The sequence below is a fragment of the Amblyomma maculatum genome, chromosome 3 (assembly GCF_055883805.1).
Source record: "Amblyomma maculatum isolate TAMU_Amacu chromosome 3, ASM5588380v1, whole genome shotgun sequence".
NCBI classification, from domain to species: Eukaryota; Metazoa; Arthropoda; class Arachnida; order Ixodida; family Ixodidae; genus Amblyomma; species Amblyomma maculatum.
Window position 1 is genome coordinate 133,173,651 of NC_139346.1, and position 60,948 is coordinate 133,234,598.

Sequence of the window (60,948 nt, forward strand, 5' to 3'; positions counted from 1 at the left end):
GTTCCTGCTTGGAGCGGGGATGGTCCTGCCCTAGGCTGTGCTTTGGCAGAGGCCAGATCCTGTTGTGGTGCGCCGCCCCCCCACTCCATAACATTGGAATAGTTTGGTTCAGTAATGAAAATGAATGTGCCCTGTGTAACAAGGTAACGCTGACGTGCCGCCTTAAATGTTATATTTTCCTTTACTTTTATTGTTATTATGTGCTTTTCCTTCTTCCAAGAGGGACATGACCGCGGCGTGTGCACCAGCACAGTTTGCACAGTGCAGTGTGGCATCACACTCCTCGGATTTGTGGTCATTTGAAGCACATTTGGCACATGTTTGTCGGCCACGGGCGCTCTGGGAGCCATGACCAAACTTTTGGCAGTTGAAGCAACGCCTAGGGTTCGCGATGTAGGGTCGGATGTCTACTTTGATATAGCCTACTTCTATGGAGACAGGGTAGCTTGCTGGAATTGAAGGTTAGGACTATGTGCTTTGTCGGCACATCTTGGTTGTCTTTTCTGAATTTGGTCCTGTCCACTCTGATTACATTTTGTTCGGAAAGGCCTTCTAGTAGTTCTTCTTGAGTGAGAGGCAGGAAGTCCTCTGAGATCACACCTTCAACAGTGTTCAGCGATCTGTGGGCAGCGACTGTTACTGGGATGTCCCCAAATGTGACAAGTTTATGAAGATTTGTATACTGGTCTCTGCTTTGGAGTTCGAGCAGGAGATCCCCGCTGGCCAGCTTACTTACTTTGTATCTGGCGCCTAGGATTTTTGTTAGGGACTTTGACACTACAAAAGGCGAAATTATCCGGGCATGTTTACCAGTGTTTTCACTGTGGATTACATAGTACTTGGGGAAGATTTCTTATTTTGGGGAAAAGAATTCGGCTGCTACATCAGTCCGCCTTTTTTAAGGCGATTATTTGGCTTTGCTGAGGATGCCATAAAAAAAAGTATGCTGTTCGGCCACGGTACCAGCCACTCACCACGGAGCCCAACAAGGGGACGAAACAGGAAATTGTGAACAAGTCCTGCCTCCACCAGCTGTACACCATAACTATAACCTAATATGGGGCAACACAGGGTAGTTACTCCACACAAGGTTAACCCTTGCCACCGGGAAGTAAGGAAAAACCAAGAAGAGAGTAGAGGACAAGAGAGTTGTAGGAAAGAAGATAGGAAAGTGAAAGATGAAGGCGAGGACAGGAAGAGGCGAGTGCCGATTTACCCCGGATGGGTCAGCACGGAGGTGCCGTTTATGGGAAGCCTGGGCGGCCAAAGTGGTGTGTTGCCTCCGCCGAGGGGTCTTAAAGGTCCAAACACTCGGCCTCGGCTCAACCACCAGAATCCCCTTTTCCCCAGACACGGCGATGCCACTCTCGACTAGACGTGGGTTCTCGGGGTCCGTGGTGTCGCACAGTACACACAAACACCTGCTTTAACAGGTGCCCCCTGCGGGGCCGATAAGAATGGTCAACGACGAGAGGCGAGGGGGGCTCATACGTGAAGTGATTCTCCTATGGCATAAATAAAGCTGGAACCATAGAGTAAACTACTATGTGCAAAAGACATTCACGCCGAACCTACGTGTAGCCAAGCAGATTGCTCACGTCTAACTCCAGCTTTAACCACAAGCTAAAGCGCAGGAAAATTTTTCGCTCCCCATTTTATTAGTTAAGCAAGCTGCAGCTACCACACAATTGCCACTGTTTCCATGAGCCGGCCATGATCAGCTGCCTTGTTCATGTAATCTTGAAATCCAGTGTCCTCGTTAGTCACCAAAAAAGAAAAAAAAAACAAGACAAACGCGGTTTGAAAGCCCGTTTTTCTCGTTTTAAGATCTTCAATAAAGTATATATCAAATTTCCGAGTTCTAAAAGCACAGGAAGAAGTGAAATGCAGTGTCACGAGCCATAGTAATTTTTTTCCTTTCATCAATATGGTCGAGCAATATTTTTTAACACTACAGTGCACTGCCCCGTCTAGGCATCTTGTATGTACTTTAAGATTGCACTTTTCTCGTGTTTAAGGTGACCAACTATATTGAAAAAAATTCGCTCTTGGGTTTCAGACAACGTTCAATTTTTCTATATTTGTTTAGGCAAGTGATAGCGCAAACAACATAGAAATTTCAAACACTGGTGGCCAAATGTTCTTTAAACTCATTAAACTCATGAGCGCTGAACTTATGGCGACATGAATGCTTCGACAATCGAAGCAACATTTTTACTTTGTCTTGAACTCCCGAAGCTTCACCTTACCCAGTGAGAGTACGGACAGCCAACGAAGATCCGCATTCATGACGTCATGCAAAAACGACAATTAAAACAGCCGATCGGGTCTAGTTTTGTTGGTTGGTTTATGGGGTTTAACATCCCAAAGTGACTCAGGCTAGGAGAGACGCCGTAGTGAAGGGCTCCGAGAATTTCCACCACCAGGGCTCTTTAACGTGCGCTGACATCGCGCAGCACACCGACGCCTATCTTTTCGCCTCCCCCGAAAAGCAGCCGCCGTGGCCGGGATTAGCTCCCGCAGCAATGGGCACAGTAGTCGACCGTCCTAGCCACTGCGCCACCCCGACGGGGCCTTTCAGTTTTGTTGGCATATTAGACGATATCCACGCGCGCTAGCTATGACCAAATGAGAAGCAAGTGAACCAAGATCTTCCGGCTGCCACTGTTATGGCACAACGGCTCTGGGAATCTGATCCATCTCATCGGTTGTGATGGAAGCGAATTGCCAGGGTATTTTGCACACTGTATAGTAATGGCGGAGTTCTGAGCATTAAAGGGCTGGATAGGCAAGACAGTGCGACGGCCCTCCTGTCGCTACCGGGATGGCTCCAGGCACTGGATCACTTTCTCTCTCTCCAGGCTGTCACTTTTGCAGCCGAGCTGCGTCTCTTCATCGTCGTCATCATCATCATCAACAACAACAACCTACTATACCCACAGCAGGGCGAAGGCCTCTACATATTCCTCCAATTAATCCGGTTCTGTGCTACCGGCATCCACTTGAACCCTGCGACTTCTTAACCTCGTCCGCTCCCCTAACTTTCTGCCGCCCCCTGCTACACTTTCCTTCCCTTGGAATCCAGTTTGTTACCCTAAGCGACCATCGGTTACCCCCTCTTCGCACTACATGTCCTGCACATGCCTATTATTTCATATTGATTTCCACTAGAATGTCAGTATCTCGAGTGATTTCTCTGACCCACTCTGCTTGTTTCCTATCTCTTAATGTTATTCCAACCATTTTTCGTTCCATAGCTCTCTGCGTTGTCCTCAACGTAAGTAGAACCCTCTTTGTTAGCCTCCACGTGTCAACCCCATAGGTGAGTACAGGCAAGATGCAACTGTTGTATACTTTCTTCTTGATCGATATCAGTACGCTACAGTTATAATCTACGAGTGCTTGCCAAATGCGTTCCATCCCATTCTTAATTTTCTTGTTATTTTTTTCATGGTCCGGATCTGCGTTAACTACCTTTCCTAAGTAGACATATTCGCCTACTACTTCTAGTGCTTCGCTACCTAACTTAAACTGCTGTTCCTTCCTAAGGCTGTGGAACATTACCCTAGACTTCTACATATTGATTTTCAAGCCTACCTTTCTACCTTTGTTGTCTAGATCATCAATCATTCTTTGCAGTTCATCCCCTGAGTTACATAGCGAGGCAATGTCATCAGCAAATCGCAGATTACTGAGGTACTCTCCATATACCCGTTATCCCTAACCGTTCCCATTCCAAGTTTCTGAATACTACTAAACAAGCTGTGAATATTACTGGGGAGATCGTGTCTCCTTGCCTAACGCATTTCTTTGAAAGAATTTTGTGATTGTTTTATGCAGAACTATGGTTGCTGTGCAGCCACTATACACATTTTTCAGTATTTTCACGTCTGCACCCTTATTCCGCAATGCCTGCAAGACCGCCGAGGTTTCAGTTGAGTCGAATGATTTTTCGTAATCAATGAATACTATGTATAAGGGCGAGTTATATTCCGAGCATTTTTTTTTATCACCTGGTTGATAATATGGATATGATCCATAGTAGAGTACCATTTCCAAAAACCTGCTTGATATTTTGCTTGGTTGCAGTCTAAGGTTGTCCTTATCTCTTAATCCTGGAGAAACTAGTGACGCTTGTACATGACATTCGCCGAAGCACTATCTTGTGGCTTGCGCATGCGCTGAACGAAAGATTGCGCGGCCTGAAATTCTTGGTACGAATCCTCGAGGGACCATCGTCAAAGTGTGACGTCATTCATCATGTGATGGGCGCACAATAAACAAAATAAATAAATGGCATGCCGCCCCGAACGTGATTCCGGCCCGCGGCGAAGTCTGCAAGTTGGCCTTTCTGGCCGCTGCAACGAAGCAATTCTTTATATATACATGAATTTTATACAAACTATTATGACACCGATGTCAAATCAACACTGTGTAGAATACGACACCACTTAGCAATGCACAGAAGAAAATAGGTTGTTTTGAACACATTACTGAGGCAGCATATCAGGCTACCCGAGAAGCTTGGCGATATGGTGAAACACTCAGCGGATGGTGAGCCTTCCCGCGGTATATATATATATATATATATATATATATATATATATATATATATATATATATATATCTAGCTTTGCAATATATTGTTACGACTAGAAATCACGCACCGATGGGTAACACCACTCTGAAATCGCTGGGCACCGCTTAGCAGCACAACTCAACACTGAGCGTCGTCTTCGTCCACACCCCAGACACTTCTTTCTTCACTTGCTGAATGCCAGCATGGTATGCCACATAACATTACCCCCGCCGCAGAAGCACATTCCCGGGCGAAACGAAGCAGGGAGTGAATAATACGGTTTGAGTCGTGTCACATGCACAATGTTGTAAGCTTGTGATGCAGAAGACTTCGGGTTCAAAGGTTCGATTTCGTATGTGACGTCGGTGACTCGGCGCAAGATACGGTAGGGGCCTGTGTAGAGTGGTAGAAGGTTTTCGCACAAGGCCACCCGGCGTGATGGGAGCCAGAGCAGAACGAGAGAGCCTGGGGCGTAGTGCACACCGCGATGGCGACTATTATAACGGGATTGCTGGGAGGCTTGGGAGGCAAAAAGCCTGTCGCGAGCAATGTGGGGAGCATCTTTCGCGCGGGAGATGCCATCACGAGCGTAAGTACTAGTGGCGGCATCAGTAGTGGGTAGCGATGTATTAAAGGGGAGCAATAGGTGTCGGTCAAAGAGCAGATAAAAGGGAGAGTAGCCAGCGGTATCATGACGAGAACAGTTATAGGGAAATGTTACAAAGGGTAGATTAATGTCCCAATCCCGATGGTCGCCGGAGACATACATTTGTAACATATCTGTGAGCGTACGGTTGAGGCATTCTGTCAGGCTGTTGGTCTGAGGATGATAGGCGGTGGTAAATTTGTGGCGGACGGTGCACACACGAAGTAGCTCGTCAACCACTCTGGACAGGAAGCAGCGACCACGATCCGTGAGTAGTTCACGAGGGGTACCGTGTTGTAGTATCACGTCGTGGAGGAGGAAATCAGCGACGTCTGTAGCGCAGCTGGTCGAAATCGCGCGGGTAATGGCGTAACGCGTAACATACTCGGTCACTATGGTGATCTATTTGTTGCCCGATGCAGAGACTGGGAGGGTTCAAGCAAATCAACACCAACACGTAAACATGGGTCAGTCGGGATGGACGTTGGCTGTAGGTGTCCTGATGACAATGTGAATGGTTTTTTCCGACGCTGGCACAGCTCACATGCGGCCACAGAATGTTGAACTGAGCGATAGAGGCCCGGCCAGTAAAAACGTCAGCGCACGCTGTCATACGTGCGGGACACGCCAAGATGTCCAGCGGTGGGAGCATCATGAAATTGTTCCAAGATGGTGGAGCGCAGATGTTTCGGAAGGACGAGCAAGAGTTCAGCACCATCAGATCGCATATTGTGGCGGTATAATGCGTCCCCTTGGAGTACGAACATGGCGAGGGCAGGATGAGACTGGTCGGTGGTCAGACGGTCGATGATAGACCGGAGCGCGGAGCCCCAGCGCTGTTCGTCAGCTATGTGGGGAAAGGCCGATAAAGACAGGACGCATGCGTCAATTTCACAGACCGTGGAGCTTGGAGGGTCGACAGGGTGGCGGGACAAGCAGTCTGCATCCTGGTGAAGCTGACCACACTTAAAAACCATGGAAAAGGTGTATTCTTACAATCTTAACACCCAGTCTCCCAAATTCCCAGTAGGGTCTTTGAGTGAAGATAGCCAGCACAAGGCATGGTGATCTGTGATAACAGTAAAGAGTCGTCCAAACAAATAAGGGCGGAATTTTGCAATAGCCCAAACAAGAGCTAGGCACTCCCTTTCTGTGACTGAGTAATTTCGTTCTGTCCTAGATAGTAGGCGGCTGGCATACGCAATCAGTCTGGTGCAGCCGTGGTGTCGCTGAGCGAGGATAGCTCCGAAGCAGGGACCCCTGGCGTCAGTGCGGAGTTCTGTAGAGGCCGAAGGGTTGGAATCGGCGAAGACGGGTGGATTGGTGAGAGCAGCAATAGGTTCGGAGGAAGCTGCTGATTGGTCACCCCCAAGAGAAAAGTGCATCTTTTTTCAGTAGGGTGGTGAGAGGGCGAGCAAGGGCTGCGAAGTTCTGGACGAAACGATGGAAATAAGAACACAAGCCAAGAAAACTTCGAACATCACTAGATGAACGTCGTGTGGGAAAAGTACAAACGGCACGAATCTTATCGGGGTCAGGCTGGACACCACTGGACACCAGCAGCATTCACTAAGTGGCCAAGAACTTCGATTTCCCGATGGCCGAAACTGCATTTCTTGGATATGAGTTAAAGGCCGGCGCGGCGGAATAGCTCTAGAATGGTAGAAAGGCGAGAGAGGTGGCTGTCAAAAGTGGACTAGAAAACAATGACGTCGTATAAGTAACAAAGATAAGTCGCCCACTTGAAGCCGCGCAGCAACGAGTCCATCATCCGTTAGAAAGTTGCAGGGGCGTTACATAGGCCAAAAGGCATGACTTAAAATTGGTAGAGGCCATCAGGAGTGATAAATGCTGTTTTTTCGCTGTACCGTTCATCGACAGAGCTTTGCCAGTAGCCAGAGCGAAGGTCGATGGAGGAAAAGTAGCTGGCTCCATGTAAGCAATCAAGTGCATCATCGATGCGCGAAAGAGGGTAGGCGTCTTTTCTTGTCAACTTGCTAACTTGGCTATAGTCAACGCAGAATCTTCAGCTCCCATCATTTTTCTGGACTAGCACCACAGGTGACGCCCAGGGACTGTTTGAAGGCTCAGTGATGTCGTCCGCCAGCATCTTGTCAACTTCACGTTTAATCACCTGGCGCTCGGAGAGACACGGTACGGTCGCTAGTGAACAGGAACAGCATCGCCGGTGTCGATGCGGTAGGCTACAACAGAGGTTTGGCCAAGAGGTCGGGCCCTAAAATAAAAAAATGTCGCTGCATGAGAGTACAGCTTGTAGAGCGTGTCGACAGAATCAGGTTGCATATCGGCCGCAATCATGCTAGAAACAGGATCACAGTGTAAAGGAGACGACATAGGAGCGGTAGGGGCTGTGCAAGGTGCAGAGGGAGGGCCGGTAGTTATGGCTGAAACTTCACAGTCGGTTATCGGGGACAGTTGAGCTAATGATATTCTGTCGGGGAGGACTTGGGTCGACAAACTGAAGTTTAGGACTGGGAGAGTGGTGCGATTCTGAGATACGTGTACGATGGGGTGTGCGAGGATGACGTGACGCTACAGGACGACGTCTGTAATTGGGCACGCCAGGTAGTCTCCATCGGACACGGGCGGGAAAGGGCACATAGGAATATAAACAACGTCTTCCGGAGATAGGCGGGAATATTTTGCTTAGCGGAGGCGAGGTGGGGTGGAGAGGTCTTCAGAGCAGAGAGGAAGGTCCAGGCGTAGAATGCCGATTGAGCAGTCAATAAGGGCTGAGTGAGTGGTCAAGAAGTCAAGGCCAAGGATCTGGTTATGGGGGCATTCCTGGAGCACGGTGAAGAAGACTGGTGTGTGACGACCAGCAATGGTTACACGGGCGGTACACATACCAAGCATGACAGCAGGGCTGCCATTGGCGACACGAACGGTGGGCGAAACTGCTGGCGTCAGGACTTTCTTCTTCAGGCGACGACGAAACAAGGAACTGAGGACAGAGAGTTGGGCACCAGTGTCAATAACGGCAAAAAGAGGAACACCATCCAGAAGGACTTCGATGAGGTTAGATTGTGGAGCAAAGGTCAACAGAGGTATTTCAGTCCGGGTCGCGAATGCAGCATCACCTCCGGGAGATGCATCGTCTAGCTTTCCGGGAAGCGGCCGGCATAGGACGGTGACGAATTACGACAAGGAAGTGGAGAGCGGGAACGTCGGGTGTGTGGGGAAGGCGACAGGCTGGAAACACGAGCAGGTGCAACAGGATTTGCACGGGACGGGTCAAGTTGAGGCGAGGATCAGCGCGGTGCAGAGACTCCACTGCGATTGACGTAGTAGAAAGGGCGTGACGGCATGTACCAGCGGCTGCGGCAATGACGGGAAATATGACCAACACAGGACCAGTTGAAGCAAATGGGGCGATCGTCAGCGGTACGCCAGTCATTAGGATTACGGTAGCGGTATCGAGGCATTAAGCTGGGGTTAGAGGCAGCAGCGATCACCGGAGGGGCTGAGTTGTAGTCGATGGTGTTCGGGACGTGGCCAGTAGAGATGCCCCTGTTAGCGACCTCCTGGCGAACAACAGCCTGGATTAAGGAAACCGTAGGCAGGGTGTCGTGTGTCAGCTGAGATGAGGAAACAGCGGGAGCCATGGCCTCGAGTTCGCGGCGGACGATTCGTGTCAAGTTAGTCGTGTTGGAAGGCTGGCGGAGAGTAGGTAGGTCAGTACAAGACGAGGTAGCAGCTGTGTTCGGCAGGCGGTTAAACCGGTGACATATGCGTTTTTGTTTCGCCTGCTCAAAGCGCCGGCACACTTGAAGAGCAGAGTCCACAGTTGAACAGTCCTTGCATAAGAGTAGGTAAAAAGCGTCGTCGGCGTAGTATGTGGCCCACTTTATCTTCCTCACTCATGGCCGAGTCGACTTTTCGGCACAGGGATAGGACGTCTTGTATGCAACAAAATATATGACTCGGACGATGTTTGGGCGCGAGATGCCCGGTCTTTCTTGGCAGCAAGGCGGCGTCTAATTGGTTTGCCGAAGAGGTCGTGAAGCTTCTGTTTGCATACGTCCCAAGATGTCAGTTCGTCTTCGTGCGTTTCAAACCAAACGCGCGCAGTGCCGGTCAAATAAAATATAATATTTGCCAGCATGAGCGTTGCGTCCCAGCGGTTGTGTTTGCTTACTCGTTCGTAGAGGGCCAACCAGTCGTCCACATCAACGTCGTCGGTGCCGCAGAAGGTGGCCGGAAAGCGGGGTTGTGCCATCACGACAGTTGCGGCATCGGCCGTAGAGGGGGTGGGGTCTGTGGACATGATGATGGTACTGACGTGGCGTCCACTGCTTTCACTGATGATTTCACTTCCACCAAAGATGTTACGAGTGGAAATCACGCACCGATGGGTAACACCACTCTGGAATCGCTGGGCACCGCTTAGCCGCGCAACTCAACACTGAGAGTCGTCTTCGTCCACACACCCAGACAGTTCTTTCTTCACTTGCTGAATGCCAGCATGGTACACCCCATAACAATATATATACAGGGATGTTCCAAAAATAGGTTGCCATCAGTATGTCGTAGCATATTTTGTGACACATTTATTCAAAGCACTTTCCAGCTTATAACGCTCCGATGATAACCTTTGAACGATAAATATGTTTCCATAAGTTCTGCTCAAAGTGTTCGTGAGTAGCGCTGTAGAGTGGTACCTTCAGACGTTCTGCGGTGTTAAAAATACACCTCGTTCGAAATGACGTTTCGCATTCTCGCAATCTCTTCTAGGGTATCTATGGTTGCTCTGCACCGAAGGACGGCTTCATAGATTACCTGTGAAATCACAAACCTGCTTTGAAAGATTCCCTTCCATGTATTGTTACAGGTTCTACGCCTGAGCATATACTCTTCATTCCCAGTCTGCTGTGGCATCCCCAAGCGCCCTTTAAGTTTGTAAACGTGGTTTTCATCAATACGAAATATTTCGCTACACTGCTCAGGGACGTATGACTGGAACCAGTACACACACGCAACATAGGCTGCATACTTCAGCTAAAAATACCAATGAAAATATCCCGTCTCGTTCACCCCCACTATTCGTGTTATCATTTCTGCTTGACTATACTCAGCTGCACAGCTGTGTTTTTGGCTCCATAACTTTATCCTCGCAGCGTTCTCTGCACACGAGAATGCGTTTCACGAGGATCTGTCAAAATGTGCAACGAAAAAAATCAAAATAATAACCAGCTGTCGAGGTGGATATAAAAGCAAAAAAAAAAAAAAATAGGTCAGGTGCAACTACGTTCGCTCGAAGCGTCCGTCCATGGCGGCCGCTTACGGGTATGAATAACCCAGCCAATGCTGCCCCCCCCCCCCCCTTTATACCCCGCTCCTCTCTTCCGCTCTAGTTGCCATTGTGTAGCTTAGGCAGCCTGACGGCGGCCTCACTTGCCGTTCCTGCCTGCGGGAAAGCTGCCTTCGGAGTAGTTGCCACAGTTTGATGCCTCCCGTTGTTTGCGACACTTCTGCGTTTTCTCTACGAGTGAGTTGCAAATATTCCTGTTGCATTCTTGCTAACCGGGAGCACACCGCTGTCTTCAATTGACAGGCGCTGTACCTGGAGCTTTCGACTTGAAATGGTCTATACGTATCTTTGGGACTGGCGATGGATCACAACGGCACTGGCATTCGTTGTGGCATACTTCGTTGGCCTCTTCTATCAAAAGGTGTCCAAGTACCCCCGAGGGCCTTTCCCACTACCACTGGTCGGAAACCTGCTCAGTAAGTGTGCCGTGGGTACTCGCTTCTACGTAAGGCTTGTTCAGCAGAGTGGTGCTCTCCACAACAGGCTGTCAGCCGTTTATTTCTCCTTCATAATATTTTTTTCGGCTTTTGATATTTTGCTGTGCAGTTTCTTTCTTTACTATTTAGTTTTTGTTATTGATAATCCGCCGCTAATCCACTTACTGTACCATTTCATAGCCGAGCTAAATTACTCGTTCGATAGCGTGAACGAGCCTCCCAATTGGGATTGGGAATATCTCAGCAATGATTTTGCCCCGTTGTTGTTCCTTTTTTTTTACCCCAAGTTTGGTGCTTTTTCTGCATCTCAGTCCAGGTCATGACGGAGGAGCACGGCATATTGCGCTATTTATAAGTGCAGAGGCGTACGTACTACAGCAGGCTTAGCACTCCCAGTCGACAGTAGCAAGTATCATGTGGAATGATGCATTTAGAACAGCTTGCTTCACATGAGATGGCTTCAAATTGCTGTATTTGTAGATTATTCCTTCCCATGTGCATAACGCGTGTTGTTTTTAATGTTGTTGTTGTTGTTGTTGTTGTTGTTGTTGTTGTTGTTGTTGTTGTTGTTGTTGTTGTTGTTGTTGTTGTTGTTGTTGTTGTTGTTGTTGTTGTTGTTGTTGTTGTTTGCGTTTTGAAACCTTTACGCATCCTTCCGACCCATCGCCCTACTGATCTGCGTAGGTAAGTTTATGGGGCGAATGATCTCCAAACGCGTCACCTGGTTCTTCGAGAGCCGAAATGAGTATCCTCAAGAAATGAAAGGGTTTCGATAAAATAGGTCTGCGACTTATAATGCCATTACCCTTGTCTCATCACTTAAAGGGCCACTGTCCAGGGAAGGCCCTTTTAAGAAAAGGAGCCCAGTGTTTCGATCAGGTACCGGAGATAGTCTGTGCAAAATTCTACAGCGACACGCGCGCCGCAAGGCATCGAAAATACAATTCAAAGCTCCCTCATGCTCTCCTTTGAGAAGCCAGCTTCACCGCTTCCTGCGCTGGCCCGACAGGCCCCGATAATGACGTACGTACCGGGAACGACGTCCATTGGTCCGTCTCCCTGACTGACGGGAGAAGGATGGGTGTCTACCGCTCGCAGCGCGCTTTTCCCTCGCCACGGCCAGACTGAATCCAGCGGCGCGCGCTCCCTCGACCGTTTTTTTTTTTTTCGCGCTCGTGGAGAGCCACGCCCCACCTCCCGCCAAACGCGGAGGAGGAAGGGGAATTTGTATTGCGGAGGCTAGACGACCTCGGGCAGGAGAGTGAAAAACCTTTGCGAGGGAACGGAAGGAGAGAGGCAGGATAGAATCGGGTGATTGTGGTGGCTGTAACTGCGTTATTAGTTACTCTTTTCAAAAACATTTTGCGGCCTTGCGTTCCAGGGGCGAAGTCTCACAGTCACCGGGGAAGAAGATATTTTCGACCGGAGGGTGGACAGTGGGCCTTTAAGAGTGCCTTTACGCTGTGTACATCCCGACCAGGCGCGTAGCCAGGGGGGGCTTATGGGGCTTCAGCCCCCCCCCCCCCCCTCCCCTTGAAATGTTTTCGTGCTGTCATGCACCGCCGTCCAAAACAACCAGCGGCGCTCGAAAGCATTCTGGGTTTTGTCTACAATATCTTTTTCCGGTTCGTTCGAAAATACATTTCGGCACGAACATTACGAACTTGGGGGCTACATTTCGTAGCAACGCCCATGCAGACGGTGTCACGTAAAGCCAGGAACCATTTCTGAGCACTAAGTTTCAAGGGCGTTTAGATAGCGAGCGGGCTCGTCGCGTCAACTCGCGCCGGCCGCGGAGGTGGAGGTGGACGACGAAACAAGACAGGTTTCCATTCCCGCTCAGTGTTTCAAAGGCGGTATTTCCCTCGCCTTCGACTCCGCGCTTCCTCAAAATCCCTGTGTCTCTCTTTTGGGGCTTTCTTTTTTCTCGTGCCTTCTGCGAATCCTCACCGTGCTGTAGCAGCTCTTAGTGGTACTCCCTCGCCCTTCTCCCCGTACACTATGCTCTCTCCGTGGTTGCGCTTTTTGTTTGTGGTTTTTTTTTTTCGTTTTCAAGCTTCTTCCTACGCGCCGAAGAGAAGGAGCTGATTTCTAGATTTCTAGTTCTAGTTTTCGTTTAATATTTTCTGTACTTATTCAGCAGACAGAATCAGGGAAGCATTGATGTCAGTTATTTCTGCCACAATGTTTGTCACATACATATATGTTCTTTTATAATAAAGTTAATATTTTACATTTGTCTTGGCAGTGCGTACTGCGTGGCATTCAAGAATTCGTTTGCAGCACCTAATACACAATGGCTATTGGCTATTGGCTGGAATTAATCATATTTGAGCCATCGACAAATTCTATATGGAGGAGGACGCGCTGCAACGAACAAAATTTCTGGCTACGCCACTGATCCCGACAGCCGTCTTTCTTGACATCAAGGCCGCTTTTGACTCTGTGTTTTATCATGCAGTTCTCGCAGCCTTAGCCAGCCTTTGCCTAGGTGGAAAGCTTTACAGCTGGATTGAACACTATTTACACGAGCAGCAAATTTTAATGTGAAAGCATTACTTCGCTATGTTGGCAGATTTCTGTCCGCAGACCGCGTCAGCAAAATCGTTGTCCGCAGCAGTTGTGCGTAATTGAGAAGTGGGAGAGGTTAATGAGTAGAGTCAATCGATAGAGGGTGATTTAATACGTTCCCGAAAATATAAAGAGGCCAATTAGGTAATTAATTAGAGGCAAAAATGGAAAAGTAAAGGCTGAAATGGTCTGATTAGTCATTGGCTTGGCGCTACATTTGAATGTATCAAATACTAAAATAGGTAATTAAGTCAGTCAATTAGAGTGATGTCAATATGTATCAAATACTAAATAGTTAATTAAATAAGTAAATTAAGGTGACGTCAAGGATTTGACGTCACGCAACCTGAAGTCGAGCCGAAAAAGGGAGTAGGAAGGGATTGGCGCGCAATTTGAAAATTTTAAAGACTAAAATGGGGTAACAAGAAGGGAATTAAGCAACTAGAAGCAACCAGAAGCCACCAACCGCAGCCTCCGTGCATTCTCATTGCTCCAATACAGATTCTGCAGTGCTCGTTAATGTTTTTATGACCAGTCCAAATGGTCCAACCCTCTTTCACACAGTGAGAGGGGCGTACCTTAGGGATCCGTAATCAGCCGTATCCTGTTCAGTATTGCCCTTATACATATAGCAAGAAATCTTTCACGAGGAGTACACATAAGAATTTTTCGAGATGATATCTGCATCTGGAATGCATCACGTTCGCGTTATATTGCACAGCAACATGTTCAGAGAGCATTTCTGCACATCTCAATGTATCTGGCTTTCCGGGGTCTTCAGTTCTCAGCAGAAAAGAGTGTTATAGTTTTCCCGTGAAAAAGGCTGACTCGATAGCCGCTCTTTCTGGGTGGACGCTCACTATCATATGTACGATCACACCGATTTCTAAATGTTATGACTGACAGTAATCTCTCTTGGCCACCTCTGATTAAAAAACTCCGCGAGAGGATTACTGCAGCATTGCAGGTTTTCAGATTCATGGCGGGAACACGATGGGACAGCAAGTGCCGGTCGATGGTTCTGCTTGAAAAAGCCTACGTTGAAGAAGCGTTATGCTACTATTTACCGCTGCTTCACAGATTATCTCCGACAAGCAAGGATATTCTTGAAGCCGTTCGGAACAACTGCTTACGGATATGCATGGACTCTAAGTGTCTAAATGTGAATATGTCTATTCCTGGCGTGGATGCCTCTTGTTGTTGCTTTCACGCTGATTCTGCATTGGATATTTTCAGTTCTTCTTAAATTACACTCGTTTCGTACAAAATGAAATTTTATATTCAGAGCTAGCGTATGAACATGGGCATGACGGTCTATTTTTACATGGCAGGAGACAGATGATGGGGAACCACACATTATTACTTTTCTATCAACTTTATTGAGGAATCTATTACATTCATCACATCAATTCAATCGCATCAGATGACATGCTATTAATCGAGAGGAACGAAGGCAAGAATTGTTTTCTATAAACATCGCCTTATCGGATGCTTACGCAATCACTTGTTATGAGAACATCTTTCCCCCTTCGTTAGTATCTTGTGTACGCCTTTTCTTAACCTTTACGGCAGAAACGCTTGTAACGCCGTGTAAAAATTGTAAAGCCTCTAGGATACGATGGTTGTATTCGGAAAGACTAAGAACAATTGTACAACATGAGTTATCGAAGCGGTTAAGGGGTCTAGGTTAGGAAGAGCTTGTGTGGGCAGAACACTCCTATAGTGTCAAACCTTATAAAAGATAACTTGCATAATTGTATTCCTATTGATTAGATGCGCGTCATTTGGAGTTGCAGTGATCAGTCATGTTCATATGGGCGCCCGTTTTCCCAATAAAGGCTTTGGGTGCCAGTGCTACGTGGCAGTTTGGCCTATGTTATTTAGCGACCCCTGTAGACTCAATTGGTTATTAGGGCCGACATGGTGGAGGGCTTCGGTATACCACGACAGCTAGAATGAAGTTGGTTAACGAGTACTACCATCGCACAATACAAGGGTGCCCCAGTACGGATCGAACCTTAGTCGCCCGGCTCAGTAGTCGATACCGCTAACCGCTGAGACACAGCATCGGGGCCTAGCGCTGTCTGTCCACATTGCTCTTCAGTATTTTTCTTTTGGTGCGCTGTGCCTGTGTGAAACTATATTGTTACGGTTGGTTTGGTTGGTTTGTGGGGTTTAACGTCCCAAAGCAACTCAGGCTATGAGAGACGCCGTAGTGGAGGACTCCGGAAATTTCGACCACCTGGGGTTCTTTAACGTGCACTGACATCGCACAGCACACGGACGCCTTGCTTTTCGCCTCCACCGAAAAGCTGCCGCCGAGGCCGGGATTCGATCCCGCGTCCTTGGGAACAGTAGTCGAGCGTCGTAACCACTGCGCCACCCCGGCGGGGTTATATTGTTACGTGGAAGATGTACAGTCTGAAAGCTGTCCGCACAACTAACGTTGATCAGAACACCGATTTCACACACTCAGCGTCGTCGTCTTCTAGGAGTCTGTCATACTTCTTCATCCTCAGCACGACTAGCTAATACCGCTAAGTAACACTACCCCCCTCGGGAAAAGCAAAGTCCCGGTGCGGTCTACGTTGGCGAAATAGAACGTGCATAATAGGGCTTCAGACGGGACACATGCACTATTTCGGAGGTTGGTGCTGTGGACGAGGACTTCGGTAGCACAGATTCAACTTCGTATGTGACGTCGGTCACGGGGCGCAAAACACGGTAATGGCCTATGTAACGGAGCAAAAGTTTTTCATACAAGCCTACTCGACGGCACGGGAGCCACAGCAAGACGAGAGATCCAGTAGTGTAGTGGACATCACGGTGGCGACTGTCGTACCGGAACTTTTGAGAATCTTGGGATGCAGAGAGCCTGGCACGAGCTATCCGGCGGCCATCATGAGCGCGGGCAACGGCATCACTGGCGTAAGTACTGGTGGCGTCTGCCGCGGGTATATAGGGAGGTGTCGAAGGGCAGCAACGGGTGTCGGCCAAATAATAAATAAAATGGGGAGTATCCAGTGGTAGAATGGACAGAAGAATTGTAGGCGAACGTCACAAAAGGGAGATGAACGTCCCAATCGCGATGGTCGGCAGACACATACATAGCCAGCATGTCTGTGAGGGTACGGTTTAGACGTTCCGTGAGGCCGTTGGTCCGGGGGTGATAGGCGGTGGTGAATTTGTGGCGGACGGAGCACGAACGAAGAATTTCGTCAACCACTCGCGACAGGAAGCAACGGCCACGGTCAGTTAGTAGTTCGCGAGGGGCACCATGATGAAGGATTACGTTTTCTAGAAGGAAGTCATCGACGTCTGTGGCGCAGCTGGTCGGAATGGCTCGGGTAATAGCGTACCGAGTAGCGTAATCGGTGGCGACGGCGATCCATTTGTTCCCGGAGGCGGAAACTGGGAAGGGGTCAAGAAGGCCAACGCCTACACAGGAAAACGGGTCAGTCGGTATGGGGATTGGCTGCAAATGACCTGAAGGCAAAATTGTGGGCTTCTTCCGACGTTGACACAGTTCACATGCTGCAATGTACTGCTGGACAGAGCGGTAGAGCCCCGGCCAGTAAAAACGTCGGCGTAAGCTGTCATATGTGCGAGATACACCCAGGTGGCCAGCCGTGGGAGCATCATGAAACTGTTCAAGGATGGTGGAACGAAGGTGCTGGGGAACGACGAGCAAAAGGTCTGTGCCATCTGGTCGCATATTACGTCGGTATAGTGTGTTCTCGTGGAGCAGAAATAAAGCAAGAGATGGATCAGGGTGGTCGGAGGTAAGACGAAGGATAATGGAATGCAGCGAAGGGTCTAAGTGCTGTTGGTGGGAAATGTTAGAAAAGGCCGAGACAGACAAGACACATGCGTCATCGTCAGAAACGTTAGGACTAGGGGAGTCGACGGGATGGCGGGACAAGCAGTCTGCATCTTGGTGAAGCCGACCGGACTTGTAGACGACAGAAAAGGTATATTCTTGTAATCGTAGCGCACACCGACCCAAACGACCAGTAGGATCTTTGAGAGAGGAAAGCCAACACAAGGCATGATGGTCTGTTACAACAGTAAAAGGGCGACCAAACAAATAAGGGCGGAATTTCGTAATAGCCCAGACAAGCGCCAGGCACTCTCGCTCTGTGATAGAATAATTTTGTTCGGGCGTTGATAGGAGGCGGCTGGCATACGCAATCACCCTTGTACGGCCGTGTTGTCGTTGAGCAAGTATAGCTCCTATGTCATGGCCACTTGAGTCGGTGCGGAGTTCGGTATTGGCGGATGGGTATAAATGGGCCAAGACGGGTGGAGTTATGAGAGCAGCAATAAGTTCCGAGAAAGCTGCAGCTTGTTCAGGCCCCCAAGAAAATGAAACGTCTTTCTTGAGGAGGCAGGTGAGAGGACGAGCAAGGGCTGCAAAGTTCGGGACGAATCTTCGGAAATATGAACATAGACCAATAAAACTTCGAACATCGCTGGATGATCGCGGAGTGGGAAAATCTCTGACGTCACGAATCTTGTCAGGGTCAGGCTGAACGCCGGAAGCATTAACCAAGTGAGCAAGGACTTTGATTTCTTGGAGTTTAGTTGAAGTCCGGCGCGGCGAAAAAGCGACAGGATTGTAGAAAGGCGAAGGAGATGGCTTTCAAATGTAGACGAGAAAACTATTACATCGTCAAGATAACACAAACAGGTGGTCCACTTGAAGCCTCTGAGTAAAGAGTCCATCATGCGTTCGAAGGTTGCTGGGGCATTGCAAAGGACAAAAGGCATGACTTTAAATTGATAGAGGCCGTCAGGGGTGATGAATGCTGTTTTTTCACGGTCTCTCTCATCAACGGAGATCTGCCAGTAGCCGGAACGAAGGTCGAAGGACTAAAAGTAGCTGGCTCCGTACAAGCTATCAAGCGCGTCGTCGATACACGGAAGAGGATAGACATCTTTTTTTTTGTTATCTTGTTCAAATGGCAGTAATCAACGCAGAATCTCCAACTGTTATTCTTCTTCCTGACCAACACGACAGGGGATGCCCAGGGGCTACTGGAAGGCTCGATTACGTCGTTCGCTAACATCTTCTCGACCTCCGTTTGAATGACGCATCGCTCGGCAAGAGAAACACGATAGGGCCGCCTGTGAATAGGACTGGCGTCTCCGGTGTCAGTGCGGTGGCTGACAACTGTAGTTTGACCCAATGGGCGGGTTCCGAAGTCACAAAGGTCACTGTAGGTGAACAAAAGCTTGTGTAACTCAGCGGCGAAATCAGGTTGGAGATCAGCTGCAATCAGGCTGGTAAGAGGATCAGGGCGCGATGTGGAGGACGAGGGAGTGGTTGCAGGGACGGCAGTTGAATGATCCGTAGTCAGGGCTGATATGGCACAGTCGGTCATCGAGGGCAGCGCAGCGAGTGAAATTCCCTTGGGCAGAACTTAAGTTGACAAGCTGAAGTTAAGGACAGGGAGAGTGGTGCGGTTCTGAGAGATGTGCACAATAACATGAGGAAGGGTGGCGTGCCGCTGCAGCATGGCATCAGTAATAGGACACGCGAGATAGTCGCCGTCCGGGACGTGTGGGAATGGCGACATAGGGATGTAAACTGCACTTTCAGGAGGAAGGCGGCTGAACTGCGCTGATCGAAGGCGAGGTGAGCACGAGGGGTCTTCAGAGCAAATCGGAAGGTCCAAGAAAAGTAGGCAGATAGAGCAGTCAATAAGGGCACAGGGGGCTGTTAAAAAGTCAATACCAAGGATAACATCGTGGGGGCATTCATGTAGGACGGTGAACAACACTGGGACATGATGGTCAGCAATTGTAACTCGCGCCGTACACATGCCATCCACGGCAGCAGGGCTACCATTGGCGATGCGAACTGTGGACGAGACGGCTGGCGTAAGGACTTTCTTGAGGCGACGGCGAAATAAGGAGCTGAGAACGGACAGTTGGGCGCCTGTATCAATTAGAGCAGAAACGGGAACTCCATCCACAAGGACGTCGATACGGTTATTTTGTAGGGCAGGGGTCAGCAGAGGGTTTTCGGTCCGGGTCATAAATGCAGCGTCACCTGCGGGAGCTGCATTGGCTAGTTTTCCGGTAAGTGGCCAGAATAGGACGGTGACGAACTGCGGCGAGGAAGAGGAGAACGCGAACGTCGTGTTTGTGGGGATGGTGAACGGTTGGCAGCACGGACAGTGGAACCGGGGTCAGCACGGTTCTGGTCGGAGCGAGGTGGGGAATAGCGAGGGGCATAGTCTCCGCGGCGGTCGACGTAGGTGTACTGGAGAGATGGTGTGTACCAGCGGCTACGGCAGTGACGGGAAATGTGGCCAACGCGAGAACAAGTAAAACAGATGGGGCGATTTTCGTGGGTACGCCATTCATTTGGGTTGCGGTACCGATATCGGGGCGAGAAACCGACGTTGGTTGAGGCAGCAGCAATTACTGGAGGGGCAGGTCCTGAATCCATGGTGTCGGTGGCGCTGGTAGAAGGGGAGCCCAAATTCGCAACCCATTGGCGAACAACAGCCTTAATAAGTGATATGGTAGCCAGGATGTTGTCGGGTGTATGCGACAGTGAGGCCGCGGGAGTCAATGCCTCAAGCTCTTGGCGGACAATGCGTGTCAAAGTGCTGTCGTTAGCAGGCGGTCGAGGAGTGGGGATATCGATACAGGAGGAGCTAGCAGCAGTGTTCGGCAGCCGGTCGAAACGGTGAGATATGCGCCTCTGTTTCGCCTGCTCGACACGTCGGCACACCTGCAGCACAGAGTCCACGGTGGAGCAATCCCTGCACAAGAGGAGGTTGAAGGCATCGTCGGCAATACCTTTTACTATATGGCCGACTTTATCCTCCTCAGGCATGCCTTGGTCGACTTTGCGGCATAGAGACAGGACGTCTTGGATGTAATTGAGATAAGACTCTGTAGACGTTTGGGCGCGAGAGGCGAGCGCTTTCTTGGCGGCGATGTGGCGGCCAATAGGCGTTCCAAACAGATCGTGGAGCTTCTGTTTGCAGATATCCCAAGATGTTAGCTCGTCCTCGTGGGTTTCAAACTACACCAGCGCGGTACCAGCCAAGTAAAAGATTACATTCGCGAGCATGAGTGTGGCATCCCACCTGTTGTGCTTGCTCACGCGCTCGTATAGGGCTAGCCAGTCGTCTACGTCGACGTCGTCGGTCCCGCAGAAGGTTTCATGGTCACGGGGGTGGGCAATTACAACAGCAGGTGCGGCGGCTGTAGAGGTAGAGGCGTCTGTAGTCATTGTAGTGGTGCCGATGTGGCGGCGGCTGCGGAGATCTAGCTTGTGACAGGGGATGGAATAGATTCACCTCCACCAAGAGATGTGACGTGGAAGATCTACAGTCTGAAAGCTGTCCGCACAACTAACGTTGGTCAGAGCACCGATTTCACACCCTCAGCGTCGTCGTCTTCTCGGAGACTGTCGCACTTCTTCATCCTCAGCACGACTAGCTAGTACCGCTGCGCTGAGTAACAATACATTGATGATTACCTCTCTCGCATTTGCCTCTGCAAAGGGAGTCTATGGTGCGGTACAGACCCTTAATGGTCAATGCGCAGGGATTTAGTTTAACCACGTCAACGATTTCAAGCTCATTTCAGAGTGCAAGTTTCTGCAATACTGGGATCACGCCCGACGTGTTTTATTTTTTTCATAAGGCAATAAGGCCAGAGGTAAAAGAAATTGCACATACTGTTTTGAAATCCAGACGACTAGCTAAATTTTCTGGTTTAATTAAATCAGCGCCATTATTTTTACAAATTACTAGAATTAAGAGGGAACGTTTTTCGCGTGTACTTAGAGGAGTTGTTGGATATCGATCAGAAAAGCGAAAAGCTCGTGTTAGACACTGTAAAGACCACTGGTGCACTGCTAATGCTAAAATCGAGCTCGGTGTTTGTTTTTTATTACTGCTGCCAGACTCTATACGTTCTGCGGAGAAGAATAATGCTAGCCATAAGCAGTTTTATGACTCCTTTCGAGCACCTGTTGTACACACCACCACATTTCAGTACTTTTTGCTTCCTGAAGCACTTAGCAAGGTGAAGTACCTGCACTGTGAAGCCACCGAGTGGTCCAAAACGTACGGCGATGTTTTCACACTCTGGATGTCCCATAAGCCCATGGTCTTCCTCAATGGGCACGAGACCATCCGGGAAGCGCTGCTCGATCGGAGGCTTGACTTCGCTGGACGCTTTGCAACCAAGATGGGTGAGTGTGAACAAGACAGTGAATAAATAGTACATAGGGTTTAACGTGCAAAAGCATGTTCGGTTATGAGCTAGTGAATGCACGCATAGATGTGCGGGCTTGCTGTGCGCACCCTCGTAACAGCCTTCGTGATACTTATCCGAAGAGCAGAATAGCCTTAGAATGGGAACAAAGGGCGCAATGGACAAAAATTAACTAGTTGCAATCAACTGCTGCATTATAATTCAATGTCAGTATGAAAGCAAATTTGTACCTACTCGTAGTGCAAAATAAAAAATAATATTAGAAGAAGATATAAGCGTGCTCTCGTCTGGCGTATGGATAAGCTACACTAATACGCAATTATGAGCAAGCAGAAGTGTGCGCTGAGGTCGTGTTCGCACGACCGTTGAGTGACTGTACATAGTCGTAGTGGCCCCGGAGTTTCCCTTCTCTATAATCTCGCTTTATTATTTTCTTCAAGAACCTTCTAAAGCACATGGCGTGCGAGGTTTTCCCACCATTCTCGGATATGTGTGCTTCGTAATTGCTAGCTAGAGTTTTAATTCGTTTGCCAAAAGTAGAAATTATCCAGTTTAACTAGAATAAATAAAATAAATCCCGCAGAAATCTCCTTCCAGCCAAGTAATGTCAGTTGGATAGAATAATTTTATTTGTTCGCTTGTAAATCGTGGTGCGGTACCATACGCAACATTGCGTAGGAAATTGGCTTTTTGTTTAGTGCGCACATTTTAAACGTTTGGTCTAGATTTGATTCTTAGTTATCTTAGCAGTTTTCTTGCTATTTTCAAAGTTATATTGCCTAGGTTATATTATACGGCGAATTCAGCAAATCTTTCGTTTTCCTCTTATGCCTCCAGTACTAATATAGTGTGCTCTCGCTCGTCTCGACTGCAGTTGTGGTGCTTTCGCTTTCGTCGTCCCTAAAAATCTCCAGCTTTAGATTAGGAATTTTCCATATATGCCCTCCCCGATATTCCCGTGGCACAGCTCTGCGCCTCCGTGGGTCTGCACTCTAACAGTCTGCCTAGGGTGCCTCGATGTACTCGCCCAGGCTATCAGGGTGGGAACCTCGTGTCGCTGTTTTCCCTTCTGGGTGGAAGTTGGGGAAGGGGGTGGGGGGTGGGGGGCACGCTGTCTCACCTCAACGGCCGCGTAAGCTAGAAATTGCATGTGGTGCTTTTTTTCTATGGTGGTATAGCGGTACCACGGCCGCTCGATGGAAGCGCACTGGGTGCGGCCTGCTGCATCGCGCCGCCGTCAATGGGCAAGCGCGTCCTCGGGGAGTTGACAGTTGCGCCCGCTATTTCAGCTGAGGGCGCTACTGTTCGGGGACACGTCGCCGCCGGGGTCGCGGGCTCTGAGCGCGCGGTTCGCTTCCTTTCTGGGCGCGTTCACCTCGCGTCTGCGTGGTAAACGCAAACTTTTTTGTGTGCGCATGTGCAAGCACGTTAACGTTGAGACGGGATGCGTTTGTCTTTTTAAGGCGAAAGCCGTTCTAGGCTCATGGAGCGAAAATCTGCGCGCAAAAGCTGTGCCAGTAATCTGTGCGTCGCATCTGTGTACTGGTGTGTGTTGCAAAAGCGGACGTGCAAGGAGGGAGATTGAGAATGAAAATCATTGATGGTGATAGGTAATCAATAAAAGTTATAAACAGACATTGATAGAGGTAATGACTAATGCTAATGACTAATAATGGTTAATAATGACTATAATGATTTGTAATGACCATTATGTCAAACTACGACATGTAATGACCGCAATTGATTAGAAATGAGTAAAAGTGCATAGCGATGTGTGGTAATGACTAAAATAGCTAGGCATGATTCATCATTACTGTTAATGGCTACGAAATGACCAATATGTGAAACGACATGTAATGACCACTGCTGATTCTAAATGAGTAACCTGCTTAGTTATGAGTGATAAGGGCTACAATGACTACGCAGGCAGACTCATATCATGACTGGGAAACGACCAATATATCAAACGACGACTTGAAATGACGAACTGCGCCAAACGATGAGAGGCAAATGATAGGAGAATGGTAGGCTTTCGCCGTCCTCCGCTTAAGAGACGTCTAAGAGACCCTCTAATTTTATCTGCTGAGCTCGCTTCAGGCAAAGACAGCAGTGGGGAGTGGAAATGCACTCGCTTCCTTTGAAATGAAAGCGGCGCTGAGGTTAAAAAGTCCAGATGCTGAAGCATAATACCGTATCAGCTGCCATTGAATTTGCTACAAGGGACAGCAGATTGAACTTGTTGGTGATGAATTATAGATTAACCGTGCAAACAACGTGACGTGAACACAGGAGAAGAAGACGGCACAACCGCGCTAGTTGTGTCGGCCTCTTTTCCTGTGTTCCCGTCACGTTGTTTAACCTATTTAGTTACCAGGGCGCTGGCCAGTGAACTAAGATTTTTAACGATGTGTTGTGAAGCAGATGAACACGATGAGGTTGCACCAGAAGCTTTTCTCGCAGGTTATGTAGCGAGGACATATCAGAAAAAGATACGAAGGGTTTTTTTATATAAGCATGCAATTTGTTCTAAATTTTGCCGCGCTAGTCTGAGTGGCCTTGCAAGTAAAGCAGATTGCGCATACAACATTTGTTTATACTCTTGAGACTGTTTGAGCCGATGCGATAAAATGAAAAGCCACGTTCCACAGAAAATCCGGCGCCCGCTCTGTCGGCGGAAAGTCGGAAAAAACCTATCTGGTAAGAGGTGCCTTAGTTAGTGACATGGCCAGACACCTTTGGCGCAATGAGAACACATGACATGTTCAATGTGGCAGGAGCTGCCAAACCAAAGAGAGTCAATAAGATGAAGGGTGAAATGGGAATTATTGAAAGCGGGACCCTTAGATCCCAAGTCAGGCACACCAGACTCCTGTAGGGCCCGTTCGTACGGCTTCGGTAAAGAGGGGCTTTGTGTAGCTATGTGTAGGGTGCTATTTCATATAATGCGGTGGCTTAAAGCTGCATTCTAATAATATGCGACAGAGGCAGCAATTACGGGATGCGGTGAATAAACAGGTAGCAAAGTGCGGGCACTCTAACGAAGCTCCTCAAGGAGACTTAAGAACCCCATGTTTTGTTTATCACTACCATGGTTGTTGCTTAATTTATGCGATATTTGGTAATGGTTTTGAGGCGACATGTCAGTCGTGCAAGAGCCCGTTGCAGGAAATATGAGTCAACTGGGCCTGTTACAGGTTAATGAAAACCAAGGGCAATGCAGGCTTGATGTACCCCGCAAAGGAAGTAATCAAGCTTTGTCAGCTTACGAGCACCTTCATTAACAAGATGATGAAGTCTGAAGAGGTCAGTAGCCAGCTGTGTAAACTTTTGATTTCATCATTGTTTTCTCACTGTACACAGTACCTACAGCTAATCTATAAAAACATTGATCGTGCCCATGCTAAAGCGCTATGCAAGGTATTGTTAAGTTGCTGCCCCCACTGATAGCGAGCTGGGCTGGAAATGTCAACTCAACAATGGAGCGACGTTATTAAACCTCTTTCAAGAAAGGTTTTCCGTCTGCGATTGGTAATTTTCTTCCTTTTTTTGTTTGTGGCCATTAAATAAGCGTACTCGGCTGCTCGCTGAATCTCGGCTGCCGTAGCGCTCTGAAGCGTGAACATTCTTGTGATCGCAGCTAAGAGTTTCGCAACAGGAACACTCGATGCGCGTTCTTCCATTGAAAATTACGAACCAGCAAAATTGTATGGGGTTTCGAGCAGCCAATAAAAATAGTAATAAAACTTTCTGCGCATATAGGTAGCACCTTGAGACAGACCGGCTCTGTCAAGCGCGCTTACTTTTTCCGGTCATGCCAAATGTGGGAAGCCATGACGGACAGCGTTCTGGCGTACAAAGTTTAAGGTCTCCAACTGAGCTGAAGATCCCAGGTTATCATCTAGATTTAACCTAATAAACATGTTTATATTTCCACCGTAACATTTGTCACGATGAGATAGAAAGGTTGGTTACATGTCGCATTTTCACACAGGTTGCTCATAGTAGAACATTTTTTTATTGGATAGCGCTGGCAGCTTAAAACAGGTTGACATCAATTTGTGTATAAAAGCTGTATGCAGGAATGAGTAAATGGTATGAAAATGACACACGGAATTCGCGACATAGTTAATTAAGTGGTTATGCATTAGGCTACCATGGCAGCTGAACAACATCGAATTGTTCACAGCCGGGTCACATCTTCATGTGACAAACAATTGGATCCGAATGCAACCTCTCGGTAATGCGAGCTCTCCATTCGAGTGGCCTTGAACCAACGTCACTATACGTTTTTCGGGGTACACTCCAATATACATCCCTGCCGAGCAAGCGCTAAGTGCTGGCATGGTCACACTGGACACGACAGTATATACTAATTCGTGTTGCCAAATTGAGTGAAGCGGAGCTCTTATATCCTTAAAATAAAAGGCTTCTACCACGCCGACGCCTCCTTCAAAGCGCAGCCAGGCGCAGCCCTCCGCGCGCGGCTGTCCCCGAACGGTGGCGCCGCGGCGGTGGCGACTGGAAGTAGGCGCCTCCCGCCGGTTTCGGGCGACGTAGCAGGCCGCACCTAGTGCGCTTCCATCGAACGGCCGTGGCGGTACCAATGATGTGGCTTAATGCGAAAGAGACAGCGTGTGCTTTGTTTGTTAACGACCGCATTCTTACGTTCCAAAAATCCTGCTCCAATCATCGCATTCTGCCTTCTAAGAAAAAAAAAATCTCATTCCTGCGGCTATAAGCAATCTACGAAAAGAAAAAGGTATCTGAGAAATGTTGGCACGGAACGAATTCTTCTGAAGCTGTTGGCGCGGCATTACTGACGAAAACTCCCCCCTCCCCCTATCCTAGTTTAAACTTCCCTTACATAAGGGTGAAAAGTCACGGTTTCTCTGGAGAATTAAATAGGCTATCCTGCGTTTCTGGAAAATATTTTCAACTTTGAGTGTCGAGGTCGACGAATCTCCAAGAAATACGCTGCTTTTTCTGCCGAAGATACAAAAGCACAAAAGGCGCCGAGTTTGACGACATGATGAGCTACTAATCATGATATAGCGTACCTAATTGCTATTCACTTCCGCAGTCTTTGGTACCTTGATCCTGTCTAGGTAAACACGAAATTAATGGAATCCGCTCGATTGCAGTAGTTATCTCTCCAAACCTTCCTGCCATCGCACAGCGCTCACTGCAGCCGAACGGAAGTGTGAGACCCAACATGTTGCCGGAGAGACAAGTGTCTGCACCCTAACAACGGCGCTGGTCACCAAGGCACCTGATAGTCCTGCCACACAGCCATCTTTAAATGTTACTGAGCGCAAGCCTTGGTGATTTTAAATCGCAACCGAACTCGAAGGAATTTGGGTTCTTGAACCAATTGTCCATCTACTCGCGATTTGCTACACATTCCGTTTCAAATTTATGGAGTCAGTAGTCTGTCGATTAAAAAAAGGCAGCTCAGAACTGTAATGAAATCTCGAAGGCCTTGGAGCTACGGCGGCGTGCACTACTCTCAGACGCCGAGCGCTGGTAGCAATCAGCAATTCGGAATGAAATCAGAACAGTATAATTGGTTGAAAATTTATATACCGATTTCACATTATGCCGGTTATTTTAAAGGGAATACTCACGGCCCGGACTCTAAAGTGCCGCAGTAAGCGCAATGCCACTGTTGCCAGTGACAGAAAAAAACTACCAACACCAGTTTCCTGAAATGTACATGAAATCGCCATACAGCTTCTGCGAAACAACGACATTCACTTCAAGTCGTTACTAGTAATTTTAGTCATTTAAAATCAATTGTATTCGTTTTAAGTGGTCGTTAGACATATTTTCACGGAGGGACGAATACGAAGCAGTGAAAGGACAAAAAGGTGTGCGTGGTGAAAAGCGTGGAAGTGCTGTGCTGGACGGAACCAAGAATCCTAGACCATATATATTTAGAATCTACAATGTACCCTGGCCAATCCCTCGTAGTGGGTATGTGCCATTTTGTCTGGGCTCATCATCATCATCATCATCTCGTCTGGCGCGACCCCGCCCTGTGTGATGGCTTATTTCACCTCGTAACATCTTGCTGGAGGTTTGCTGGGTACGTCCTAATTAACAACGGATCAACCCGAGCCTCGTCGGCCTTCCACCTCAAGTGCCCGAGATGTTGCTGGACGGAGAAGCCCCACTTAGGCCTACACTCAGCGGTTCCTGACCTCATTATCGAGAGCCCAGCTCCTTCGCGGGAGCAGCTGGTGATGACGTGGACGAATGGCTCACCCACTACCAACGAGTGAGCCGCTATAACAAGTGGGCCAATAATAACTAACTGGCGAATGTCGTTTCCTCGCTCACGGATACGGCCCTCACATGGTATGAGAACCACGAGGGTACATTGACATGGCCTCGTTCCGTGGAAGAACTAGCAAAGTGATCCGGTGATTTCTCGGCGCAAAATAAGAGGGCTGAGTAGATATTGACTCATCAGGCTCAACTTCCTGGTGAGACTTGTACACAGTATATTGAGGCAGTGCTGAAACTCTACAAGGTCACCTCGGCTCGTATGTCCCAAGAGGACAAGGCGGGACATTTACTCAAGGGCTTCGCTGAGAACATCTACACGTTTATTATCAGTAAGTAAAGTCCGAACACAGTCGACGATGTCGTCGCGGCATTACCGAATATTTGAAAACTTCAAGATGCGCCGAATAATACCAAAGTTATTTTGCTTGGACACAGTGACAACAGTCACTGCCATGGAAACAACTTCTGAAGCCATTAATCTCGCCTCCACTATCCGCCGGATAGTTCGAAAATAATTGTCCGGCTCCCAAGTACTCCTTTGTGATCACGCATCCACATCCATGCAGCGATCGGGATAGTCGTTTTCCATCAACCAGTGAACTTTGGTGCGCACCACACGTCTAACTATCCTCGACCATATAACGCGCCGAGGTTGCACCAGGACCAACGGTACTATGAGCGGTCATCGCCAGTTCATGCCCAGAACGCACGGCGTGATGCCTTTTCAATGGATCCCGGCACCGATCAACGCTACCAGACACAGAACTTTGATCGTCCACCTATGGTTTGCTTACACTGTGGGAATCGATACGGGCCCCCAATGTTACCAGCGCGGACGGGATACCAGGGTGCATAGACTTTGAGTGCGTACTCATTTCCTTCAACAGAACTTCGGCACGCTACTCTTCGTTATTCGTCCCCGGCGTCAGGTCGGAGTGTCGCTCCTCCTCCCATGTTTCGCACGCGGCGATCTCCGTTCCTTCGTCGCTGACCCTCGTCACCTCATCCGGAAAACTAACCAGCGCGACCGATGGAGGCAATAGTTATGTGGTCGTTAGTGACATGTCTACGCTAGCCCTCGCTGATACCGGTGCAATTGTTTCAGTCGTTAGTATGAGATTAAATGGCTGATGGAACGGAAAGTGATTTTCAAGTGTGGTGCAACCTCAAAATTTTGTGGTGTGAGTGGCGAGCCGCTGCGTCCTCTTGAGTATGTGATCTTGAAGTTCAATTGGGTGGAGCCGTTTACCTAGCGGATTTCATTGCTATCCCTAGCTCTACTCATGACGTCATCTTAGGAATATACTTTTTAACGCTATGCGGAGCGACGGTCGATTGCGCAAGTAGTAAAGTTTATTTTGGGCGTATAAATTTGCCCGGCTTCATGGCTTGACACCAGAAAAGTACTTAGTATATCTCAGGATATCACTGCGTCATCGCGGGCTGCAGTGTGTGTTCCAGTGTTCAATGCCCTTGGCAAAGGTGAAATGTTTGAAGCGTTAGTGAAACCAAGTACATTCGACCTGCCTTAAGTGCAATGCTGTAGTGCCGCACAGTCTGGTGTCTGTGGTTAACTGCAGCGTGTGGTTGTGACCAGCTGATTCTTCATCTCAACCGGTCCTTTCACCAAGTGGCTTAAAACTTAACTTGCTTTGTATGAACCCGATGCGCCTCCAGCTGTGGCGTCGATCATCGCAGCCCTGACTTAACTCGTTCCAGCCTCCAGCGCTGAACGCACAATTCCGAGCATGATCAACAAAACACCGAGCACCACTCAATGTCGCTCATTTGTAGACATTGTGCTACAGAATTCAGTTGACTTCGACTTCTCCCAACCCCGTGGACCACCCTTTATTCCCAAGTCTCGTACCCACCACACTATCAATAACGGTTCGTCTCGCCCGATTTGTCTTATCGTGTGTGACCTTCCGAGCGCAAAGTAATCCCCGAGCAAGTCACAGAGATGCTTGAGAAGAAAGTCGATCAGGAATCGTCTAGCCCCTGGACTGCTCCCGTGATTCTTGTCCGTAAGAAAAACGGCATGTGGGATTTTGCATGGACTACCGCCGGTGCCATAGACTGCCCCTCCGGCACTTCTCATTTTTCCTGCGTCGATCTGCGATCCGGTTACTGGCAAATCCCGGTTCATCAGGCGAACAAAGGAAAAACGGCGTTGGTAATGCCGGATGGACTTTTTGAATTTCAATGTAATGCCATTTCGGTTTTGGAACGTGCCTGCGACGTTTGAGAGATTTATGGACACGGTATTGCGTGGCATGAAATGGGACATATGTCTGTGCTATCTTGATGACGTCGCAATTTATTATACAACGTTCGAAGAGCATAATGAGCGCTTAGCGCGCGTATTAGACTGCATAACGCCGGATTAGTCCTCAATTCCAAGAAGTGTCACTTTGGCGAGCGTCAAGCGTTGGTGCTCGACCATCTCGTTGATGAGGAGGGCGTGAGACGAGACCCTCAGAAAACAGCAGCTCTAGAGTGTTTCAAGCTCCCCGTACAGTCAAAGAAGTTCGCAGAATTTGCGGTTATGTTCCTATTCCCGGCGTTTTATTGACCGCTTTGTAGGTATCGCCGAGCCGCTGACGTGCCTTCTTCACAAAGGAGCTTCATCTGAATGGACTACCGAGTACGATGCCTCATTCAGCCAGCTGAAATTTCTACTCGCCTCACATCTCGTTCTCCGGCATTTCGACCCCCCCCCCCCCCCCGCACCACAAGGTCATTCTGATGCTAGTGGTGTTTGCATCAGCATTGCTTTAGTTCAGCGCAGAAATGATTAGGAGCAAGTTGTTGCATGTGCGATCCGCTCCCTCAGCTAGCCAGAGCGCAGCTATACCGTCACAAAACAAGAATGCCTTGCCGTGATCTTCGCTGTGCGGAGGCTCTGGTCGCACTTGTACGGGTACCTATTCAAGATTGTGACCGACCATCACTTCCTGTGCTGACTCGTCAAGCTTCGAGATCCATGCGCTCGCCTCGTGCGCTGGGTCCTCTGTCTCCAGGAGTATAACTTCTGTGTTGTCCACGCCGATGCAGACTGTCTCTCCCGAATGCCACTGCCATGAACAGAGTTTGATAGTGACAATATCGACCACTACATTTCCCCCATCGTCCCAGACATTTCTGATGTTGAGGTTTTAAGAGTGAGCAACGCGAAGATCCTACTCAACAGCCTTTTTTGATACCGCACGCAACCAAGGCGTTAAAGGCCCTTTCTGTATCCGCGATGGTCTCTTGTAGAAAAAGAACTACTCTCATGTAGGCCCACGATACCTGCTTGTTGTTCTAAAGGCTCTGTTCTCTTTTATTTCACGTGTGATGCATGACAACCCCGCATCCGAAAATCTGCGATGAAGTCGCACGCCTCGTCCCGTTCAAGAGCGGTTTTACTGACCGATGTATGCGTTCCGTGACAGAACAATATATGGCCAGCGGCACGCAGTGCCAGCGTTATAAATGCCATTCATCCGCTCCACGTGGCCTACTTCACCTTGCGGCGCCTCCCAGGAACCCGTTTGAGCAAGTTGGAATTGAGCTTCTTGGGCCTTTTCCCAAATCTCTAAACGGCAATCGGTAGATCGTGATATGGGCCGACTACCTTGCTCTCTATTGTGCAACAGCTGCTCTACCATCGGCTACCGCGCATCAAGTGTCGCTGTTCATTTTAAACTCGGTCCTCTAGTGGCATAGACCTCCACGAGCAGTAATCAGTGACTGAGGCCGCCCATTCACTGCAGATATCGTTGAGGAGCTGCTACGTCTATGCACAGACATCTACAAGCACTCAACATCATATCACCCACAGACAAACGGTTTGACTGAACGCATCAACAGGACACTGACCAACATACTTACCATGTATGTGGACTCGGAGCATAAGAACAGGGACACTATACTGCCCTACACAGGGGCACTATACTGCGCTACATGCTTTTTCAATACTGCAGCACAGGAAACTACTGGATAGAGTCCATCCTATATCTTGGATGCTCGTCCGCCATGCTACATCCTCGACATAATCCTGCCGTTCTACCGGTGAAAATCTATATGCCGCCGAGATACTGTCTGGCTGAAGGTCGTCGGATCTTGCTTGCGGGCGATGCATCACAAGAGCTTTTCAAGGATCGCTACGATGGCTGCCCCCGGCATATTACCTACGCTCCGGGCGATATGGTTTGCCTTTGGCGTCCAGTCCGGCGCCGCGGCTTGCATCAAAGGCTACCAGCCCACTATGATTGCCCTTATGTGGTCTTGGCCAGAATTAGTGACATCGCCTGTGAAATTGCACGCGTTTTCTCAACTGAACTGTCGCACGTCGCTCGCCTGAAGCCATGCCACTCTCGGGAGACAGCATAACTTGCCCAGCGGTCTTCAGCTGCGGGAAATTGTCACGGAGGAACGAAGACGAAGTAGTGGAAGGACAGAGGTGTGCGTGGTGAAAGTAGTAGAAAAAGCTGTGCTGAACGGGACCAAGATCTGCCTTCCAACGTCTGGTGCGACCCGGTCCTGTGGGAAGGCTTAATTCACCTCGTAACAATATTAATAATTTTCAGTCATTTTAGTAATTGCTACTCATTGCTGAGCATTTTTAGTAATGTCTAATCAATTGTACTTGCTACAATCATTTGACATATTGGGCATTACAATTCATAAGTATACTCATTTTAGCTATTATTACTCATTACTAAGCATTTTAGTCATTCTCATCAAGTATACTCGTTGCAATTCATCAGACATATGGCTAATTACAAGTCATTTGTAGTCATTATATAACCTGTACCAGTCTCTGTTGTAACCTTTATTAGTCACTGCCTACCACTATCAATTATTTATCATTCTTTAATCTCTATGCATGCGGCGGACACTTTGTGGTGACTTGACGCCCAGCCGACGCATTATGAGCCTATCTTTTTAACTTTTTTGAGGGTGAACTGTTCGGATGATTGCTTACATGCCTCCAAGTTTAATTGGGGTGATGGTGACGCCAGAAGACCTAAAAATGGGAGTATGGAATCTCTCGACGGTAATCGCGTTTGCCGTGTAGCAGTGGCATTATGTCCTCCAGCATATCAGCGTCATGGGGAAGCACCCGGAACCAGTGCCATCGCTGATGCGACACTTTTCTCTTGTTTCGTGCTTCGAAGTCCAGCAGTGTCCTGCTACTTCCAAAATTTGCTATTCAGCTGAATGTGATGCATTTTTCCGCGCTGAAGTTTACTGTCCGGGACGACTCAGAAGACTGAAAATAAAGTTGCAGAGACCCGTTCATAGCCTAAGCAGAACTCAAAGGCTGCGCTACTTGTGGTCTTTTGAAAAAAGAAATTATCTTTTGAATGCAAAATGGCGTTTAAAATGAAAGTTAAAATAAAAATACTTTTGAATGCCAGGTGGCATTACAGAAGTAAAGCGACACCCATGCTCTATAAGACATTTGAAATCAGACATCCTTTCTCACTTTGCAGGTACCTTGCAAAATCAAGGAGACCATGACATTCTCTTCGAAGATTACACGCCATGCTGGAAAGCGCTTCGAAAGGTGTTTCACATGGCTGTGAGGTAAGTAGTGACATAAAGCTACGTATTCGTTTTGTTCGTATTAGGAACGCAATAGAGACTCACCAAACTTACATTTCCCGCCGGTATAGTAAGTAAGCGGTAAAGACATTGCTCTGCACCCACTTTATCACGTGACTTCGTATTGCGTCGCTAGACAACGCCCCTTCTCAGTCCACAGGGCACTCATGACACGGGCAAGGCAGAGTCAAATTTAACTCCTATGTACAACTTGATATATGGATGTGCTACCAGAGACCCTCAGCGCTTCTACCTAATTGTCATGGAAGCTAGCCGGAAGAGTGATGTGGAGACAGAAGCAGCCGCTAGGTGCGCCACTCTCCGTATAATAGCGGGGTCATGGAATAGGGCGGGTCACGTATCAAACACCATGTCCCTTCTAAGACATTTAAGCACGGAGCATCGTGCAGAAGCTGCGGTGAATCTCAGGGTGAACATGAGGCTAAATTTCCGGGCTTATCTGTATGAATGGTTTGCAGCTAAACGCAAAGTAACGAACCTGCGGAATTTTCAGACTTTTGAAATTGCGGGGCAGCACCATGTGCGCTACTATGATTCAATTTCGCTGTCGCTCGAAAGTCGCGTTGCCTACGGTGCGTTAGAAAAAAACAAATTCGAGGACACTTTGGCGACTAAGTCATGAAAGGCGAAAGCCCGAGTGCTGCATTCTGCTACGCGACTGTTGCGCATGTAGCGATGAATTCTGCTACGAGTAAAGCGAGCGACTACTTTTTCATATTCTACGAGTGCATTTATTCAGTGAACACTGCTTGGCAGCGACGAGATCGCGCTCCTTGTATTTTCGCAGTTGTTCTACGTTTACTGTTGTGTGGTTGGTTTTACCGGGTGCGTGGTATTAATTAGTAAGTAATATTATCACTGATTAGTAATTATAATTATTGAGTAATTAGCTATAATTAATTCGCCTCTCATTGGTGATTATGTAGTAATTAGTGGGTAAATACTTAATTAGGCATTCATTAGAAATTATTCATTGATTGGCATATGTCCATAGGCATGCATTCGCGCGTATTGTGGTGGTGCTCTTGGTCGAGGCCTCCATGATGTCATCCCGTCTCGGCCAATCAAAGCCGCCGCCAAAGCGTGACACTTGCTGACGACAACATTCAGGCAATGTAGTCTTTCGCCTTAAAAATGTCAAGGTTTCATTTGTGCTCGCACGAACAATGAAGTGATGTGCTTTAGTTAAAGGGGTAAGGTAGACGGAAAAAAGCTGGTTTGGTCGTGCGCATTCCCATATCTATAAATGAGGATGCTCTATTCAACCGAGAAGCGGCCTGGAAACAAGCTTAGTTGGGTTAGGGACGCTCTTTCACCACGCCCTGGACGTGGGAAGCTTACGGGTGGATGTTGTTCACTCAGTGACCGTGATCGCAAGCGTGTACGTCTCTGGCCCATCTGAATATTAATTAGACCGGCGACATTTACATGCTCTGATGTTGCGGGGATTGATATGGGTGAGAACCACTTCAAGAATTCAGTTAGCCATATCATAGGAAGCTATGACCATATATTATAATCCATCCTAAATAGTTCCGCCGTGTCATGTGCAAGGAACCTATCGGTTGCATTGACTTAAGACGATAACACGGACTTTTTTTATTATGACGATTTTACTCGATATTTATTGGCACAGACATATTGGTGTAAAAGAGAGCGGAAAATCAAAATTTAGAAATTAATTTGTGCTACTAATTAACGGCTGCAAATGCTGCGGCAAAATACGAAGGCAGTCAGATAAGGCGTTACTGCTCGGTTTCATAAACCCATCGTCATTATTGAGCCCGGTGACTTTTCCACATCACAGTTAACTCGAAGTAGCAGAGATCGCACCTTCAAATTGCCTTCGACAGCTGAACTCGTTCTGCATGTCACCGCCGTATTAGGCATAAATAACAGGATTTATTGTTTTTGTTTGATTTCTCTAGCATGAGGCCCCATTTTTCGATCGTTCGCGCTGGTTGCCCGACGCGCCAGTGAAGGCTTTTTCTGCTTTTCCGGCGCTATATAATTGAACTGAAAGAGGGCAAAAATGTTTTGCATCCCAGTGGTGCAACTTACCTCGCTCGGACTAGAGAAATTGTTAAAATCACCAATAGAATGGTTTATTTACCTTTCACCTCCTGTCCACAGATAATGTTTCTTCGCCTAGCGCATTTATGTGCAGCGCTTACTGCATTACATTAAAAAAAAACAAAGGAGAACGCTTAAGCTTCGTCTTAAAAGTAGACATGAGAGAACCTTCAACACTCACTATTCAGAAAAGTCCGGAAGTCTTTAAACCGTTTTTTTTATTAGGTTATTTACCGCCTAAACAAATTTATTTCTGTAACATCAGTACACATCCCAGGCGCACATTAGTAAGTCGCATGATCATGCGTTCACTAGGTGCCCCACTAACGCGCTTGATGTCATCGACTCTTCTGGCCTATGAGTTGCTCGCTCACCTGGCGTGCAGAGGGCGCTAGTTCCAAATTCAATGGCGGCAAATTTATTTTAACGCAAAACCGCTCATACGTACACCGCCATCCAACCAAGACTCTCGTGCGATCTTGTTCGTGCCATCGCTCTGATTGGCTACGCTGCTTCGTGACATTACGACCACTTGGCCCCGCGTGGGTAATTCAGAGGTACAGCGACTCCAACTCGCGATTTTCCCTGACTGTTTTTTCAAGTTTGCCAGCTCAAAGAGAGAGAAAGTGAGAGTGATGCTGTCTATGACATTCCACTGACTGGCCATTACCTATTGTTGCACTTTCACTACAGGGGCGGTTAAAGCTCTGCAATGCGACGCGGCGGCTTCTAGATGACGCCATAAGTAGGGTTAAATTCGTGGCCTCTGCGATCATGCGCGCCTTTTCACCTGAGATGATTGCGGAAGCCATGGTAAAACAATAGCCATTTGACACGAGTGCTCCAAGACGGCGCCAAATGTACAGCTCAAACTACAGAACACCAGGCCCATAACAACATAAAGTTCATATCAGATAAGTATCATGTAGAAAACAGCAGTTACATCGATTTAAAACAAGACAAAAAGAAAGCCCCTACTTTCGCACTAAAACCGGTTTAAGCCAGGGCCAATATTTATTTGAATTAGTTTTATCTTTTGAAATACCACCATTACAGAAACAACCTCGCCAATGTTGGCTCTATTTGGACTCTCCTTCAATTCATTAGCTTTACCTGAATATGGGGTGTCTGAATTTCCCACGCGAAGTTATTTGTGGTTTAACGTCATGACCTTGCCGACCAATCAAGAGTTTTGCGACAGCCATAGGACGACTGCGACCTCGGGCTTTCAGCAGAATGAGATCTGCATGGCATAGTGTAAAAGTAAATACCAGTTAATGTGTTTTTACAAAAACAGAACACCGACCCGTCCCGAAAACTTAGTGCAACCTTCGTTTTTGATGGCGACTCTACTATATATAATCGCTTTCATGAAGAGAGTTGTAGGCGGCATGTTCTGAGTCACTCGGCAAATGTCAAAGTGTATATATTTGCTGAGAACCATTTGGTTACCTTCTTGGTACTAATGCGCAAGCACTGAATCGCCAAAGTACTTGAACACCCGGTTTCTCAAAGGCCTTTCACCTCTAATGACCTTTATCTCAAAGTTCCGATGAAAGAGAGAGGTTCTCCTCAATTAGCCCACTGTTAGCAAGCCGTTGCAGGCAGTAGCGAGCTAATATATATTTCGAATTACAATCACGTTTTCAAATTATTCAATTGATTTCTGAAAGTGGGCGTTAGCGTTACGACGCCATGGATTTCCCTTATACTGGGGCTTCCAATGCTTTCGAATTAAAATTATTGTTCTTGTGACCGCAGGAAGTATGCCATCAGCGAGGCCCTGGAGAGACTGTGCAGAGAGGTTGTCGATAACTACGTGGACTCCCTGATGAACGGCCCGCAGGTCATTAATTCTAGGGAGCCTTTCTACCGCATTCTCTACACGTTGATAGGAACCTCGGTCTACGGCACAAAGTACGAGCTATTCTTTCTTCTAATGGTGTGCAATAGCGTGATACTTATGCGGCTAGAACTATCACACCAGGTGTAATACATGTATGCGCAACTGAATGTTTCCTATTAAATATTGGCGGTAGCCATTTTATAAGTTATAGAAATTGCTGCGCGAGTACAAGGGCAGTACAGATTGTGAGAGACAAGGGATATATAACAGACTTTGAATGTTTATGAAAATTTCCATTAAACAGTGAAAAAATCCTGGAAGTAACCATGGAGTTGAACTAAAGAGCATCATCAAAGCACAAAGATTTATGCGAAGAAAATTAATGATAACAGGCAAGGAGCATCTGTTCACAATAGCCATAGATAGCCACTCGAAGCACCCAGGAAGCGCATCAATTTATTCCGCGCTGTGACCGTGATGCAAAGTATAGGCCAAACATCAGTATGAGAATAAAATGTTTTAAAGCCAGCCGAATGACATGCCCATGTCCTGAGCGATTTCAGCGCGATTTGAAGAACCCCGTTTGATAAAAGTTACCCTGAAGCCAAAGGCCTTCTTAACAGTGTGTCGCTGTGGGGCGTGTGTGTGTGAAAAACTTTATTGCAGGAAGGAAGACTGAGGTAGCCGGGGCGACCTCTCGCAATCACTAGGTGGGCTCCTTATTACAGGAGCCCATTGGCGAACGCCGCGGCTCGGGCTCGGTGGACCAGGGCCTTCCGGATTGCCAGGTCGGAGCAGCCGAGCAAGGTTGCCTCCCAGTCCTCCCGGGTGGGGTTGGGTTTGGGGGCGAGGTTAGGGGTTGACTGGCATGCCCACACAATGTGGAAGATGTCCGAAGACTTCTCCGCACAGTGCAGTCATTTTCCTGTACAGGGAGGATCAAAGTGTTTTAAAAGTGCCGGGCGCAGCAGCGTTTTGGTGTAAAGGCGGAGGAGTGTGCGTTCCTTCACCTTTGTAAGGCCCTTACGAAATAATTCAGTAAGTTCTCGAAAAGGGAGAGCCGGATTGGGTTCGGGATCAGTATTAAAAGGGTCTGAAGGCGTGGCCCGGAGAGTGAGCGCGCGGGCGGCGGCGTCTGCCGTTTCATTGGATTCCGCTATGCGCTGCGACTGCGAGCGTATACGCATGCCACATCGGCTCCGTCACGTTTCGCTAATTATTGCGGCGCATTAAGTCGAGCCCTCTTGAAATTTCTTCTACTGTATTCCTAACATCATCAGGATACCGTGAACGTCAAATATTGCCAGGGGGTCCAATTTTCATTTAGCGAGGGGAGATTTTTACTTTGCCACGAGGTGGCCTACCGGATACTATAAAATGGCTCGGACCTGGCCTACCGACTACTGCAAAACAGCCGTTTCATAGCTTCGGCTCCGGCCCACTCGGGACTAAGAGGTAAACGAAGCAGCAGATGCCACCACACGCGCGCTTTCTAACAGGGAAACCTGGTCCCCCTCCTCCTCAGAGGAAGAATTCACACCAGCCTACATTAGCCCTGTTTACATGGACCCGACAGAGGAGGGTAGAGTTGGGGAGTTGACTTGAGTGAACTCCTTCCTACCGGGTTTACATGAACCCCACCCGATGAGCGCAGAACTGGCTCTGGATGAACGGCGATTACAGCGGCACCTCGCGTCGAGACGAAGAACTTGCAGACGGCACTCGATTCAGGGTTTTCACCCGCGCATCTCTAGCATTTTACGTACCGTTCTCCTCTCCTATTGTGTCCCGACTCAACCCGACAGCGTTTACATGCTTCCTGCAGCGGGATCGAGTCCAGTCAACCCACCCACTGCGCGGGAGTTGTCTGGACTCGACCCGCCGTCTGCTCGACCCGACCCGACGGGCTTTACATGAACACGGTAACCGGTTTTTGACCTGGTAACTCAACTTGCTCCTGTCGGGCCCATGTAAACATCGCTAATTTCAGGCAAATTACTCAGCTGTACCAAAGCCGACTTAATATTTACCTCCACCCGTGTAAAGGATTAACGAGAGCGGAGGAATGCGTGTTTCTTCGCCTCCTTACGAACACCATGATGTGCCGGGCGCTACTTTAAAACTGCGTTCTCCGGGGAGTTCCCGCACTGTGGGGAAATGTCCTCGGACCTCTATGGTGTCGGCGTGCCCCTCCAACCCTGCCTTTACACCTAACCCAAACCCTACCCGGGAGGACTGGAAAGCGACGCTACTCGCCTGCTCCGGTCTGAAAGCCCAAAAGGCATTGGTCAAACGAGCAATGGCGGCAGCGAAAGCCACTGGGGTCCCGTACTAGGAACTCCACCTAGTGTTTTTGAGGGGAAGGGCACTACGCCTGACACCAGAGCATCCTCCTTGTAACACTTTCTTAGGAACATCGATACATTTATGCTACCCTGAATGTCGTCGCTTCCCTCTTATAATTAAGGAGATGTATAAGGAGATTTGCAGTATATTGTTTTCATGGGGAGTATTAAATCAGCGCAAGAATTTCTCATGTTTTTCAGGCAGAGAAAGCCTTTGATTACCAGAAACATGGATACATTTATGCTAGCCTTAAGACCTTCGGCTTCCCGACTTCTGTTGTTCTTCTAATAATGGGGATGTATGAATTATGTGAGAAAGCTTTCGTAGAGATCGGTTGTTTATAATACCGTCCGAAAATCGAGATGCGGCGCACAGGAATCTTTCGCTGCACCGAATCGGCCTGGCGGACTTCAACTCAACACTACGGTCGCGGCTCTGTGAGCTAAGTGACAAACTGCTCATCTCTAACCTAATATGCCGCCACACACTCTTTACGGATCCGTTCATTTTTTCCTCTTGCCAAGGGCCGTATGCTCGCGTGTCATTGTCTTTTTTTTTTTTTTACACTTCTCGCGTTACACATCGATTAAGTATAGAATAAAGTCCTTGGTTTTGAGCTACTCAGCCATGCTTTCTGGGGCATTGTCTTTGTCGTTAATGTAAGCTAACTGCATGTTTTGAGTGTGTCGCCGCATTTTATGAAACAGTGACGGCTCTTAGGTGACCGGATAAAGCCACATATTTGGTACTTTGCTTTTGTTTAGTGCGCTAGTTCTCGATATCGCACGCCACGCATGCAAGCGCTGATAGATCTGTAGATGAAGTTGGAAACACATGGAAGACAACAGCTGCCACGCTTCCCAAGTTTATCGGCAGCTCACAAGACAGTCAAAGCTGTAAAGAAACCATACACAGACTGTTGCTGAATTGTTCTCGTCTGCCGCCGAGTTACAATTCTTCAAAATCATACCGCTTAGTTTGGCCAACGGGTGACGAGCTACGGACACACGGAAGTGAAGGCGAGTTTAACCGACTCCGAAATCGCGTGCATGTGGTGTAAGAAACTAACGGCTGAAACTATTTCAGCGGAAAATCTATGTCGACATTCTGTATTGATGTTTCAGCAGCGAACAATATTTAAACGTGAACACACTGCGCCAAAATGCAGGCTGAAATGCTCTGCTGAGACCCGGCGCCTGCGCCGGAGAGCGTGCGCGAGCCGGGAACCGCGTAGATGGAGCCACGGTCGAAACGCGAGAGTAGGAGCTGCGGCGCCCGAGGAGGAGAGAGGAGATGGCGCTACAATAAGTTCATTGAGGGGTTTTAGTCTTGTAAGGTGTCAGAAACTCTCTCTGTCTCATTTCCATCATTACATCGCTCAGGTTGTTTGATAAGTTAAGTGCTATCTTATATGGTACGTGGGGTTTAACGGCAGAAAACGACGTCAGCATTTAGAGCCTCCGTAGTGGTGGACTACGCATGTAGGTCTTTAACGTGCGCTGACGTCGCACGTTACACGAGAACCCTGTGTTTCGCCTCCATCCAAATCGAACCCATTTCATCGGGCTCAGCAGTAGAACGGCCTACTCGTCAGTGTCCATTGTGGGGAGTAACTAAAAAAACAAAGCTGAAAGAAAAGCGCCTATAAAAATGCTTTAGTTGATCTTTTTTTCTTTCTCGATGCACAGCTTCGATGTAGTGAATGTGCTGCAACGTGCTAAGTTTGCGTCGGGTTCAGGAGTTCTATTTCCGAATAAAAAAAGGACAAACGAAGCATGTTTTGTGGCTCTTTATTTAATATGAATTCAAATTCAGAAATACGTTTAACAGCAAAAAAATGAAAGGAGGACCTGGCGCCTCCAGAGCAAACGCGGCCTTACACCGCATTTGCAGCATTGGCAGGCAACCGCATATTCTAGCTACGATCTTCTGAACTACGCTACTGCAGCCGCAGAACAAATGATTCCGTAACTGAAGAATGTTCTTTGCACAGCACGGACGATGACGGCAAGGATATCCAACGGCTGGAAGAGATCGACGACGAGTTTCACAAGCTTTTTCGCAATGGCTTGCCAAGTGATGTAACACCCTTGCTGGCAGTTCTGTATCGCCGGAGAGAAAAGAAGTTAGAGTCACTCTGCCGCGAGCTCACGGAAATATTTCGTCGCCTGTTCACCAGAGCAAAAGGGACTTATGTTCCAGGTGCGTGCTCACCTATCTGCAATCCCATCCTTTTCGGTGTACACTCACAATGCCCTTTCAGGTGTCCTGAATGTCTTCGCCAACTAACCTCAAGACATTCGTCTTAAGAAGTGATAAGACGAGCTATGTCTGTCTGGTTTTGTACGCAAGAAATTAATAGACTAAAATTGATGACTGGTACCTGGAAGAGCGTCGTGATTGGCGTAATTCCAGCGAAAGGATGTTAGTAACCAGTGTAACATAAAACCAGATGGCACTTTTTGCCATGATCCTGGAATTCCACACAGCTTACCCATTAAGGAGTAGGTCGAAGTAGGTCAAAATAACGAACACCTAGCAGAACGTTCATAAAAAGCGGCTCTGTTTCAGGGCTGCCTTTGGAGGCACTCGGTAGACGTCAGGAGGCTCCTCGCGTTCACGAATTTCGTGATCGCTTGGAAGCTTAGCTTTTATTATTTATTTTACTCCTTAACACTCTGTTGCCAAGTGGTGGGAGAACAGTCACGATTGAAGCTACTCTGATAGCTGGCAAAGTTACCGCCGTCTTTGTTTAAGTGACTTTAAAACAAGAAAATTGTAGCAATAAAAACTGAGCAATTCATCAACGCAGATCAGGTAATATGCTGCGTCAGTAACGCCGGTTTTGGCTGTCGTGTTAGGGTTACTTTACTTGGAGCTAATCTAGTAATAAAATGTACTTAAAGCATTTATCGTGAGCACGGAAAATAATCAGATGAGGAATACGGGAGCGATTACTCATTGACATCCACACAAGCGCAATACGGCTTCTGAGAACGCTGTATAGCTCTCCTTTGTAGCTGTATGGCTGCGCTTGGGCGGATGCCAATAAGTAATTGCTCCCTTATTACGTATCTACTCCATTTTGAAGGACTCCCTAAATGTTTGACCAAATAATAAGATGACGCTTCTGCCTGTTGATTACCAAGACGAGAAGTAGATCAAATTGTTGTGTTTGTTTTATCGTGTGCGATTTCCAATTGTCACATTTATCCTATTGGCTCATGTATAGGCTGCAACAGCGGATCAAGCTTCCATTGTTTGCCGAAAAAAAAAAAAACGGAATTATAAGCCATCATTCAGCTGAATGCTTGACAAATCATTTCTCAGAATAATCTATATGAACCACTGTGCAAGAATCAGCAATTACCCAACTCCATGGGTTTCAGGCTACGCAGTTTCCTTGCCGTTCACAATATCAATCTGTCGTTCGTTTTTCTTTATTTTTTTACCAGGAAGCACGGATAACTTCACGCACGCCATGCTTACTGCACGGGAAGAAGCCATTATGGAGGAGAAAGGAGATGCACAGTACCTGACAGAAGGCAACATGGTTCAGCTTGTCAGGAATATCTTCGGTGGTAAGCACCAACTGGCGTCGAGAGTTCTTGTGTTATACTTTTATTTCCCTTCTATACATTCCAGTGCACCCACCCCCCGCCCCTTCGTAATGCTGTTGTTGTTGTTCTGTGGGAGGGAGTTATCTAGTCTTGGAGCTCATAATTTCTGGCAGCAATGCTTTGATAAACAACGTTTTGGGGGGGGGGGGGGGGGGGGGGGGTTGGCTTGCAGAAGGTGGTGGAAAGGGAGGGTTAAGGACGAAGCAATATTCGTAAAAAAATTTTCTCGCGCCGAACTTCCTCAAGCATGATGCATGTTAAAGGTTTATCAATACACATGTGAACGTGAAATTGTTCGTCCTCATAACGGGGTATGCTTTAGGGACTATCAAACTATATGCTTTCGCTTCTTGTAGCTGCTTGATCTTGGTTCTTAAATAAAGTGGCAAGGAGGGGGGGGGGGGGGGGTATTTACATATACGATAAATGGAGACACACGCAAAACACACGTGCACGCGTGGATGCGTGTGCGATGCGTGTGCAAGTGTTGGATGCGTCACTTCATATTACCGGTGGTATCCAAAGCGGCACCTCAATGGTTCACCATGAGCGTCATTGGGCCGCTATGCTGTGGTTTGCGAAAGCTGGCGTACGTAACTGGTGTCCGGTAACTGATTTTGATACCTTTTACAGGCGCCACTGATACTTCCGCTGGGGAACTGCACTGGCTGTTTCTAAGGATGGTCAAAGAACCCAAGATTCAAGAGATGATCCAAAAAGAAATTGACGACAATATCGGCAAGCATATCATTCCCTTAAAATCCTTCCTATCAAAGGCGCTTATGGGAAAGCCACCTGGTAAAGTGTCAAGAATAAATTTCGCCCGGTTGGCCTGAGAAAACAAGAATGAAAAAAAAAAAAGAAAAAAACGCCGTCGAGAACTATCAGACTGCTTGGCTGCAATTATTTGCGTCCAAGTTGCAGTCGTAAAATTCGGTACACTGAGACCTACACGTGACTACTTGAGGAGCATTCTAGATAGATGTCTTCTCCTCAAAGCAGGTAATATGCGTTTTATTGAATTTTTTAACGCAGGAATTTATTTAACGATTACATTTTCACATTCCTTTGTCCGTCCGCCCACCTCGCGACGAAATTATCTGAAATGGATCAGATAAATTCAAGCATAAGTCGAAAAATTCGGATTGATGCTCCATTTCTCATAAGCCTTCCTATAACCAAGGGGAATCATCGAGCTGAAGAGGAAATTGCATTAGATAGGTGGGATGGGACTTCAACCTTAGGCCTCCGGGTTGCGAGATGGGCACACTACTTGATACATGGACACGAAGGAGCTTTTTTTTTTTTTTCAAACAAGATATTTCTAAACTGAAAACATGTTGTATGCTTTATGAAATAGCGTTTAACAAAGCACCACGACAGACATCTGAACAAATGACAGTGTAACAGAGCAGTAGACGGTAGGTGAGGAGTACAGTTCACCAAGCGAGTGTAGTACATCGGATCAAAGTCGGTTTTTTCGTCTTCATCTCTCAGTTGAATAATATTTTAGCAGAAATGAGATTTCGTCGAAAGAACTCATTCACAGTACCGGTCAGTCATTTTAGTTTCCTATAAAGATAAAGACCAGTGAGAAAGAAGATATCGACAGGTGCGCCAACATATTAAATTGCGGTGAGTTATTGAGGGATGTCGGGAGTTAAATATATTCGGTTTTCAAGATACGTTCTAGACATACAAATTGTACTGTGCAGAAATGACTACAAAGTTCACTACACTGTTACAACACACGGAACATGAAAGATTGCAGGTCCATACAGACAACAGTTCCTAAACCTAACGATGAAGTGACGTGAAGTGGTTTAAAGCGGTATAGAACGTTTCGTTTGATGAGAGAGCCGACACAACGGATGACAAATGATTCCGTTGACGGGTAGTGTTTGCTAAAAAACATTACAAGGGTTCAACGCTGCTGAACAAAATATTGAGCGAAAGCATTAGCTGCGGATGACCGAGCATTCTTCTTCTTCTCTTTTTCTTCTTCCTCAGCCCACATATAAAGCCCCGCTTTAACCAAGCCGTATGAACGTGCCTTAGTGGCCTATAGGGGTAACGTGAATGCCAGGGTCCTAGCAGGCTGATTCTAACATAACCCTCCCATGTGAAACAAGAGACCCAAGTTGGCATCTCCTGCCAGCCCACACCGTATTATCACGTGGGGTATGACGTCACAGCATCACGTGGGTAAGACGTGGCTACCGTCGCGCTATGCTGAAGGCTCGAAGCCTAGAGTAGTACTGCTTTCGCAATAAAAAATGAATAGTTTGAAAGCGTTATCCGTCGGCCGCTTCGACCTTGGTTTGCTACCGCGCTCGTCAATTTTCTCAGCAACGCACTGCATAGACCGGCTTTCCGTTGTTCTGTGCTCACGGCAGCCTTTCACGGAGGTTTACGCTTGGAAGGAGTATAGATAAGACTCCCTAAGGAGTTGCTGTATGCTCCCGCCAAGCATCTATATTCCGGTACTGTTTGGTCACGGTCAAGGTTGGCGGACACGTATATGTTTTGAAGATGTATGTTTTGCATGGAATGCTAAGACTACATTACTATAGGTTATGGAAAAGTTTGAGCGCTAGCTTGGTTGTGTTGTGTTCTAATGATTCCCAAGCTGCAAACGCTTAAGCTATTGTTTCTCGCAAGCTATAAGATTCAGGCTCCACTGAATAAAAGGAGACCATGTCAATCCTTGATGCGAACAGGCGAGACCCCATGACGCAAACGCATTCATCTCTGAAGAAAATATTTATAAAAAGGTACCATGCGGAGAGAAATTTTATCCTCTTATGAATGCGCAATATATTCGCGATGGAATAATGTGCAGGATGTCTAATATACGTACTTTCTCGCGTTCGAGCACGTGTTCTTACTTCCCTCATGCTTGTTCTTGTTTTTTGTGTTTGTGTGTGTGTGTGTGTGTGTGTGTGTGTGTGTGTGTGTGTGTGTGTGTGTGTGTGTGTGTGTGTGTGTGTGTGTGTGTGTGTGTGTGTGTGTGTGTGTGTGTGTGTGTGTGTGTGTGTGTGTGTGTGTGTGTGTGTGTGTGTGTGTGTGTGTGTGTGTGTGCGTGCGTGCGTGCGTGCGTGCGTGCGTGCGTGTGTGTGTGTATGCGCGCATGTATGTGTGTGTGTTTGTGTGTATATGTGCGTCTTTGTGTGCGTGTGCGTGTATGTGTGTGTGTGTGCGTGTGTATGCGCGCATGTATGTGTGTGTGTTTGTGTGTGTATGTGCGCCTTTGTGTGTGTGTTTGTGTGTGTGTATGTGCGTCTTTGTGCGTGTGTGTGTGTGTATGCGCGCATGTATGTGTGTGTTTGTGTGTGTGCATGTGTGTGTGTGTGTATGTGCGTCTTTGTGTGTGCGTGTGTGTGTGTGTGTGTGTGTGTGTGTGTGTGTGTGTGTGTGTGTGTGTGTGTGTGTGTGTGTGTGTGTGTGTGTGTGTGTGTGTGTGTGTGTGTGTGTGTGTGTGTGTGTGTGTGTGTGTGTGTGTGTGTGTGTGTGTGTGTGTGTGTGTGTGTGTGTGTGTGTGTGTGTGTGTGTGTGTGTGTGTGTGTGTGTGTGTGTGTGTGTGTGTGTGTGTGTGTGTGTGTGTGTGTGTGTGTGTGTGTGTGTGTGTGTGTGTGTGTGTGTGTGTGTGTGTGTGTGTGTGTGTGTGTGTGTGTGTGTGTGTGTGTGTGTGTGTTGTTTTCCGCATGCATAAAATGTCTAAGTATGCTTGCAATAAAGCTATAGAGTGTCCTCGACGTTTTCATTAGCGAGGCCCTCACCTATACAAAGAGAAGCCGAAAACAAATGTTGATTAATGAACCTACGTCACGCACGCAACGTCATCGCTAATGCCATGTGGGTGCTTAAAAGTGGCGTCATGAAAAGCGTGCGCAAACGTTTCTTTACTAACAGCTATAGCTCTCTTGTAATTTCTTATGTAACTACGGTATCAAAACGTTGAACAACAGGCGTGAAATATTCTAGTTGTAGCACAGATTACATAGCTTTTTTTTTTTAGTTTCCACCTTCAGAAGTAATGAAAAAGGCTTCATTATTTTCGGCAGAGGAAGTCTCTTGTGAAAGCGCTGCTCTGCAAAAGCATTATTGGGCCTACCATAAAAAAGCCTCGTGAAGAAAGGTTTCGTCTGGTTTGTGGGGTTTAACGTCCGAAAGTGATTAAGGCTATGGAAGACGCCGTAGTGGAGGGCTCCGGAAAGCACTGACATCGCACAGCACACGGGCGCCTCGATTGTCGTCTCCATCCAAAGGCGGCTGCTGCGGCCGAGATTCGATCTCGCTTCCTTGGGAACAGTAGTCGAGTGCCCTAACCACTGCACCACCCCGGTTTTTTTTTTTTTTTATTACTACTGCACCACCCCGGTTTTTTTTTTTTATTGCTACTGCACCACCCCGGTGGGGTGGAGGAAAGTAAAAGAAAACAGCTATCTGTTACGATTGAAATTTTGCTCGCTTATATAAAGGGAAATGATATGTGTAAAAAAGAAATGTTGTAGGTAATGGTGGTTTTCCAAGCACGTCAGATGCGTCCAGTGATGCGCAGAAAACCTTTCGCACGTAAAAAGCTACCGAACCTTGTTTTGTATAGGTTACCACTTTAGTCAGCGAATAATTCATAATATGGCTCTTCCAGGAAGCGCACCTCCTACGTACAAAGACCGAGCTAGGTGCCCGTTCACAGTGGCCTGCCTTCTGGAGACGCTTCGCTGCCACCCTGCCCTCCCGCTCTGCTTTCCTCACAAGACGACCAAGGACACCAGAGTTGGTAAGCACGCATCTGGTTTCATATCGACAAAAGCGATTTAATGCTAGCTACCAGAAGAACGAGAATTTGCAGCTTTGTTAGGCTCAATGATAAAGTTTTCTGCAACTTCATTCGGCACCCCAAAGAAGATGAGGAAAATGAAAAGTGCTGCGAAGCACCGAACTCACTTGGGACTCAAACTACACGAAAAACAAACAAATCCCAGAAAGTACTAAGTTCAGGTATCGCACAGTCCATGTTCAATCGCTTCATATAGCCATCGGTTAAACACATCTTTATGAACCGATACATGCGCAACCTGGGCCACCACCGATCACATTAAAGAGACTTCGCAATTTCAGGAATAGCACGGGGAGTTACTAGTTGAGTTTGCAGAGCGCAACAACTTACGAATCATGAATACCTTCTTCAGCAAACGGAAGAACCGCAAATGGACATAAGTCCTAACGGAGAGACTAAAAATGAAATCGACTTCATAATGTGTTCAACCCCCGCCATTATGCAAGATGTAGAGGTAATCGGGAAAGTGCGATGCAGTGAACACAGGATGGTGAGGTCCCGAATTAGCCTAAATCTGAAGAAGGAACGCAACAGATTAGTAAGAAAGAAATCCATCAGCGAATTAGCGGTGAGGGGGAGGGCAGAATAGTTCAGGATCTCGCTACAGAATAGGTATTCAGCTCTAACTGAGGATGGCGACATTACCCTAGAGGCAAGGAACAATAATTTCAGAGATATCATTACTGAGTGCGCGGTAGAAGTAGGCGGTAGGATAGTTAGAGAGGATACCGGTAAGCAGTCTAAGGAGACGAAAGATTTTATTAAGAAACGCCAGAGTATGAAAGCTTCCAATCCAACAGACCAGATCGAATTGGCCGAAATATTAAAGTTAATCAATAAGCGCAAGGTGGCCGATATAAGGAAGTATAGCATGAAGAACATTGAGCATGCTGTAAAGAACGGGGGAAGCCTTAAAGCGGTAAAGAAGAAATTGGGCATAGGCAAAAACCAGATGTATGCGATAAGGGACAAGGCGGAAAAGATAATATGGAAAAGATAGTCAAAGTAGCCGAGGAGTTCTATACAGATCTCTACAGTAGCCAAAGTAGTCAGGACCGTAATGAGATTGGCGGTAGGGAAAAACAGTCAGACGTTCCACCAGTGACGAAGGACGAGGTCAAGAAAGCACTAGAAACTATGAAAAGGGGGAAATCAGCTGGAGAGGATGAGATAACTACAGATTTGCTGAAGGACGGGGGGATATCGTGCTAGAAAAACTAGCCACCCTGTATACGCAGTGCCTGGTGTCATCGACGGTACCGGAACCATGGAAGAATGCAAACATTATCCTCATTCACAAGAAAGGGAACTCTAAGGACCTTAAAAATTACAGACCAATCAGCTTACTGTCTGTTACGTATAAGGTATTTACTAAGGTAATCGCTAATAGAATCAGGACAACCTTAGACTGCAATCAAGCAAAGGATCAAGCAAGGTTTCGGAAACGGTACTCTACTATCGATCATATCCATACCATCAATCAAGTGATAGAAAAATGCTCGGAATATAACCAGCCCTTATACATAGCATTCATTGATTACGAAAAAGCATTTGACTCAGTTGAAACCTCGGCGGTGATGCAGGCGTTGCGAAATCAGGGGGTAGACGAGCCGTACGAGAAAGTGCTGGAAGATATATATAGTGGCTGCACAGCAAACATAGTTCTGCATAAATAAAGTAACAAAATTCCCATAAAGAAAGGTGTTAGGCAAGGAGACACAATCTCCCCAGTACTATTCACAGCTTGTTTAGAGGAAGTATTCAGAGACTTGGAATGGGAGCAGTTAGGGATAAGGGTAGATGGAGAATACCTCAGTAATTTGCGATTTGCTGATTACATTGCCTTGCTAAGCAATTCGGGGGATGAACTGCAAATAATGATTGATGACCTAGACAGGAAAAGTAGAAAGGTAGGCTTGAAAATCAATATGCAGAAGACTAAGGTAATGTTCAACAGCCTTGGGAAGGAACAGCAGTTTACATTAGGTAGCGAAATACTGGAAGTAGTAGGCGAATATGTCTACTTAAGACAGGTAGTAACCGCAGATCCGGACCATGAAAAGGAAATAACAAGAAGAATAAGATTGGGATGGAGCGCATTTGGCAAGCACTCGCAGATTATGACTAGCAGATTACCGGTATCGCTCAAGAGGAAAGTATACAACAGTTGCATCTTGCCTGTACTCACCTATGGGGCTGAAACGTGGAGGCTAACCAAGAGAGTTCTACTTAAGTTGAGGACAACCCAGAGGGCTATGGAACGAAAAATGGTAGGGGTAACATTAAGAGATAGAAAGCGTGCAGAGTGGGTCAGAGAAATAACTCAAGTTACCGACATTCTAGTAGAAATTAAGAAGAAGAAATGGACATGGGCAGGACATGTAGTGCGAAGAGAGGATAACCCATGGTCGCTGAGGGTAACAAACTGAATTCCAAGGGAAGGAAAGCGTAGCAGGGGGCGGCAGAAAGTTAGGTGGGCGGATGAGATTAGGAAGTTCGCAGGGGTCAAGTGGATGCAGCTAGCACAGAACCGGGTAAAGTGGAGAAATATGAGAGAGGCCTTCGCCCCGCAGTGGGCACAGTCAGGCTGATGATGATGATGACGACGACGACGACGACGATGGTGATGATGATGATGATGATGATGATGATGATGATTATTATGCTGATAATGCAATTTTATCAGGTGGCCATCGTGGAAGGCGGTTGATAAGCCTAAGGAAATGGCAAAAGTCTCTACCCTTTCGCTTACGTTTTTGGAGGTGCGGCTAAAATTTCGGCTTACAGAGTCGAGAGGTCACATGCAAGTGTCACGCAGAGAGCAAAGTACTTGGTCTTGCGGTACTGCTAAGACTTAAGTAAATTTGATCACACTGGCCGTAATTCGTACTCTAGCAGCAAACGTAAGTTCGGCCACCAAGGCTACCGCCATCGCAGAGCGTTTATAAGTTTGGTTTGGTTTATAGGGTTTAACGTCCCAAAGCGACTCAGACTATGAGAGACACCGTAGTGAAGGGCTCCGGAAATGTCTACCACTTGAGGTTCTTTAACGTGCACTGACATCGCACAGCACACGGCCGCCTTATTTTCAAATTCCGGCGCCATCCGCAGCCGAGATTTGATCCCGCATCCTTGGGCACCGTATCGAGCGCCCTAACTATTACACCATCACGGCGGGGCTCGAAGCTGAGCGTTTCTTAGAGCTGCGATATATAACACGTATTGTCGCACGATAAATCCAGGTGCACGGCGTGCTCATAGTGCGCCAGCGTAAGCCGTCTGCACTTCAAATGAGTGAAGCTTCAACAAGCACATAAATAATAAGGATATGCACTTCCGGTATGTGATGCTTATACAGAATCATAAACACTGAGGGAGTAATCGCTCATTAACATCCACACAACCGCAGCGATAAGGTGACAACATTCAAATAAACTTCATTCTGTAAGTAAATTTACCGTGGTCCAGGGTTCAAATCTGAGTCTACTGCCTCGCCAGGACAGTCACACTGCCACCTAAGCTGAACGGCACAGCTAGCACGTTGTATAGTGACCGTCACGATAAGGCTATAGTCCCCGGTTTGTTTCTCTCATCAGGATGACTTTTTTCCTAAACTACAAAATTTTGTGCAAGTATGGAAGCTTTCTTTTGTAGTCGTATAGCTCTGCTAGGATACGTGCTAATGGGCAATTTCTCCCTTACTACAAATCTGATTCTTAGGGAATATCCCTAAATATCAAACCAGACACATCAATAATCAGTTTTAGGCTAATGGCTCCTATGAGCGACTCTAAGGGCACCCGTGTGTTATAGCAAGCTTCTTAGATTGGTTACTAATCCTTTCTACGCGGTTCAGGAAAGGCTAGTTGGGTTTCTGTGCGTGGGGTTGCGGTAATGACAGCCTTCTTTCCCTCTACAAAAGCTAGGTGCTATTAATCGATTCTACATGGTTGACATGACCCACCTTTTCTAAACCTAAGAAGTTGACAATAAGACACTGAGACCTCTCGTCTGTGGCTCAGTAAGACATACTGTATATACGAGGCATTTTAACCACCGATAACTAAAACACCATGAACAATCGTCACTCATACAGCAAAATATTTTTGATGCCTTATCGTTTGGTAAAGAGTAGTGCGTACATGGATTGCTTTGAACGTACAGCCAGACAGCGATCCTTTTCAATTGTGAACCGTATGGTAGGATTGTGTTGTTTAAGGAAAACCAAAATCCACTAGACTACGCACGTTATAACTGTGCTACGAGTTAGAAAAGTGATAAAAATAAGGTCATTATCAACGCAAGACAAAAAAAAACGTCCTTATGCTCACACCTGTACGTTTTTACGCAGGCGGAGTGTTCATACCCAAGGATACGGGGATATTGTACAACGCCTACGGCGGAAACCGTGACCCGAAGATCTGGGATGACCCAGAAGAGTTTCGACCAGAGCGCTTCTTTGATCCAGTCACAGGGCATCTGCGCGAAGACGCCCAGTCACTGCTCACTTTTGGCATGGGTTCTCGTATTTGTCCCGGCGAGAAACTGGCGCACGTGGACATGTTTTACATCCTCGTGCGACTCATGCAAAGGCTCAGCTGCAGCGCACCTGCTGGCCAATCCGCAGTTAGTCTAGAGAGCGTCGCTTCAAGCCTCATTATGCAGCCCATGAAGCAAAACATCGTGCTCAGCAGAAAGAATTGAGCTTCTTGCTACAAACGTATTTGTAATTGCGTCATTCTGTTTCAAAATCTCGAACACCGATTGCTCACTTCAAACACTCACCTGCAATTTCAATAAAGGCATGTTGGGAAAGTATTGTGTCCGAGCATTTCTTGACTGCATCGCAATATAACCTGCGGCTGTATTGCAAGCGTTCAGCAACGTAAGAGAAACAGAGAAGTGAAATGTTACAAATTACAGACACTTTCAGCAAGTGCCACGCGAGCTGGTTTCCGATATGATGGTCAAAATGTTGGTGGTTATTCATTAAATGATGAAGAAGCATGTTACTGCTGTTTTCGACTCGGTGTGTGTACGTTCCTTGCACCCTTAATAGATGCCTGCTTCATTGTCAGGGACATGGACGCATACCAATGCACAGGATGTATGCAATTGCTTTTACACAGCACAGCCACCTGAATTTCAAACTGTCGCACGTGTTTCTTCCCGTTTTTGTTTCGCAGTTCGCAGGTCGAGCCAACGTTTCTACAAGTTGACTTGTTTTCGTCTGGACAAGTGGACTTGTCGGACCATTAGCTCGACCTGCGAACTGAGGCGTACCCCGTTTACCCTTGTTCAGTGCTCCTTCATACCGTGTAAACCACCTTCTTCCTCTATTCTACCTGGATTGTCATCACAACAAAGACGCAAAAGTTCCAATGGAATATAGACTCCTCTAAACGGGCATGACTGCTACTTTTAATTATTAGTGTACAAAGCAGTTTTAGTACTAGTTACACACTCACATACATCATCCAGGCCGAAGTCCTTTAACCTATCATTAAGTACATATATTATGGTGAGGCTACCCAAAAGTAGTAGAATATAATATGCCTCTGCCCGTGCTTGATACAATAGTGCTTGCATCTCTAAAAAGTGCTCCGCTCGATTCGTCCCTGGCAGATAATACGCAAATAAAATCTCATAGAAAGATAATTAGCTGTTGGGTGTCAAACAATATTTGTATTTGTTAAAAATTGCATTTCTTTCGTCTGATTTGTAAGGGGCGTAAATACAGCCAATTCGCTACTCCTGCATTTTCAGTACACAGTTGCATCGACCACCAGAATACACTCCCACAGAGCTACAGAACTAGCTCGAACCACTAATCACAAATTAAGTCGCCCTAACAAAACGTACCCTGCCGCTTTTCTCATGACATGGTTCGCACAAACATTATATCCCTCACAAAATAGCTGCACAGTACGTTTGCCTATATCTTCACTGTTGAGTTTATATTGCTACAGTGTAATGATCATGAAGTACGAGGCGGTACAACTGGATCTGCCTTCTCCGTTCAGGTACATTCAGGGTTGCAATCAAAACACACTCAATATTGGAGCCATTTTTAAAAATGGGATTGAGCGAACGACGCTCACCTCTTCGAACGGCGCGCTGTCATGCGACAGTAAGGCCCACTGGGAGAGTAGCAGTAGCGTCAATGGAGAGAGGACAATGGTGAGTTGAATCCTAACTCGAATAAAAGTTTTAGTAGGATAACTATGACAAGTGGTGAAATTAGTTGAAAAAAAAGCACTCCATCGAGCCGGATTCGAACCAGCGACCTATGGATGTCCATAGCACGAAACCTCTACAGCCCACCGCTCTACCAACTGAGCTATCGACGGCTTTTTTTTTTTTCTTTATTGCCGACTTGGACATTCAAAACAAGACGATGAACAATAAAACGTGCCAGCACACTTTCGCGTGACACGGCGGGTTAAAACTTTTTCAGTTTTACCAAACTGTCAAGCACATGAATCCATTGTGGCTGCTCGGGGAGTGTCATATGCACTTCTCTGAACCGCACAACACTGTGTATGAAATGTTCTCGTACAGGATTGACTTGTATATCTGCATTGTTAAACTGCATTCTGGTTTTCCACAAGCTGTGGAGGCCCAGGAGCAATATTGTATCAAAGGGAAACTCCTCTGTATTAGGAAAAGGTAAAAATTGTATGCCATATGCATCTAGAGGTAGCTCTTTTTTAAAGTTCTCTGAAGCACATCCCAGAAAAAAATGGCATCCCAACAGTCCAAAAACACGTGTTCTATCGTCTCTGGTCTATTACACAAGAAACAGTTTGTTGACCAAGGGACGAACAGGCCTTTAGCGTGCATCTATGTTTTGAATGATAATGTGCTAGTGTGGAGTTTAAAGAAAAATGATTTGACTGGTAGTGATATTGGCATCCGTACTGGCACGACCAAGCATCGAGGGCCAAGGAAAAGAGTGATGCGTGGCAAGGAAGGCAGTTGTCCATGTTCTCGCGTGTCACTATATGTAATCTGTTCCTTACTGCTAAAGTGTGGTACGTGATGAATGTGCTCAGTGCTTCGAGGACAAACATACAAAAACTTCACCGTGTTTTTGCCGTTTTCATTTGGGCGTCGACCTGGGAGAGGACAAGCCGAACAAATTTTTTATCGACGGCTTTTTTTTTTTTCTATTTCCTGTTAACAGTAATATTTACAGTGGGGCAAAGTCAAAGTATAATGCCACGAAGCGCTCCAGCAAGAGTAAGGGTTCACAAAGTTTCAAAAACGCTTTAGGTTGGCCAGTTCACTCAAAACTGGCAAGAATTCAGGTTTCTCGCTTTGGGTATTATAGATGGCGGTCAGGTTGTTGATGCTCTCAATGAAATACTCCTCGCGGAGCGAGCATCCACGTCCGCGTGTCTCACACCCATTCTCGTTTTCCAAACACTGTGCAGGCAAAGCAACATGAATAAGTCATATGGCACACCCCTTTGATTATGGACCGGCAGGAACCGTATACCATAGGGTTTAATTGGCAAATTCTTTTTTAAAGCCCTCTGCGAAATATCCCACAGAAAAACTGCATCCCAGCAGTCAAGAAAAATATGGTCTATGGTTTCCGGCTTATGACAAATCAAGCAGTCCACCGACCACGGAACAAAGACACTTTTTTGCCTCAACCACGGTTTAACAGGTAATGTATTGGCTTCTTTTCTTCAAGAGCGATTCCCTTCCACGACAAGCTAGCGTGGCAGTGTAGTACCGTTTCAACCTTGACGGGACACTAATCGCGAGCAGCTCAGTTCCCCTGCTCGCACTGCGCTTCGCGAGTTTCGTTTTCTTTCGCCTCGTTTCCCTTCTTTTTTTTTTCATTGCTGACGGCGATGATTTTATGGAACGGAAGTTCTGCAAAGCTGCCTTGCTCTAGGTATAGGCACCGAAACCACAGCTTGAAGAAATCTACAGAGAAGTGAGGAGAAAGAGAGGTGCACTAGTTAAGCAGTATGTCTACATTCCAGTTACCGAACGGCTTCCGTTTAATTTTGCGTTACTGTGAACTGCTGCGACTTTTTTTGTTGCTTATTTACTTACTAGACACACCTGAAGCCTCTAAAACTGTCAGCAAATGGAAGGAAAATGTAGATGGAAAATATAACACGCGACATTGAGTCAGATGGTCGAATTGTAACCATGTCTGAATGTGTATGACATGTGGTGCATAAACGGTATGTTATGTCATTGTCATGATTGTGTGTCATTGTGGATTACCTCACGAGTCATGGTCATGATCAGAGTCATTACTAAAGACACATGGTTGAGGGTTTGTGTTCATTCATACAAAAATCATGAGTCAATTGGCAGGGAATTGCTACATCTTTGCCATGGCAATTCTCGGGCTCGGCATCTTAGCATGAACAAAACAAAGGCAAAGTTTCTTCAAGAGTTCTACTGGCCAGGTTTTTTTAGAGAAGTTCAGGATTTCGTCCGAACGATTCTCAGAGAGTGGGAAAGTCCACAGACGCGTGTGGAGGGCTGCAATGGTGAGCGTACCGGTTATTTCCGAGCCTTTCCAACGAGTTGTTGTCCACATTGTCGGACCGTTGCCGAGAATAAAATCAGGGAACAAATATTTATATACAATTTTGTGCCCCGCGACTAAATTCCCTGAGGTCATACCAATTAGGGAAGCGACATCGGGGGAGGTAGTAGATGTTCTTTTAGCCGTATTTGCGCATGTCGAATTCCCTGCGGAAATAGAAATTGACCAGAGTACGAAATTCACTAATGCACTGACCACCACTTTTCTCGAAGAATGTAGGATACGAATTCAACATAGCCCTGCTTATATCCACAGAGTAATAGTTTGGAAATATGACAAGCAGTGCTCGATAAATTTAAATAACAGCGCTGGTAACTAGACGAAACACAAAAAGCAAAGAAGAAACACATGCACAGCCGCTGACTACCAACAGTTGTTACTCAGCGCCTGTGTCGTACTTCGTCTCATTCCCAGCGCTGTTATTTAGATATGCATTACCAACTAGCCCGACACCTCGCTATCGTGCTCAAGAAAGTACGCTGAGAGTTATCTGCTCGGAGAGAAAGACACACTGGCACAGTTCAACTCCACGCTCGCTTTTCGCCTTACGCACTGTGCCACATGAACGGACTGGATTTGCTCCCACAGAGCTAGTATACGGGAAAAATCTCCGCGGTCTGCTAAGACTAGATATTCAACAAATTTCCTGTTATCACAGAGTACATTGTCATCGCACAGCACATGACCCACAGTGGCAGTTCGCCATCATCCAAACGCGGCTGATGTTGATGCCGATGCAGGATGCACCTGCAGCGTGAGGGGTCTGCGTGGCCGCCTGTCCCTCTCCTGTTCTGTTCCCCAAACTCAATAATAGATTACTGTCCCTTGCACCTACGACTGCAAACTATCCTCTCAGATATACGCCCTTTAAAAAGACGGACGTGTTTTCAACAGTCATGAAATAACGTTGCATTATCATTATTTACAAGCGGCAATGCTATAAAAAAGAAAACTTCGGAGGTTGGATAATAGGCTAGTGCCACCACACCATCTCCGAGTGAAACAGATGGACAATTTCAGTACCACTGCCAGTTAGTGGAAACGTTTCCATTGAGCGACCATGTTAGGACTGTAGGAACGAGCGCGGTGCTGAAGAAGGCGCTGGATCGGGTTCAGCAGCCGAATACCGTTATAGATCGAAGTGTCGAGACATGTCCCAGGTTTCCTTTGGATGTCTCGCAAATTATGGAAAATTTCGGGAAGTCCGCTTTCTCTGTGGGCAAACTGTCCCAAGGCACCATGACAACTTTCAGCCAATCACATGAAACGGATACCCTCACGAGCATCTGGGCGGCATTTTTGATCCCAATACCCTGATTTCATTGGGTAATCCTGCCGCCCTTGAAGTCGCGCAGACATCCAGGGAGATGTTCGTGAATCCGTGTGCACTGTAATACTACTGCCTGAACAATTGTCCAGCGCTCGATTGGCCTGTGTTTGCGTGGTTTCCTTCGTCCTCGTTTTTTTTTTTTTTTTTTTGCGCTGTTAATTTGCCCCTCCCTTTTTTTCAGTCACGGTTGTCGTTCGTAACTACTTTGCGAAAAATCGGAAAACATTTATCGTCAACATTGAGCCCTTTTTGAACAAATGTTTGTGACTCCCTGGCCACTTGTTTCTGACTACGCCATTTTTTTTTTGCGAACTTAGTTGCAACTAGCCACTATGAGTGTGCAAATAAAGGCAACCCATTGTTTCCAACATTTGTTCTCGAGGTTATGGGGGTTATTCTCGAGGATAATGCGCCAAGTGGGTATAGACGCTGCAGTCGCCTTCTAGCACCGGCTTGCCAGCCCTAACAGACAGAGCTGTGGCCCCCAATCCGTGGTGCGAAAAGTCGCCATTGGCATTCGGGTCATAGGGGACAAACACCGAGTTACGTACTCGAACAGGCTTTATTATGACCGAGTACATGGCAAGGCAGCACTCAAATGCAACAGCCGTAACGAGCGAACGTACGGGGGTGAAATGAAAACCCATCAAAAGGGCCGGGTAGCACACGCAAGGAAATGAAAGGAGTGTTCTGCTCACCTGGCGTGGCTTCGCGCTCACGACCCGCAGCGGTAAGTACGTGCGATGACCGGCCGATTCTTGATGACGGCGGTAGTCTCCCCGGCGGAAGTCATTAATCGCGCCCGTGCGCACTCAACCGCCCAAAAACCCCGAACGAGTTTTGACAGGCTCTCTCCGCTGCTCGAACCAGGGAGAGGGTTCCCGGATAGGCCGGGAGGAGAGAGGGACACCCGCGCGGTTTCGCTGCAGGAGTCTGGGAGGCAGTGAGGTGTGGTTAGTGTACCCTTTCCTGGCTGTCCTCCCTAACAGCACGCATAATCTCGCGTATTAATCGCGCGTTGCCGTTATAATAGGGCAGGGAATTCGTATGAATCACCACACAGTACAATTTAGAATGGCTCTAAGAATTATATTTCTGCAAAAATTTTGGGCACGCGACGTCGCTGCAAGTGGAGATGGTGTGTATTAAAGTGCCTAGATCCGTATTTTAAAACAAAAACTGTGCATGGGTGGCAGGAGACTTGCACTGCCAAGAGGGCCCCAAGGAGGCTGGGAGCGCCACTAAGGATGGATGGATGGATGGATGGATGGATGGATGGATGGATGGATGGATGGATGGATGGATGGATGGATGGATGGATGGATGGATGGATGGATGGATGGATGGATGGATGGATGGATGGATGGATGGATGGATGGATGGACGGACGGACGGACGGACGGACGGTTGATGGATGGATGGATGGATGGATGGAGGGAGGGAGGGAGGGAGGGAGGGAGGGAGGGAGGGAGGGAGGGAGGGAGGGAGGGAGGGAGGGACGGACGGTTGATGGATGGATGGATGGATGGATGGATGGATGGATGGATGGATGGATGGATGGATGGATGGATGGATGGATGGAGGAAGGGAGGGAGGGAGGGAGGGAGGGAGGGAGGGAGGGAGGGAGGGAGGGAGGCAGGGAGGGAGGGAGGGACGGACGGACGGACGGACGGACGGACGGACGGAATATAGGAGCATCCCCTTAGAAGCGGGGTGTAGCAGTTGCTATCATGTTCGTTTTTTGCCCCTATATCTTGATTATTGTTTTACATCAGTTAACTATACAACCATTCTATTTATTAAATTTTTGTTTCTACTTTACTAACGTTATGCCATGGTAGAAAAAATAGCGCAGGAGTCGCGACGGGGCTGTAGATAACACGAGCGCCGACTAACAACTGAATGTATTCAAAGCGCGAGCGTCCCGCCGGGGTGGCGCCGTGGTTACGGCGTTCGACTACTGTTCCCAAGGACGCGGGATCGAATCCCAGCCTCGGCGGCCGCTTTTCGATGGAGGCGAAAAGCAAGGCGCCGATGTGCTGTGCGATGTCAGTGCACGTTAACGAACCCCAGGTGGTCGAAATTTCCGGAGTCCTGCACTACGGCGTCCCGTCGCTTTGGGACGTTAAACCCCACAAACCAAACCAAACCAATCAAAGCGTGAGCATATGAATGCACTGTGCTACAGATGCGCGGGAAGGAAAAAGTAGAAGGGCCACGACGTCAGCAGAAAGAACTGCCATGCTCATCATTAAAAGTTTATGCAAGCTAATGGCGCGACAATGATACAGAAGGTATGCTTGCGCATGAAGCCCCTTTGCGGACAATGATAACAGCTTCAAAGATTTCCCTCGTATGTTTTTCAGGGTAACATTTTAGAATGACGCACTGTTCGAAAAGTGGAACACAATTATACTCTGCCATGCAGAGTATAATTGCGCTGGACTAGCTAATTGTACTTTTCAATTAATCATCGCTTTTTTTGTTAATTGCAACTAAGTATGAAATATGTTACACCATGAAGTCATGCATGGTTGAAAAACTTGTATGAAGTATTATACCAAATAATGATTGGTAGGCGCTAAACTGTTATCGC

At 47.3% G+C, this 60,948-nt stretch overlaps 1 protein-coding gene and 1 non-coding gene across 2 annotated transcripts; one reads left to right on the forward strand and one right to left on the reverse strand.

Moving 5' to 3' along the window:
- Positions 1 to 10,828: 10,828 nt before the first annotated feature.
- Positions 10,829 to 53,146, forward strand: LOC146196082 (cytochrome P450 1A1-like). The gene is made up of 9 exons (XM_084596326.1): positions 10,829 to 10,979; positions 21,607 to 21,786; positions 33,581 to 33,674; positions 37,548 to 37,703; positions 41,972 to 42,180; positions 43,434 to 43,559; positions 44,232 to 44,340; positions 48,254 to 48,381; positions 52,793 to 53,146. Exons 1-9 carry the CDS (start codon positions 10,829 to 10,831, stop codon positions 53,143 to 53,145), a joined length of 1,506 nt encoding a protein of 501 aa, XP_084452452.1. The 3' UTR covers position 53,146.
- A 1,554-nt stretch (positions 53,147 to 54,700) lies between these two features.
- TRNAY-GUA (transfer RNA tyrosine (anticodon GUA)) lies at positions 54,701 to 54,791 on the reverse strand. Its single transcript is given in 2 exon segments — positions 54,701 to 54,736; positions 54,755 to 54,791. It is a non-coding gene; the product is annotated as a tRNA-Tyr (tRNA).
- Between the last annotated feature and the right edge of the window lie 6,157 nt (positions 54,792 to 60,948).

Bases quoted from the DNA above. Each gene is read 5' to 3' on its own strand.
- LOC146196082 (XM_084596326.1), top strand. From the start codon at position 10,829: ATGGTCTATACGTATCTTTGGGACTGGCGATGGATCACAACGGCACTG. The intron at 42,181-43,433 runs GTGCGTGCTCAC...TTTTTTTACCAG, and splicing joins AAAAGGGACTTATGTTCCAG to GAAGCACGGATAACTTCACG. The intron at 44,341-48,253 runs GCATATCATTCC...TCTTCCAGGAAG, and splicing joins ATTGACGACAATATCGGCAA to CGCACCTCCTACGTACAAAG.